Source organism: Phascolarctos cinereus, unplaced genomic scaffold (assembly GCF_003287225.1).
Source record: "Phascolarctos cinereus isolate Bilbo 61053 unplaced genomic scaffold, phaCin_HiC Scaffold_726;HRSCAF=1367, whole genome shotgun sequence".
In the NCBI taxonomy this organism is placed as follows: Eukaryota; Metazoa; Chordata; class Mammalia; order Diprotodontia; family Phascolarctidae; genus Phascolarctos; species Phascolarctos cinereus.
This window is the reverse complement of record NW_027556098.1, coordinates 276,186,748-276,247,695: the sequence shown is the minus strand read 5'-3', so window position 1 is coordinate 276,247,695 and position 60,948 is coordinate 276,186,748. Positions and strand designations below refer to the sequence as shown.

The following is a 60,948-nucleotide window of genomic DNA, read 5'->3' as shown; positions in this document are numbered from 1 at the left end:
TTTTTTACCCCGATTTTTGGTGAGTCAATCAGGGCTAAATGACTTGCCCAGGGTCACACAGCTAGTAAATGTCAAGTGTCTGAGGGTGGATGTGAACTCAGGTCCTCCTAACTCCAAGGCTGGAGCTTTACCCACTGTGCCACCTAGATGACTCTAAACATTTTATTTTAGAAAATCTGCATCATTCTACACAGATCATACACAGGGCACAAACTGTGAAAGGGTTCTCCTGTCAGTTCCACCTCCTATACAGCTTCCTGAAATATAGCAAGACTACCTCCAATGTACAGCTTTCTCAGATCATTGTGTGGGAGCCTGTGCCTCACAAAAGATAAACAAAGATGATTATAGCTGAAATTCAGACATAGCAGCTTATGATACTTAAGATGATGAAACACATGGCAGTCAAAACAAATATTTTTCTTCATACACTGTATTGCTAAACAATAAAGATTTGTGAGACTGCTCTGCAATGTCAAGGCTCCATTCTCCCCAGACTCTTTCCATGGAATCCAAATGAAAATTCCCCCTGAATGATGAATTCCTAGTAGTGTTTATTGCTGATTTTACTCAGCTTTCTATTTCATTCCAGAGATTTTTGCTTGGATTTTAGTCATAGCATCTTTAACATTCTTGTTCACAAGTCCTATTCAATCTGGGTCTGATGCCCTTCATAAATAACAGGAACACTAAAGAGTGAAATCACAGTGAAATCAGTAGGGTCAGGCCATTGAACAAGGCACCAATATAGGTAAAGATGCACATAAATACTACAAACTTCAAAGAATCAACTAAATCATCAACTAAGAAGCACCTGAGTTCTTTGTGCACTTGACATGACCAAGCAGAGAACTGCTGCACTTCTGAACCAACTCCCCAGATACTGCACCTTCAGAATCCATGTAGGCGCCTAAAGGGTGACCTTCATCAGATTTCTGAATTGCCTGGATCACTCCATTGTACACCCTGAAGCTGATGGTTACAGAAATCAGGGCCAGGACAATGTATGCTGTCCCACTCATACTGCTGAATACTGACACGAAAGTAGCAGGAACAAGGTGGCACCAAATACCACTTCTGTCTTCTTAATGTCTTGCTAATAAAGAAGGTCAACAACAGCAGAGCCCGAGGATCCTCTGCTCTTGGGCCAGAGTGGAGGAGGACGCAGCAGGGGCCGGGATGCTCGGGGTCCAGGCAGGGGGCGCAGTCGCGGGGCGGGAAGGGGGCTTGTATTCCTCCAGGGATGTGGCAGCGGCGGCAGAGGGCGGAGGGGACTGTGAGGACGGGAGCACCGGGCTGGGCTTCCAGCGGGGCTGCCGCTCCTCGGCTGCGGGGGGGCCCGCGTCACCAACTAGCTCTCGATATGCAAGAGTGAGGCGGCTTTGGCCCGCAGCGGTGCCTCAGTCATTCTGGCGGCCGACTTCCTCTCCAGCACCTCCTGCTCCTGCAGAAATTCTTCATATTGGCACTAACCTCTTTCATGCAGTATAAGTGACCATTACTCTATTAAAGGATTTATGTACTGCCCTCTTCTCCTGTCTTCCTTATCTCCCTTCCTCATTTACTTTCCTCTAGGCCTTTTTTGCTGTAGTAGGTGCTACTGATCCAAAGCTAAGTAATCTTCCCTTTCCCAAAAGAAAACCCTTTTAAAACTTCCTTTTCTCCCTTTCTGCCCTGACCCTCCCTATTTTACAGTTGATTCCTCCCATCTTCAATGCCCCCTTCCTACTCCCCCTCCAAAAGCCACCATGGGCCCCAACCAAGGTCCTGCACCTCCTGTTCCTGCACTGTCTCCTTTGTTTCTACCTGTGTACCCATGCTCCTAGCTGTCTGGTATTTACCCATTAGGTTTTATGACTCTTAATATTCTTTTTCTGCTTGGTCCTATGGGGCTAGTGCCAGACAAACCTATCATTCAGGGCCTTTAAGCCTGATAACTGGAATTCTTGCCATTGGGTTTATTTCTTTTAACTCTTGGGGCTAGTGCCAGACAAACCTATCATTCAGAGCCTTTAAGCCTGATAACTGGAATTCTTGCCATTGGGTTTATTTCTTTTAACTCTTGGGGCTAGTGCCAGACAAACCTATCATTCAGGGTCTTTAAGCCTGATAACTGGAATTCTTGCCATTGGGTTTATTTCTTTTAACTCTATGTACTATCCTCCAGCATTTTGGGGGTGGAGAGGGGGAATAGAAGAGGAAAATAGCAAATTGTTTCTCTCCTTTTTACCTGTGTAGACAGTCTCTGTTTATTTCCAATTTTTTTTTAGGCAGTTGGGGTTAAGTGACTTGCCCAGGGTCTCACAGCTAGTGAGTGTTAAGTGTTTGGTCTGAGGCCACATTTGAACTCAGGTCCTCCTGACTTCAGGGCTGGTGTTCTATCCACTGCGACACCTAGCTGCCCCTGACAGTCTCTATTTGTGTGTGTGTGTTCTACCATTCCTTCTGCAGTGTGGGGACTCAGCCTCTGGCCTAAATGCTTCACAGCCCCTCCTCACAGCCTATAATCCATTTTACAGATGCATTTTCCCCCAGTAACCCACAGGTTCCTTTTGGTGTCCCTGAACCCCTTCAGAGTATTATAGTCAAGAGGAATGATTCTTCTATCAGTCATGAGGAGGTACATACACTAACTTTCTTGGGCCTCAGTTTCCTCATCTGTGAAACGGAGGGGGGGGTGTGTGCTAGATCACCTCTGTGTTCCCTTCAGCTCTAGTTATATGATTTGACTAGAGTAAAGCTGGACATTCTGATCTCACTTTAATCATGGCATAACTCAACATTTCCCAAACCCAGGTTTCTGTGCCATAGTTTCCTCTGTCCCACCTAGGCAACATCCTGTACCTTGCCTTTCTGGGGAAGGTTTGGAAAGGGATAAAGACAATGGATGTGGATGCAGGGCAAGCACTTTATGGGAAAGGTAATGCTGGTGGGCTTACTTCAGTAGGCTCCCCAACAGCCAGGCCAGAGAGTGTAGGAGTTCTGGGGTGGAATGGGAGAGGTCAGGGTAAGTTAGGGTTGAAGTCGGGCAGATAGAGGTCCTTAGGCCCCAGAGCCAGGGAGGCGAAAATAAAGGCCGAATTAACCGAGTTCAGAAAGGAGGTAGGGATGCGGGGGACAGTTATGATAGGGGAGAGGGCTGGGGCTGCGGCGGGGCAGTTGAGCCTTGACCCTGCCCCTGGGGGAACAGTCATGGGGCGGGACAAAGCAAGGGGGCCGGGTCAGCTAGCTTTTGCCTTGGGGGTCGGGGGCGGGCCGAGCCGGCGGTACATTTAAATCCGGCTCTGCAGCCTCCGTCAGGTAAACTTTCCCAGCTTTCCGGCACCTACTTCTTCCATTTTAGGGTAGTAGCCAGTCCCCTTATCTGAGCACCATGCGGAGCTCCCTAGCTCCCGGCATCTGGTTCCTCCGCGCCTTCTCCAGAGACAACTGGTGAGTAAGGATTTTGGGGAGGAGATGGGGGCCGGTCCGCGGGGCCTGGCAACTTTGAGTCTGCAAACGTCGGGTGTCTCCAGGCGTGACATCCCCTGGCTCGAGAATCTTTGGAGATCTAGCCTTTCATGGTCATTTGATAGATATCAAGGCCGGCTGTCCCAGTAAGACAGCGCGGGTCCGCGGCCAGTCAGAGTCCCAGCCTTGGAATTGCTGGGATGGGACGTGGGTATAGCGCGCTCTGGGAGCGGGTAGTGAAAACCCTCGGAGTGAGGGTGATGGTAATCTAGGCACCCTTCTGCTTGAAGATTTCGAAGCACCTAGGCTACTATTTTTGACTCACAACCTAGGGAAACTCAGGGTGTAATGGAAATGCTTGAGAGGGCTCGCTGGAGTTCTGCTTGGCTAGTTCTTTGATGTCTCTCTTGGCCTATGATTGAATAAAAGTGGCTAATGTGGGAGGAGAGGTGAGGCAGAGGTTATGAGGGTTGATGGAGATGTGATGTGAATTGACTGGCCTCGGAGCCTAGTTTATTTTTTATTAGAAAACAGGAACATGCCAACAAAGCACAGATTTATCACCCGGTTATGTAGCTCCTGCTTCTCTACTTGGCCCTCACCAACTAATTGCCAGTATTTGGGTAATTCAACTTATTTGGCTCCTCTAGCCACGGGGGAGGGGGGGGGTTGGGGAATGGGAAGGACAAACCTCTTTTCCGAAAAAAATCTATCGTCCACTTTATGGAGCACCAGAAGCTGGCGAAGCAACAGCAGCTTACGTTTATATAGTGCTTTAAGGTTTACAGAGTGCTTTCTTCAAAACAACTTTATAAGGTCAATGGTATTTTATCGCTGTTTTACAGAGGGAGGAAGGTGTTCAGAGAATGACGTGTTCAAGATCACACAGGTAGCAAAGATGTGAATTTTGGCTCAGGACTCCTGACTCCAAAGTTCAGCACCTTTCTTTGTTGTTCAATCATTTTTAGTGGTGTCTGACTCTTCCTGACCCAATTTGGAATTTCCTTGGCAAAGGTACTGGAGTAGTTTGCCATTTCTTTCTCCAGCTCTTTTCACCAATGAGGAAGCTGAGGCAAACAGGGTGAAGTGATTTGCCCAGGGTCACACAGCTAGTAAGTGTCTGAGGCCAGATTTGAATTCAAGAAGATGAGTCTTCCTGACTCCAGGCTGGGCACTATCCATTGCCCCATCTAGCTGTTCAGCACCTTTCCACTACCCCACATTTGCCTCTCAGGGAAGTAATAGGGCAAGATGTTCAACTAGATTTTCTTGCCAACACATGTGCACATACTGCTATCTTTGGAGGACCCCTAGTCTTCCAGTTTTTTTCAGTCAGACCAATTGAATATATCTTCACCTCAGGAAGCTCCTCAGGGTTAGTCAGTCTTCAGCTGGTCGAAACGAATTGGTCAAATTTCAGAGAAGGATTTATACTCACCGGGAGTCAAAGAGATAGGTAGAGCTAGGGTCTACTAGCTGGCAAGGTAGGGAGACACCTTTAGGGTACACCATGGATGAATGCACGTATTTTATTTGCCTTATAAAGCTCCTAGGTATTTATTTCCTGATATTAAGTTCCATCTGTTACAGGGAAAGGTCAATACCTCCAGCAGACGGATTCAGTTTTCAAGGTTTGCTAGGGTGCACAAATCTGGGAACAGTCCCATAAGCCTAGCTAGACAGGTAAAATAAATCCTGGACCCTGCTTTGGGGAAGGTTTACAAATTAGAAAGAAGCAGATACAGTTCTAGAATTAAATGTTATTTGAATTGAGGCCTGACTTTGGTCTCAGGTATACCTAGCCCCTTTCAAAACAGCAGTCAATAGGGTTTGGGAACTTGGGTGTGGTGACCCTGGAAGTCTGGAATTGCTATCTCAATCTTTCCTTCTGTCTTGACCCCGGGAGTCTTTTGGAGGATAAAACCTACAACTTCAAAAACACTATAGAGGAAGGTGCAATTTTGTTTGTTGTTTGGTTTTTTCATCCCCTGGACCAGGATGACCCAAAGGAACCCTGGCAGCATAATCTGGAGATCAGGGAAAGTCACCTACACATACTGTTTCTGTGTGATCATTGGGAGTGAATTGCAGGTTATTCTACCTCCTTTTGTCCCTGGAAAGAACCTGGGGACAATCTCTGTTTAATAGGGGGAGCTTGGCCTTTGTTGAGCTTTGTGTAAACACAAATCTAGGTCACCTTGATTATTGGCAGATCAGGTTATATCTCTCTGATCAACTCTGAAATCCAGTGCAGTGAGGCAGGACTTCCAAACCAATAGCAAAGTTATCTTAAACTGAGTGAGTGCCCTGCTGGTCCTAAGTCAGCTTAGTCCTTTTCTTCTTCCTTGTCTTGGGTATAATGCTGAAGAAGGGAGTTGATAGGACAGTCAGTCCACTAGATTCACTGATGGACATATCCAGACCTTTGAAGGAACAGATAATCTGTAATGGAGAAGATTTAGGGTAGAAGAAGAAAAGGAAGGATTTTCTCATAGGATTCTTAAAGGTTGTTTTGTAGGATTTCTCTCTGGAGAGCTTTAGGTATCACAAAGATTTTCACATGATTGGGCTAGGTGGCAAAAGGGTATATTAAACTCTGAGGAGTAACAGAATAGAATCAAGCTACAAATATTTAATGCTGCCTGTGACTATAGACAGGACAGAACTGAGGCTGTGGGAGATGCAAGAGATAAACACAGTCCCTGTCATCCACACACACCCCAAAAGATAAAAATATGAGGTAATTCTGTATCATGCCAGATAAGTGGTATCATAAAAACCCAAAGGGAACGTTGTGTACACCTTGTCCTAGCTGAAATGTCATAACACTTTTGTGATAATGCAATACATAGTTATTACTCTCAATTTAAGGAAACTGAGATTTAGCTACTTTAGCTACAGAGTCATTGCCACCAAATCCAGAACTCATTCTTATGATGCCCTCTCATAGTAAAGGTTATGGTGTATGGATTGTAAGGCTGAAAGAAGAAATGAAGCCTGAAATGAGGCAAGAGTTTAGCTTATTGCTAAGACCTTATTGAGACCTTATTGCTAAGCTTGTTTCTTTTCTTTGCACATAGTAAGGGAGTGATAAAAGCTTTTTTAAAAAATGAACTTTTATGGATTTTTTTTTATTCCCAGCAGCCTTCCCTCTGCTAAACTCCCAAAGTGCTATCCCATATGAAAAACAATATTTTAAAGAAAAAAAAAGGGAATCAGCAAAACTGACTAATACATTAAAAAAATCTGAAAATATGTGCAAGGTACTAGAAGACCTCCCAGCTCTGCAAAGGAACTGAGTGGGGGTGGAGCCTTATTATATCTTTTTGGCATCAGGCTTGTTCTTTGTAGTTTTGTGATATTCACTTTTAGTTCTTTTGTGGTTCTTTCCATTTATATTTTTGTAGTTATTGCATATGTTGTCTTCTTGGCTCTGCTTACTTCACTTTGTATAAGATCATGTAAATCTTTTCCTATTATATTTGTTGTTTCTTGGGGGTGGTAATGCAGTGGAGAGTAGGGAATAACCAAATAACTCCCACTGAGGGCCAGGCACTGTACTCACAACCCTAAGGATACTATTATTATCATGCCATTTTACTGCTGAGTAAACTGAGGCCATGAGAAGTTAAAGGACTATTCTAGGGTTACACATGTCTGAGGAAAGATTCAAATTTAGTTCTTCCTGACTTCCTGGCTTTCAAAACTATCCATTGTGCCATCTAGCTGCCTTTAGCTGAGTATGCCCCCAAATAACTCCTGGAGGACTTAGGGGCCAGGAAAACAGGTAACCTTGGCACCACTTTACAAATATTATCTCATTTGATCCTCACAACAACTCTACCCTGTGAGATAGGTGCTGTCATTATCCCCATGTCACAGCTGAGGAAACTGAGACAGACTAAGGTTAAGAAACTTGCCCAGGATCACACTAGTAAGTGTTTGAAGTTGGATTTGACCTCAGATCTTTCTGACTCCAGACCCAGTATTCTATCCATTGTGCCACCTAGCTTCCTGCAGAAGCATGGAATAATATTCCACTACATCATGTAACACGATTTGTTTAGCCATACCCCCATCAATGATAAATCTACTTTGTTTCCAGTTCTTTCCTACCACAAAAATATTGCTATAAATATTTGGCCTGTATAGGGACTTTATTCTTATCGGTGACTTCCTTGGGGTATAAGGTAGTGGCAGAATCTCTGGGCCAAAGGGTATGGACCTTTCAATCTCTTTATTTGCATAATTCCAAATTGCTTTTCTAAACGGTTGTATTGATTCACTGCTCCATCAGTCCCTGAACTTTTGTGCCAGTCTTCCCACAACCCCCTCCAACATTGACTATTCCTGTCTTTGTCGTCTTTGCTAATTTTCTGGGTGTGAAGTAAAGCCCCAGGGTTTTGATGTGTATTTCTCTTATAGTTAGTAATTTGGAGCATTCTTTCCTATGGTTGTTAACAGTTTGCAATTCTTTTGAGAACTGTTAGTCCCTGTCTTAGACCACTAATCTACTGGGGAAAAGTGTTTAGGCTTAGTTATAATTTGTTGTCCATATATCTGGGATATCCAGCCCTTATTTGAGAAATGTGCTATGAAGGCTTCCCCCCCCCCCCTTTTCTTTTTATCTTAGGTGCTTTAAGTTTTGTGTAGAAACTTTTCAGCTCATATAATCAGTTACCTATTTTATCTTTGTCGATTTGCTATTTATCTTGGCCTTTAACCCTTGTTTGGTTAAAAATGCTTGTCCTACCCATAGCTATTTGATCTGCTTCTCTTTCTAAATTTTTTTTTATAGTATAATCTTTGAAATTTGAAATGTCATATCCATTTATAATTTATTTTGGGATACATTGTAAGGTATTGGCCTAAGCCTAATTTTTCCTAAATTGCTTTCTACTTTTTTCAATAGTTCTTTTTTTTTTTTTTATCAAGTAGGGAGTTCTTTCCTAAGCTGTTAATGTTTGCTTGTTGGTTGGTTTATTAAACACAGGGTCATTGAATTTCATTGTTTCTCATTCTTCCTTGTTTAGACTATTCTTTTATCTACTTTTTATTTTTAAGCCAATACCAAATGTTTTTCCATGATTGCTGCTTTATAATATAGTTTGAAGTCTGGAAGTGCTAGACTCTCTTTATTCTTCCCCCTTTTCATTATTTCCCTTGACAATAAATTCTTCATTCTTTTTTACTGCTCCCTGGTAAATGGCTCTGTCAGGGGCATGGGCAGGGTTGCACTGAGAAGGGAGGGAAAACTTGATTTTGGAAGAGGGCTGAAGAGCTAAAGGGAAGGTTTGGGGTTGGAAGGAACACCAGCAGCCTTGCCAGAGGTACCTGTTTTCTTGGCCCCTATGTCCTCTAGGAATTATTTGGGTGGTATACCCAGTTAGAGGCAGCTAGGTGGTACAGTGGATAATTTTGGACTTGGAGTCAGGAAAAACTAAGTTTGAATCTTGCCTCAGACTTGTGTAACCCTGGACCAGTCTCTTAACTTCTCATAGACTCAGTTTACTTAACAGTAAAATAGGCACAATAATAATAGCACCTACCTCATAGGGTTGTGATAAGATAGCATATGAAAAGCTCTTTGCAAACCTAGCTATTTAAATAGATACTAGCTATCTATCTTATCTTCATTTTATTCATTTGTTCACTCCACAAGTATTCATGGCATCTCTAATATATGCTTAAACTGTGGAGGGAGAGGGAGAGCAGAAGGTTTTAAAGAAAGGCATATGTCCTTAGTTCCGGCCTTCAAAGTTACCTTCTGGTTGGGGAAGTGACATTTACATTTAAATAACTGCTATACAAAGGAGAATGTAGTAAGTAGCACCAGGATATGTATACTATGTTGTAGGGGAACTCAGAGGAGGTAAAGACCACTTCTCTTTGCTGACTGTTGAGTTGGGCTATTGAGGATTAATAGAATTTTAGTAGACGGAAATACAGTGAGAGAAATTGGAGGGGTATGGGATGTAAAAAGGTGCCAGAAGGAAGTAACCATGCTGGCCTAGGGGGTGGCATGCCCAAAGCCCCTGAGATTGCAAATGCCAGGTATGTTTAGGGAAAGGATGGAAGTTGAGTTTTAGTGTAGTTTGTAGGGTTACTTTATGGGAGTGTTAGAAGTAAAGCTGGAAAGAAAGATTAGTTGGAATCTTTCCTGCTATACTTTCCCTGGAGATGTGGAGATCATCTGTCTGTAAATGATGCTTACCTAGGGCAGGTGGGCAGTTTCTGATCACCTGATCATCCATGTTTTTGGTCTCCATGTTAGGTGGCATCTAGTCTCAGCTATGAGAGCCCTAGTACCCAGACAGGATGATTGGTGGCACCTGAGTCATTATCTAAGAGGAATAGAAGACCTTGGCATTCATTAATACTGCGCCTGACTGGCTGCCTGCCTGCCACACCACATCTTGGGGTGAGCTGGTTGGAATGCCTCTGAAGATCTATGTGGCTGATATTTGTGTGTCTTTTTGGCCTATGCCTCACATGACATACCTCCATAAGGGATAGGCTATAAAGGTTTAGATAGAGGATGACTGGGAGGGAGAGAGAAAAAGAATTTCACTGAGTTCAGCAGTAAAGAGAAGTAGGTAGAGAAGAAGCAGGGAAGAAGGTAAGATGAACACAGACATAGCTAGAAGCTGGAAATGCCCATTTTAACTCTGTTTTTCAGAGAAGGTCAAGGCTGGGTAGTTGATGTAAAAAGAGTATATTTTCTGAAAGCCCAATACTGAATCTCATTTCATCTTAGAGGACCCAGATGAGAGCCACACAGGTTTCCTCTCCGATTTCTGTGGTCATTTTGAAGATCACAGGATCATAGATTCAGAATTGGAAGGGATCCTAGATGTCATCTGGTCCAACTCCCTCTTTTTATAGATGAGGAAACTGAGGCCCAGAGAGGTTAAGTCATTTGCCTGAAGTCATATAAGTGGTAGAGTTGGAATTGAAGCCTTGTTCTTTTGACTCCAAGTCTTACATTCTTTCCAGGACACAGCATTGCCTAATTGATAAGGCCTTGTTAGTGCTTCAAAAAAAAAAAGATTTCCTTAGCCTAGGTGTTCCCACAATCATGGGGTGCTCTGAAGAGGAAGGAGAGGGACTTCTTTGGGCCAGATTTCCACATGGAAAGGCTAGTGGAGTTATGGCTCATGGATATGACAGTGTCCCTAACACCCCAAGTCTCATGATTGAAGGAGGTCATTTCCATCAGCTACCACCCCCCTTCACCCCAGCTTCCTGTTTTCTATTCTACTCAGCATGGAGATTCATATACATAAATGTCTGGGGCTTCACAATCAGTTGTGGAAGCAGGACTGACCATGTGGTGTACCCTGTCCAGTCAAACCTTGTTCTCCTGTCCTTATGAAAAGCTATATTGGCCCTACAGGAAAAAGGGTCTTTATTTGGTGGTGAAAGTTGATGATTCTCTCTTCTGTAATGAGAATGGAGAGGGGATTGAGCAGAATCAGAACTGTGTCAGTGGTATTACTGAAGAGAGAGATCTGGAGCCTCAGGGTTAGGGAGATTGGGGTGGGCCTTGGTGGGGTCAGGGAAGGCACTGGGAACTGTTGTTATCTTCCTTTGACATCTGCCCTTTTGCCTTATCCTGGAACATAGTAGGCTCTTAATAAACTATAATGAATGAATGGATGAATAAATGAATGAATGCAAAAGTCCTCTTCAGGACAGATAACATTTTTAATAAAATTCAACAAACAATAAAACATTTACTATGTGCAAGTTGCTATGTTAAGAAGTGGGAGTAAAAGGCAAAAATGAAACCGTCCTTGTGAGCCTTTCTTTCTCCTGGGATGATGGTGATGGTGATGAAAACAATAAAAGTGACAGACAATAATAATAACTATACATTTCTATTGTGCTTTGGGGACAGCTAGGTGGCACAGTAGATTGAGTGCTGAGACTGGAGTCAGGAAGACTCATCTTTGTAAGTTAAAATCTGGCTTCAGACACTAGCTGTGTGACCCTGGGCAAGTCACTTAACCCTGTTTGCCTCAGTTTTTTCATCTGTAAAATGAATTGGAGAAGGAAATGGTAAACCACTCTAGTATCTTTGCCAAGAAAACCCTAAATGGGGTCACTAAGAATTGTACTGAACAATAACAAATTGTGCTTTGAGGTTAACAAAATGTTTTCTTTAGAGCAATCCTGTGAGGTATGTAGTGAAGATCCATTTTCTAAATGAGGCCAATAAGGCTGAGACTGTGACTTGTTCATGGCCAAACTTGTTTAACATAACCAGAAACCAGGATTTAGTGCTTTTCCTTTTCAAACTACCTTGTATTCATTTTGTATGTATTCTGTATATATTTATACATGTTGTATTCCCCCATTACAATGCCCTCTTTGAGGGCTGTAACTGTTTCATTTCTCTCATTGCTTCCCTAGATCATAACACAATGTCTGGTACATAGTTGGTACTTAATAAATGCTTGTTGATTGCTTTTTTTTTTTGGTGAGGCAATTGGAGTTAAGTGACTTGCTCATGGTCACAAAACTAGTAAGTGTTATGCGTCTGAGGCTGGATTTGAACTCAGGTCCTCCTGATTCCAGGGCTCTATCCACTAGGCCATCTAGCTGCCCCAAAATGCTTGTTGATTGATTACCTTTTTTTTTTTGGCTAGGCAATGGGGTTAAGTGACTCACCCAGGGTCACATAGCTAGTAAGTGTCAGGTGTCTGAGGCCAGATTTGAACTCAGGTCCTCCTGAATCTAGGGCCCATGCTCTATTCACTGCACTGCCTAACTGCCCCTTGACTACCTTTTGAGTCAAGAGCTTTTCTATTACACCACAGTAGGAGGGTCTGAGCACAGTGTATGGGGTGGGATGGGAGAGAATGCTCACACAGGTTGGAGCTTAGAGCATGGATTTCCATAGAATTCTGAAAGGGATCATAAGAGGTCATCTTATCACATCCTACCTCCATTATCCCAGAGAGGTGAAGGTTTATCTTATTTTAAAGCACTTCAGAGGGAACACTAAATCTGAATCTCTCACGAGAGAGTCCAACTGGATCGCCTTTTAGGCCCCTTCTGGCCCTGGATTGATCATCTAAAGATTCAGTGACTTAATCTCTTGTCACCTGTTTCTATGTCTGCCAACGCTCACGGTCTCGAAGTTATCCTAGCTGTCTGAACTGAATGCTCAGACTGAAGCTTCAGCTAAAGTTCTTTCATTCTGTTCTGGACGGAAATGGGGTGCAGCTGGTGGTGTCTTTATGACAGTCCTTACTTAGGTACAGGCAGTTCGTGATTCAGATTCTCTCCAGCTCAACCTTTCCTTCTTTAGACAAAGTAGTCATTCCTAGTTCTTCAAATTTTTCCTCATAGGTGGTGCAGGAAGTTAGGAAGACCTGAATTTGAATCCTGCCTCAGATACTTACTAGCTGTGTGCTCCTGAGCAAGTCACTTAACCTCTGCCTACTTCAGTTTACTCGTCTGTAAAGTGGGACTAATGCTAATTAAAGCTCTATATAAAATCTAGCTATTGTTGTTACTGTTATTGTTTTCGTTGCTTTCCTCTGAACCTACCTAAAAGGATCTTGAAATTGCTTTTGTTTCATTTGTAGCCTTCCTGGGAAAGACAATGTTCAGGGCTAGGCCTGTGGCCTTCTCTGTCTATCCTGGTTCTGTGTGCCATGGCAATAGATAGGGCACAGAGTTCTGGTTAGGGGAAGTGAAAGGGTGACTGAGCATACTCTGGGCTGATTGTCTGAAAGGTCTTGTACATTTTACCAGGGCTGCCTTTCAAGTCCTGCTCTGGCCTGGCCTGGCTTTAGAAGAATCATTTTGAGAATTTAGGATTTTGAACTGGAAGAGACCATAGACATAATCTAGTCCAGGGGTGGGGAACCTGTGGCCCTCTAGGTCCTCAAGTGCCGCCCTAGGGATTTGCTCTGTGAAGTTTGGATTCAGTCAAAGGGCTGCAGTTGAGGACTGAGAGGGCCACATGTGGCCTCGAGGCCACAGGTTCCCCCACTCCTGATCTAGTCCAACCCTTTCATTTTAGAGATGAGGAAACTGAGGTCCAGAGAGATGGAAGAACTTACCCAAGGTTACACAGCTCCTAAGTCACAAAGCCTGGATTTAGATTCTGAATTCAATCCTGTTTCCACTTTAAAGTACTGGTGAGGTAAAGGTTGGGCCACTGGTTCTGCTTGTCTTCCAGAGTTTGCTCTAGTCTATGCTTTAATTTTTACTACCCCCCTAGAACCTCCCTTTGGGAAGCTATTCTGGTTGACCCGGGGGCTTAGTAGGCAAAGCTTTATCAGAATGCTCTGATAAAGCCTTGCATCCCTTTCTTTCTAGTTTTTAGAATTGCTGACCATTGGAACAGGTACACCTAGGGATTGGTCATAGAGTTAATCTCTTCTCTGGCACTTGCCCAGGTGGCCTGCAGCCATATTTACCCCTGCCTGGCACATGGCAGCTGTTTCTAGTCTCTTCCCTCTCCAGTACAGTGGGCATCCCTGGCTGCTATGCTGTCTGGGGGGACTACAGTAAGCACGTCCCTAGGGGAAGGGAGAAAGGTTTGAGGTACTGGCTGAGCTGACCAGGTGACAGAAGGTGGTTAAGGAACCTAGCAGGGAGAGCCAGCTTAACTTGCCCAGGCCCTGGGACAATTAAGTCTGTTCTTCTCTCCCTCTTCCCACCCTCCCTAATCTCCTGGGATCAAGGTCTCTTTGTTGTTACTTTGAGATAGATTGTCCCTCTTGTTACAACTCCAGAAGCATTTCTAGTGCAGTCTTAAGTAGAATGATAAAATGATTCCATTTCTAGAATTAGGAAGTTGGATTGTCAGCTTATAATTTGTAAACAGCCAAGCTGCCCCTAGATCTGACTGGGTTATTCAGTAACCCTTAGTTCCAGGGTTACTAGGGGTGTGGAGGAAGGAGATAAAGTGATACCTCCTGCTTACAAAGCACTAAGGGTCATGGCGTATGGCTTGGCCTAGTAATGCCTTGGCACTGTTGTGGCTTTTCCCCTAGGCCATGGTCCTCTTCTAGGGAAGAACCCATTGGGTCCTAGACAAACTTGCCACTATTCTTGGTAGTCCTGTGGGAGCCTTCTAGCTCATAGTTGTCTGCGTTCTGGGCTTTTCTTTTCCTTGACAATCTTTGGGGAGCCTGCTTTCTCTGAGTCAAAATAGAAGTGAAACCTGTGGGTGCTTCACTTTGTTACAGGGAGTGAGCTAAAACCTGTGAGCTAAAAAGCCAGTCACAGCCAGTGGCCATTTCCTGACTCAGCTTTCATTCTTTATCTCCAGCCTGACTAACCATGATCACCTTTATCTTCAGTATCTTGACCTCTCTCCCTTCCAATGGCCTGGCTTTTAGAGGCAGAATGCTGGAATGGGAAGAGAATTGAACTCATGGTCAGGAGATCTGGATTCTTAACTTGGCTTTGCAGTTAACTTGCTGTGTGAGCCTAATGCAAATCACTTTACTCCCTGGGACTTAGTTTCTATATTCATAAACGAGGGAATTGAACTAGTCTATTTCCTTGGCTCCTTCTAGCTTTAAAGTTTCTAAATTCCTAGGGGAGACCCATCATGAGGTCAGACAGGAAACCTTAAAGAACAGAAAGAGAATGCAAGAGACCCAGTTACAAAGCATGTGTATTACGAGGCCTCAGGTCACATTGCAAGTTGTCTTGGATGTCAGGTTCTGTAGTGGGGGTGGTAAATGGTAGGATTGTAGGGTCAGATTTTAAGCTAGAAAGGGGCTTAGAGATTATGCCCAAAAAGGAAAAGTGACTTGCTTAAGATCTAGGAGTATGCTGGTGAGTGTTTAACAACTGCTTGTCTTGGGTGAAAAAATGTACATAATAGCCTGCATTTTTAATACATTGCTTTCTAAAGTTTAGAGAATCAACCAAATCAACCAAAAATCAACCAAAAAAAGTTCCCTGATTTGTAGCCTTTGCTGTTTCTAAGGTGTAACTGGTCGCACTGAAAATTTGACAATCAGCTCCAATTTAAGCTGGCACCTGTACCCCCCTGCTAAGGTCACATAGTAAGTGGCAGAGGCAAGATTTTACCAGCATGCTCTTCTAATCCTGTCCCTGGGTTGTTCTTGGGGGAGGGTCTAACTCTTGACTGCTCTGTAACACTTGTTTTTGACCATGTCTAATAGTTGTAGTAAGACCTACCAGCTATAAAACTCACAATCAAAGTTCATAGTTGTCCCTATTGCTCCTGGTGGGGTTGAGAGGGTGATGAATCAACCAGTCAGCACTGATTATAGACTTGTTTGTCAAAAGTATTCATCTTGGCCCTTTGTCCCTGAGAATAGGGGGTGATGTCCATAGTGCTGGGAATGGGAACTCTTTTTTTTTTTTAGTTAGGCAATGGGGTTAAGTGACTTGGCCAGGGTCACATAGCTAGTAACTGTTGTGTGTCTGAGGCCGGATTTGAACTCAGGTCCTCCTGATTCAGGGTTGGTTCTCTATCCAGTGTGCCACCTAGCTGCCCCAAGGGAATGGGAACTCTTTAGGAAGTTGTCCCCATTACATAGTTGGATAGAAGTCTGCCTGGCCTCCTATGACAGACTGATGTAGAAGCGAATGCCAAGGCTTCTTAGGCAATGCTGAATGAAAGAGGCAGTCCTTCTGTCCTGAAGTCATGCCATGTGGAACTAGGACACCAGCATTCACTGGGATATCTGTGCTAGAGCCTTAGATCACTCTGTTTAGGGCTAGGGGAGAACTGAAGGATGTCATAGAATTGGAAATATAGGAGGAATTGGAAATCTATACTGAGGAGGAAAAAAATCCTGGTGGTTAGGGTTGCAGCAGGAGAAGGTAGGGGGAGGGACTAGTATCTAGTCTGCCCTATAGCTGTTCCTCTTTGTGTTTTTTGTACGTACTTGAACTATAAGCTCTATGAGTTCTTATCCAATGTGTACACATGTGCTTAATAAATATTTACTAACAGATGATAATAGACACCAAGACTCCCAGTGCAGCTTATTTTGGAGTAGTAATGGTTGATTGCTGTCCTTTGTTCTCAAAGGGGACCAAAATGACATCACTATGTCAGAGTCAAGTTGTAGTGTGTCCGACTGTGGCTGATCAGACCAAGACAAGCTTGGAATGCTCTACTGCAGGCTGGGCACATATAGTCCATGTGAACATTCGGGGTGGATTCTCCAAATTTGCACATCTTGTGTTTCTTTTGAGCTACTTCAATTCTGCTTTGCTCATACAGCACAGCCCCTTTTCTGATGAGGGCATGCCATTCTGGGCATGTGTCTTCCATGTCACACAATCAATTCCAAAGGTCTTAAGATCTTGAGACCTTGAGAGTATCCCTATATTGCTTCTTCTGATCACCATGTGAACCCTTGCCCTGTGTGAGCTCTCCATAAAATAGTCTTTTAGGCAAGTGTACACTTGGCATTTGAACATCATGGCCAGCTCAAAGTAGTTGCACTCTCTGCAGTACATCTAGGGATGTACACATTGATAATGAGATTGATGCATGCATTGCTAGAGCTAGTTCAGTGTTTGGAGACTCCAAAGGAAAGTGTGGGAGAGAAGAGGTATTAGACTGTCTACCAAACTGAAGGTCTACAGAGCCATTGTGCTGACCTTGTTGTTGTATGCCTGTGAAACCTAGACAGTATACTAGCACCATGCCAGGAAAGAGAATCACTTCACTTTGAATTGTCTTAGGGAGATTCTTTTTTTTTTTCTTTTTGGTGAGGTGATTGGGGTTAAGTACACAGCTAGTAAGTGTTAAGTGTCTGAGACTGGATTCAAACTCAGGTCCTCCTGACTCCAAGGCCAGAACTCTATTCACTGAGCCACCTAGCTGCCCCTCTTAGGGAGATTCTGAAGATCACCTGGCAGGATAAGATACCAGTAATAGCCCAGGAATAGGGATGTATAAAAGTAAGCAAAGGCTCTAGAAGGGTCCAGGTGAGTCCAAGCTCAGTTTAGGGTCAACAGGGACAAACCTAGGGGAAATGAATATAATTTGTCCTTTCTAAGGGACTCCTAGGTAAAGGGCTAGTCAGGCCCAACTCAGCTGACATGATAAGCTTCTGTATAGTACATTGGAAAGAACATAGATTCTGGAGTCAGAGAACCTGGGTTCAAGTTTGCCTCTCATACTTACTTGTCTGACCTTGGGCAAGTCACTTAACATCTCTGATATCATAGGATCATATATTTAGAGCTGGTAGGATCTTCAAGGCCATGGAGTCTAACCTAATTTTGTTGACATGGGCCTCAGTTTCCTTCCTCATTTGTAAAATGAGGGGTTAGAGTGGATGACTGCTAAAGTCATTTCTAGATCTGCTATGATGAAGCTAAGATAATATTAAGAAATAGTCCAATACTGGCCTCCTTGACGTTTCTTGAACAAGACTCTCCATCTCTTACCTTTGGGCAGTTTCACTGGCTGTCTCCTGTATGTGGAATGCTCTCCTTCCTTTCTGCCTCTTGGCTTTCCTGGCTTCCTTCAAGTCCCAGCTAAAATCTCACCTTCTACAGGAAGCATTTCTTGATGCCTTTTAATTCCTGCGCCTTCCCTCTGTTGATTATTTCCAGTTGTCCTGTATATTGCTTGTTTGCATATAGTTCTTTACATATTGTCTCTCCCATTAGACTATGAGCTCTTTAAGAGCAGGTACTGTTCTTTAACTTTCTTTATATCCCCAGTGCTTAGCACAGTGTCTGGCATATTTTAGGCCCTTAATAACTGTTCATGGACTGAATGATTATTCATTTGTATACTATTTTAATGCTTTTTCCTTTTGAGACTAGGTCTCTTTATCTCAACCAGGCTGGAAGCTACAGTAGCTCCTCATAGCCCAATCCCACTGCTAATTGGCTTGGAAGCTTTGACTTTCTCCATTTCCAACTTGGGCTGGTTTGCTCCTCCTTAAGCAGCCTAATGGTTCCTCCCCTACTTCTACTCTTGCAAGGTCATCATTTGGAGGCTAGACTTAGTACAGACACCCAAGTGGCTTCAGCCTATTGCAACTCAGAATTCCAGAGTTCAAGTGATCTACCAGCTTTTGTCTACCTCAGGAGCAGGGATTATAGGCATGCATCACCATATCTAGCTATATTAACTTTTAAAAATACTTTCATATTCAGTACATTCTCTTATTTAATTCTTACAGTATCAACTATAACACTGGGAAGTAAGGCTTGTCTAAGTTCTCACATCTAGTTAGCAGAGAGCAAGTCTCTTTTTAAGGCCTTTTGACAACCCCCCCTCCCCCACCAATGTACTTTTACCACAGGACTGCATTTTCCCTTTGCCTATGTGTTCCCTCAAGGAATCCAGCCAGGTATCCTATTCAGATTCCCTTTGGGTGACCAACTTGGACTTTGGAAGAAGGTCAACAGGAGGCAGTTTGAGGCCTTCCCTTGGACTTCTGGAATGGAAGCACTATTGCCATTCTAGTAACTAACCAGGTGCCTTTTGGTGGGGGTCCAGAACATTTTGTCACCAGTTCAATCCAGAAAGTATTTGTAAGTGCCTGCTTACTGTTATGCCAGAACTTCATTTGTCTCTTTGCCTTTTAACTGGCTGTCCCCCATACCTGGAATTCTCTCCCTCCTCATCCTTGACTTTTGGCTTCCTTCAAGTATGAGCTAAAATCCCACCTTCTGAAGGAAGTCTTTCCCAATCCTCAATGTTAGTGCTTTCTCTCTGATGTTATTTCCATTGCTTGTTTATGCAATAGTCTTAAGTAAGGGGAGAAGGACCTTGGTGCCTGGGAGGGTGATGGTGCCATGAACAGAAATAGCAAAGTTTTTGTGGGGGGAAGAGGAAGATAAAATGTTCAGTTTTGGACCCACTGAATTTGGGGTGCCAGAGCTACATATAGGTAGAGATGATGGTAGTAACCCACATTTATAAAGTCCTATAGAGTTTACCAAGCGCTTTCTTCACAACACCCTGTGGGGTAGGTAGTACAAAAATGATTATCTCCATCTCATAGCTGAAGAAACTGAGGTTGGAACAGGTGAGTACTTTGCCTGTGGTCACACAGCTGCTGAGTGTTGGAGGCAAGATTCAAACCCAGATCACTTCTGCTTCTAAGTCCAGAGAGTTCCCCATCGTGTCACAAAGTTTTCCAAGGATTTCCTCCCCCTCCTCAGATTCTTAAGGTACTTATGGTCATGACCTTTGCTCTCCTTGCACCCCCCTTTTTTTTATCTTAGTTTGGTTCCTCGGGGCTGCCCTGCCTGCCAGGAAAGCAATGACTCAGACCCAGTGACCTGAATTCCACTCCTTGACACCCTGCCATGGGGCAGGAAGGTGACAGTGGAAACTTTGAGCAGATTTCTTTCCATTCCTAGCCAGTGCACCGAATTAGGAGAATATCAGGTTATGTGAGGTACACGAGCTACAGACGGAAAGACAAAAAGTCTTTGAAGGCAAGGCAAAGGTAGGCTGGGTTGGGATTAGGCAGGACTCTGGTACTTTTCTGTGCTTGACCCATGCCAGGACCCTCTCCCCCTCTGAGCCTCAGTTTCCTGAGAACTCTTTGTAAGGAGACAACATAGTATAGTGGAAAGTGCTGAATTTCGGAGGCCCTGATTTCAAATCCCAGCTCTACCACTTAATTACCTCTGTGACCTTGGGCAATTCACGTAACCAAACGATTAGGTTAAAAAGTTAACCTCTGAGGTCCCTTCTAGCTATAGAGCCATAATCCTAAAAAGTAGATGCCCCTATAATTGCAGAAAAGCACAGCTGGAGAATATAGTGTGAATATCTTTAGTTGGAATAGATGGTTACGATGCGGAGAAACTGGGTACATAGTTAGGCTCAGAAAACCTGCCCTAGAAAACAGTCCCAACCAAACGGTATAAGGGGAAAAAGATATTGAGTATAGTAATGGTGAGAACAGTCTAAGCTCTGCTATAGTACATCTTATAGCTGGGAGAAATTCATTCTATCTCTATGTCTCTGGAGAGAAGTCTTTGCTTGACATTCTGGGAGTCTTCCTCCTTTATCACCAGGACTAGTCTACAAAATGGCCCCAAATCTGCTTTTCTAAGCTGCTCCCATAAAGGTGGACCCAGGTTCTTTCCTCTATTTTAAAGAAAGAAAAAGAGACAATAGAAGGAAGGTAGAGTAAGGTATGGGCAGGAAGGAATCTTGGTCCATGGTGATAATAATGAGTCAGCCCTGCTGAGAGGTACTGCATAATTTGGGGATGGAGCAGTAGGTGGGAGCCTCATTGGCTATTATCATCCCCTCCCCCTACCTAAGTCTTGAGTCCCACTTCTGGGCATAGCAATGAACACTGTCTCCCCTCTTGCCTTTTTGAATTCCAGCTCAGTATTCCTAGAGCTTTTGATTTACTTCTGTGAATTTCTAGACCAAGTAGTTCTTTACTGAGCTCTTTCTGAGGAATCATGTTACAAACCCAAGGATATGACTAGAGAATGGAATTGTGTGTGTCATGAATCCTGGCCTTCTGGATCCTGGTGGATTGGTGCTGCCAACTACAACTGCTTTCTGTTGACGAGGATGCCTATCCCATTCTGTTACAGGTACCGGGGCCTTATTCTGCTGCTCACCTTTCTCATTTACACCTGTTACCACATGTCTAGGAAGCCGATCAGTGTTGTCAAGGTGAGGCCAGGGAAAAGCCAGGGTAAGACCTAGAGTGACTTGTGGGAGGAAGCAGCCCTATGCTGGGAATACCCTTGGCTAGCAGGATGTGCTCCCAGAGTTCTAAAAGACAGGTATCTGGCACCTGTTTTCTCCTCCCAGTCTCCTTGAGAAGGAAAGTGGCTCCTCCCACATCACCCTAGGCCCCCTTTTCCATAGTTCCCCTTGCCTCACTTTTCATGTGCATTTACTTTGCATGAGGTATCAGACAAGAGGTGTAGGCACAAGAGACCAGGAAGCCTTGTGAGGCTTTGGGAGCAGGGAGGGGCAGTATGTTTTGAGTAGAAGTTAGGCTAGAGAATCTGACTGGGTGGGATTGGATCTTGGGGATGAAGGAGGCTCGGGGTTCTGTTGCTGCTGGGCCTCTCTGTCAGTGCGGATGACTCTCAGGCTAATCCTTTGCTTCCTCAGAGCCGGCTGCATCGAAACTGTTCAGAGCTAGAAAGGCCCAACAATGACTCCAACAGCACCACGTGGTGTAACTGGGCTCCATTTGGTAAGAGCCTGGCTGCATCTTTCCACTCTTCTTTTTCTGCCCTCTACCTTTAATACTTGCCCAAACTCTGCCTTGAGTAAGAGGAGTGGATGGGCTTTGTGACGACTAGTGAAAAACTGGCCCCTTGGGAAGATACAGGATTGAGATTTAGTACTTTGTCCTGTATCTATCCAGTGCACTTATGAAGTAATAGAAGTTATATTTATCTGTGTTTGTGTCTTATCCCTCTATTAAACTGTACGTGTTAAGAGGACAGGGATGTGTCTTATCTTAACTTTGTGTGTTTCCCAGCACCTACCATTGTGTCCTATATGTATGGATGTAGTATGCACTATTCAAGTCACCAGTGATTGCTTGCCATATCTTATTATATTTTCCCAATCCTCATCCTTTTTGACCTTTCTGCAGCATGACACTGTCTCTCTCTCTTCTCTGGGTTATGATACTCCTCTTTCTGGTTTTCTTCCCACTTGTATGAGTACTCCTCAGTCTCTTTTGCTGGCTTATCACCCACGATATGCCCCCTAACTGTGGGTATTCTGGACCCTCTTGTCATCTTGTACTGTATTGTCTTAGCAACCTCACCAGCTCATATAGATTTAATTACCATCTCTATGCTCATGACTCTTAAGACCTATATCCAGATCTAGTCTCTCTTCTGATCTCTAATCTTGCATCATCAGAACTTTCTAACTGGATGTGTTGTAGCTATCTCAAGATCAAATTATTCAAAACAGAACTCTTTCTTTCCCTTAATACCCCCTACCCCTCTGCCATTTCTGTCAAGGTCATCACCATCCTTCTCATCTCCTAAATTTGCAACCTCAGTGTCATCTATAACACCTCACTTTCATTCCTACATAGCCACTCATTTACCACATCTTTGACATATATCACCTTCTCCTTGCTCACAAAGCCACCCCAATTGTTTAAGCCCTCATCACCTCTCATCTGAACTACTACAGTAATCATCTATTTGATCTCCTGGCCTCAGGTACCATTTAGGTTCAATCCGTCCTTCACACAATTGCCAAACTTGTTTTCGTAAAGGGCAGGCATGACCATGTCACTTCCCTATTCAATAAACTCCAGTGATTCCCTATTTGCTTCAGGATCAAATGTAAATTCCCCTGCTTGGCATTTAAAGCCTTCACAATCTTGCCCTGACATACCATTACAGCTTTATTATGTATTCCTTACTTTTTGAACACTGTAGTGCAGCTAAATTGGCTTTCTAGCTTCAAGGTACGTCATCTTCCATCTCTGCACCTATACCCATGACTGAAGTACATATCCTCCTCACCATCATTTCTCAGAATTGCTAATTTTCTGCAAGGCCCAGAGGAAGTGCCACTTTCAACAGTAGACTTTTCCTGACACTCTCTCCCTCTAGCTACTACTGCTTTCTTTTCAAAATCACCTTGTATCCATTTTGTGTCTGTCTCTCTCTCCATATGTGTGTGTGTGTGTGTGTGTGTCTGTCTGTCTGTCTTTGTCTCTCAGGATAAAATGTAAGTTCCTTGAAGGCAGGGATTTAAGTCTTTGGCTAGACCTATATGTTCCTGGCATATACATTTAATAAACGTTTCATTAATAAATTGGTGGTGGTGGTAGCTGGGAGAGTTGAGAAAGGCTGCCCATCCTGTGGCAGTCTGAATGAGGAGGCATCTTTTTCATTTGTTTCCAGATCAGGACAACTATTCGCAACTGCTGGGGGGTGTGGATGATGCTTTTCTGATTGCCTATGCTGTTGGCATGTTCATCAGGTATTAAGGGAGAGACAGAGCCATCACCAGCATAGAGTAAATCAGGATAATTTTCTTGACTTAAGTATCTTTGTCAGTACTAGTACATTTATTCAAGGATGTGCCAGGAAGATGGGCAAGGAGGTGTCTCAGCTAATGCAGAGACCAAATACATACAAATCAACCCTTAACATTCCCCACAGACAAAATGCCCTAGGCATAGGGCTCTTCCTTACTTTCTCCCTGCTGGCTGCCTATTTATAACTTGTTTTCCCTTGTAAGGCTGCCTTTGATCAGTGATTTTTAATCTCTAGGCAAAAAGGCAGAGTTGCCCCTTTGCCACCTCAGACTGCCCCCTTTCTGACTTATGGGTTGCCCTTGATTAATCATTTTTCATCTGGATAAAAATGTTGAGGGGAGCCCTTCTTTTGTTACAATCTAGATCTCTAAATTCCTTAGGAAACATTTACCTTAATGGTAGGTGGAGCTGGGGAGGAGACCAGGTATGAGTCTGGCAGGTCTGGGCTATGACTTGAATATTTTTTGAGATTAAATAATTAATTTTATTCAGTGGAATTTTTGGGGAGAGACTTCCCCTCCGCTATTACCTGTTTGCTGGAATGCTGCTGAGTGGGATTTTCACTTCGCTCTTTGGCCTGGCTTATTATTGGAACATTCACCAACTGTGGTACTTTGTACTTGTCCAGGTACAGCTTCCCTTCCCTTTTTTCAGATTTATTTTCCTGCCCCAATTCTTCCTCCATTCCTGTTCCCATTCCTCTAAATCCAGCCTGTCTTCTCTGCTCTTTAATCACTAGTTGGGAGGATATAGGACCAGAAGGGCATTTTGTTTTGTTTTGTTTTGTTTGTTTTTAGCTCTGTGAAGATTTTGTGTATGGTCTTTGAGTAGTATGGGCAGAACTTCATTCCCAACTTCTTGCTCTCCTCCCTGCTTTTCAGCTCCAGACCCTTGAAGTTAATCTGTGCCCATCATTCATGTTTCCTTAACTCTTCTCTTCCTGTAGATCTTTAATGGACTGGCACAGACTACAGGCTGGCCATCAGTGGTGACCTGTATTGGTAACTGGTTTGGGAAGGGAAAGTGAGTATAGGCATGGGGAGAAGGGAGGGAGGAATGGGAACTGGAGGGTGCTTAGAAGAAGAAGAAGAAGAAGAGAGAGAATTCCCCAAGCTGTGGGTATGGATTTCACTGGTGGAAGATTTCACTGGTGAAGGATAATGGGGTAATTGCATTTGGGACTCAAAGGTAGTGGGACTAAGTAGAGAGAGGACTCATCTGGAAGGTGTTAAGATCCCTCCATTCTCTTCGTATCTGACCAGGTGACACAGATCAGTTCCCTTCCTTGCTAACAGCCTCAGTTGCCCCTTTGGTGAGGTGCTTTGAGCTCATCAGATGAGATATACCTCATGAAATTCTCGATTAGCTCCTTGACCTAGGGTTAGGCTGCTAACCTTTCTACCTCCTTTCTCCTCCTTCATATTCTTCCTTCCATCTCTAGGCGTGGATTTATTATGGGTATCTGGAACTCCCACACATCTGTGGGCAACATACTGGGCTCCCTGATTGCAGGTATCTGGGTGGATTCAGCCTGGGGCCTGTCCTTCATCATGCCTGGTATTGTCATCGCTGTCATGGGCCTCATCAGCTTCTTCTTCCTTGTTGAGAGTGAGTGGAGAACTAATTCCTGGGCTTTCTCCTTTCCCAGGATTCTCTAATAAGCATCACACTAAATTTTTATTTTTCTAGCCTGAAGATTTTCCCCATACTTAAGGGGCTGAGAAAAAGAGATGACTAATGTTAACTCGCATTTGCGTAGCCCTTTTATGTTTATAGTGTTTTCCTCATAGCCATCCCGTGAGGTACATGGTGGGCTAGCATTACCTCAGTTTTATAGATGATAACACTAAGACTTTCAAAAGTCTTTTGTCATTGGTCATAAATAAGTGACAGTGACAAGATTAGAAATTGAGGTCTCTTGGCTTTAAACCCATCAGCTTTGTGAGCATCAAATGAGACAATGGATATATATAAAGCACTTTGCAAATGTTTAAGTGCTAGAGAAATGAGAACTGTTGTTATTTCAAGATGTGGCAATTGGCAATGCTTTGCTTTATGGGCCTTTTTCCTTTTTAAAACACTTTCACATTCATTATTTCATCTGATTCCTACAAGCAGTCCTGTGATGCAGGTAGGGAAGTTAGTAATATCTCCACTTTACAGGTAAGAAGTAGATACCAAAAGGTGAAACGATTTGCTTAAAGTCACACAACCAGCTAGAGATAATTGGGGATTAGAATCCAGGTCTCCTGCCTCCCAAGTAGCTAGGTGGTGCAGTGGATAAAGCATGGGGCCTGGAGCCAGAAAGACCTGAATTCAGATCCAGCCTCAGACACTTACTAGCTGTGGGACCCTGGACAATCCTGTTTGCCTCAGTTTCCTTATCTATAAAATGAGCTGGAGAAGGAAATGGCAAACCACTCTAATATCTTTGCTAAGAAAACCCTGAATGGGGTCACAAAGAGTCAGCCACAACTGAAACGATGGAACAACTTCTGCCTCCCAATTCCCTTCCTTTAAGTTCTACTGTTTTCTTTTCCTCCTCCTTATAACTAAAGGGTAGAGCCCCAAAACTCTGAACTTGTTTGAGCCCAGTAATAAGGAATGAAGGGATGAGGATGTTCAGGAATGATAGGGCCTGGCCTTCTGTGACTCTGATCCCCATCTCTCCTTTCAGACCCTGAAGATGTGGACTGTACTCCACCTCAGCACCATGTGAGTATGAACCCCACAAGAAGCTGAAAGGTGACCCTGTTCTCCTCATTCCTTTCTATTTTTGGTTTCCAGAGATTTAGTTGCTAGAAGCAGCAGGCTAGTAGGAAGAAGGGTGGTTGGGAAACCAGTCAGTTACTAAAGAGACTTGATTAATCTCTACCTCTCATTTCCTGCTTCACATTTTACCACATACATCTCCATCAGAACCAGGGCCAGCCATAGCCGATCAGTTAGTTCTATAAGAGGGTCTATATATAACCATGAATTTCTAGGGTCTATTCCTTTCAGTCAGGGATGTCCCACACCCCTCAGGTAATGGTGAGTAAACCGGGATTTCCATTCTGTGGGAGGGGGAGTGCCAGAACCTCATTCCCCACATTAAAGGACTTCTCCCCACTGTGTTCAGAATGGGCCTGATGAAGACCGGGGTACATCTCTGGATTTAGTGGCTGGGCATTGCCCTGAGAGGAAGAGTAGAACTGAAAGTGCTGGATGTTCCAAGGAATCAAATGAAAAGCTTGAGGCCATCAGCTTCCTAGGGGCACTCAGGATCCCGGTGAGTAAGGGAGGATTAGCAGGGGTGGAGGTGGTGAAGGAGTAGACTAGTGCGTGAGTGGTTATTCTAGAGATTTCTTTCTGTAAGGGGTTAAGCAGAACAGGGTGCCCTAGAGCTGGTGCCTTGAGATCAGTGATGAGGGAGTCCCTTGGCACTATCTCCATTGTTCCTTTATTTTCCTTCAGGGTGTAGTGGAGTTCTCCTTGTGTCTGCTGTTTGCCAAGCTGGTCAGCTATACCTTCTTATTTTGGTTGCCGCTCTACATCGTTAATGTGGGTAAGTGCATGTGCTAGGTGGAGAAAGTGGGGAGATGAGGAAAGGCGGGGAGGAAGGGGAGAAGTTGTTAAAGAGTATTTGGAAGCCTGAGGTGGGAATGGGGGTGGATGGCTCAGCAGAGTAAAGATTACCCAAGCACTCTGCTTGTGGTTCAGGTCTGGGAACACAATTTTTGTGAAATCTGTCTCGTGCGAAAAGCAAGAGGCTTAGAAATTGGATGCTGGGGCTTTTAGGCACCCCCCCGCTCCATATCTCCAGATCCATAGAATGTAGACATCTTCCATCATATCATATTCCATCTTTTGAGAAAAAATGAAGATTACATAATGAATCATGTCCTGCATTTTCCTTTCCTTCTGTTCCCTGTTATGACATTTTACTTTCTGTCCTCATAACCCAACAAGAACTCGTTTGAAGGCTATCTGACTCTAAGTTGGGTGGTGAAATGGAGGCTTTTGGGGCAAGGCCTACAGTCACCTTATAACCAACCACTAGAACAGTTTCTAGATTTTAAAAAATTCTTTTATTTATTTATTTATTTATTCATTTATTTATTCATTTATTTATTTATTTATTTATTTATTTATTTTATTTTTAGGCAATTGGGGTTAAGTGACTTGCCCAGGGTCACACAGCTAGTAAGTGTCAAGTATTTGGTCTGAGGCTGGATTTGAACTTAGGTCCTCCTTTGGGGCTGGTGCTCTATCCACTGCACCACATAGCTGTCCCCCAGTTTATAGCTTTCTCTGCCAAAGAGAAAATTCATCAACATTGTGGGGATCATTGTGTTCTGTTCCAGTGCTGGCTGTGCTCTGGCACATTGTCCCAAACATGGGCATACAGTAGACACTTCTCCCTGTTGGCCAGCTCCACTCAAGATCTGGTGTTCTGTGGCTGTTCACAACTAGGAGCTATAACTCATTGGGAACCTCCCTCACTCCTTTCCTCCCAACATGCATAGAACAAGAAATCAATTCCCCTAATTAACTAAGAGTACACTGTCAGTCTTTCTTGGGTGTGTCTTAAAGTAAAAACTGCAGCAAGGCATATCCTTCTCCATCCTTCATCCACAGCTCCCAAGACCCTTTGAGCTCCCAGTACTTTCAATTACCTTCTTTTCCTCCATCTTCTAGCCACTCCAGGGATGGGGACTCCAAATCCCTTCAGGTCCCCTGTATGCCATTCTCTACTCCTACCCTAGAACCCAAGCTCCTCCTTATCTTCCTCTTCTGTCATCAGGAACAATCCCTGTTTTGACCTCTCTGACTCCTACAAAGCTGCCTTTTTTATACATTCTAACATCTTTGAGAAGTGCATTGTGGGTATTAGACATGATAAACTTTGAGTTTAGTTTATCCAAAATTCATGTAAGGGGCTTTCTTCAAAGATAGTTGCAGAATTACATGGGTGCTGTCCTCAGATGCTCTGTGGATCATTCCCTTATTTGTTCTTTGCTTCCAAGTTACGCACTTTAGTCAGCTAGTTGTGTTACTCTTAAGCTTTTGGTCAGATTTTTTCTCAGTTCTTACCCTTTTGTTTTCTCCACAGCTCATTTTGGATCCAAGGAAGCTGGGGATCTTTCTACCCTCTTTGATGTTGGTGGCATAATAGGTCAGGCTCTCTGTGCTTGTTTTTCCTGGAGGGCTGAGTCTTTTCCCATGAATTGAGAGTAGAGTAGTATAGGGTAGGGGAGGGAAGTACATGGTCAATAAGGCTTAACTTAGTGAAGCAGAATTAGAGGAGAGGACATATATTTCCAGAGATTTCTGCCTGACCAGGTAGCTTTTGGGAAAACCCATTCCTCCTCATACTTGTTTTTTCATTTATAAGGGGGTATGTGGGAAGGGTGGAGTCTAGAGAATCCTTTGTCCACATCCTAGTCTCTAGGCAGTGGTAACATAAGGGGGTCAAATGCAGTGGGTGGTAAGGTGGGGGTATGTGTTACAGGTGGCATCCTTGCAGGGATCATCTCTGACTATACCAATGGCAGGGCCACTACCTGCTGTGTCATGCTGATTGTAGCTGCCCCTCTGGTCAGTCTCTATCATTTGGGAGGGGATGGTTGGATGACTACTTGGGGAATGTCTGCAGGGAATAAATAGTTGGTTTATCAGCAAGAGGGCTGGCATCGTAGGAAGGGAAAGGTGTGGAGAGCTTGGGGAACTATCTAGCTTAGGGAAAAGAGTGTTGTTTTTGTGTGTGGTGGGGGTAAGGAAGGGAAATAGGTTATTGTGGAAAAGAGGAAGGCCAGCTGTTCTATTTTGCCCCTTAATTCAGGCAAAGAGGGAATTTTGGCTTATATTGTAATGGGAAATTTAGGAAATTTAGGGATATTACCTGAACTTTCAGATAGGGAGACTTAAGAATTCATAGCTACATCAGATTCCTAAGGGAGATCTATTCTTGGGGACAGAGATCCCTATCATTCTTAGGAAGGGTAGACCAGATGACCAGGGATTCCAGGATAGAAAAGGGTAATGCCAAGATCTATGGACCACAGTCCATATAAAAATGTAATGAAGGTAATAAACTTTTCATCCCACACCCTTTCTTCTTCCTTTTTCCTCTATCAGCTATTCCTGTACAACTCTGTTGGCCAGAATGGGATCAGTGGTTCTGTAGGTAAGGCTGCAAGTTGGGTTCTTCTGGATTTCCATGAGCATCCATGGAAATGCACCAGGGAGGGAGGGGTTTGGTGCTCTGAGTATTTGAGTACATAGGAGTGGACTGGAGGTGGGGGTAGAAGGAGGGACTAGGAAACCAATTAAGTGCACAGCAATTTACTGGAGGTGGGGAAGGAAGGACTAGGAAGCCAATTCCTGTGGGGAACAGTTCTTAAAGACTGGGAGAATTTTGGAGAACTTCCTAGCTTTTGCCTTTGGTAGGGATGACCACTATCTTTGTTTCTACCTTCCTAGTGATGTTGATTATCTGTGGGGCATTGGTCAATGGGCCCTATGCTCTCATCACCACTGCTGTCTCAGCTGACTTGGTAAGCTCAAGGCATCTGGGAAATGGTATTGTACTTCCTGATTTAGCACAGTTCATGGTGTCCCACGCCATGGCGGGTCCCAGTTCCCATGAGGTCTACCTGATTAGGGGAGGGAATTGTTTGCAAGATTTGGGTGTCTCTCTTCTGGTGTCTTGTCCATTCCCTTTCCCTTTACTCAATGCTAGACAGGTCAGTGTGTTGTCTGGGGAACATTTTCCCTTCAGAATAAACTTTGTGTTCCTTTTCTCTTTCCCAAGTCAGGCATCTCCCCAAAATCAGCATTAAATTTACTAGGAGCTGTGTGTCCTTTTACCAAAACTGAGGCTATCGCTAAGCCAGAGGCTTAGCGTGAATTTGGCTCCGTGGTGAATTTGGCGGCACTGTGGGTCTGAATAAATAGTAGAGATGCAAGTTGCTTGTGGTGGACCTCTGATTCTACTCTCTCTTGTCTCCCCAGGGTACACACAAGAGTCTGAGAAGCAATGCAAAGGCACTTTCCACTGTGACAGCCATTATTGATGGGACTGGCTCCGTAGGTCAGTGTGCTCTGGCTGTGACTTTGTCCTTCCTACTCATTCTCCCAGGCAGTTGGGCCCTGATCTCTTCCATTGCACAGATTGGCAGCCTGAGGATGGGGTGGGCTAGAGGATCAGCTGAGTTGTGGGGAGAATGTCACAGTAGAGAAGACTAGACTAACCTGGGTCAGGATCATCTTGCTTTGCTCCTCACACTGTCTGTGTTCTCCTCCAGGTGCTGCTTTGGGGCCTCTGCTAGCTGGACTCATCTCCCCTACAGGCTGGAACAATGTCTTCTATATGCTTATCTCTTCAGATGTCTTGGCTTGCCTGGTAAATGACTTTTTTGGGTCAAGAGTGGGTGTGGGGAAGGGTCACGTGGTCTCAACCCAATGTTATGGCACCCTCACCTGGCTATTTAGCAGAGACTCTGCAGGGAAGGAATTGGCACAAGAGAATCTCAGACAGTATAGAAGTGGTTGTACTTCATAGGGTTTTTGGTATCTTTTCTGGATAACTCAGAGCTATATTACATTCCTCATATAATCCACTACCCAAGGTTACTATCTTTCCACCCTATAATTAATCAACAAATATTTATGGAATGTGTACCATGTGGAAGGCACTGCTAGACCCTATCCTATCTCTTTACTCCAGACTTCTACAATGGCTGGTACCTGCCCTGCTCCATACTTCCTCATCTGTTTTCCTCTCCCCTACAGTTCCTCTCTCGCTTGGTGTACAAAGAGATCCAGGCCTGGAGGGGAGGCATGAATAGAAACAGAGGGTGAGTTCTCCTGAGATCTAAGGCCCTTGAACTGGAGGGCTTGCTTGGGCACTCAATTTTAGGGGCTCTCCCAAACCCTACATTTTGTGGTAATCACAGTCTATCCCTGGGTGCTCCTGGAGAACCAGAGACTAATCTCTGACTTTTAAAAAACTACCATGAAGCTTGCTTGAGCCCCAACTCTCTGAAAATTCTTAACTTGGACTCCAGGGAGCCTAATCTGAAGCCTCCAGCCTTCATACTTCTTGCCGTCCCTCCCAACACCTTGCTAACCGTTACTAATATCCATTGTCTTCCATATGTCTTCATAGCTCTCGCCTGGCCCTAACCCACCCGAGGTAGTGTCCGGTGGGCTGTGGTTTGTATTGTGAGTATGTTCCCTTAGTCCCATGACTGATTTACAATCTGAACTAGGACTGCATGCCAACTCTCCTCACCAGTGTGATTTCTCTTGCTTACTTCTAAAGGGGTCAGCTCCAAGAACTTGTGATTTAAACAGAATGTGATGTGTATGAGGGTTTTCTTAGGAAGTGCAGAACCCAGACAGGCCTCTGCCTTCTGTGGGGAGGATCAGATCATAGGAGTATTTTCCTGGAGTCTTTGGGGATGGGGGCGGTAAGGTTTGGAGTAAAGACTCCCCTCTTTGCAGTAATAATGCTACTGCCATGAAGTTCACAATCCAAGATTATCTGGTACCTTGGCTTGTGGGATGAAGAAAACAATGAAACTGAATTCTAATCAAGTCCAATGGAGATACCTGGCCTGTTTCTGTCTCTGCTTTTTGTTGATGGGCAGTGGGGGTTTTGGGGAGAAAAAAGAGAGGGAAGAAATGAGATGACATGACTAGGAGATGGGGAAAGCAAAGGGGCTGGTCAGAGATTGGGACTGTATTGGTGGTGGTAGGGATAACCCTTTCTATGGCCCCCTAAGCTTCTCTCTTGGGCTTGGTTTTCTTGCTTGCAGGGATCTGCATGATTCTTAGAACTCAGACTAGATGGGTGAAGGGCAGGGAGGGAATTTCTTTTTGTACTCCATGGGAAGCCTGGGGAGCTCTGTTCTAGTGCTGCTTATCTGGAGAAAGGTGATTAGGAGAGCTCTTTTCCTTCAGGGAATTGGTCACCCATGTGAATATGAAAGATGGGAGGCTTGGGAACTAGATAGGGAGCCATGCTGCTCTCTCTGAAGAGGGAGGCAGGCAACATGGAAGACTTGGAGCAGTTTACTTATGAATCAATGCCCCTCTCACTCGTTAGAGTACCATTTTGACACAAAGTGGGATGGGATAAGGGGAAGGACATTGAGAAGAAGTGCTGAAAAAAGAAGGGGAATCAGGTGGCTCTACTCTTAACTGGTTCTCTGTAGAAACTTGTTTCCAGCTCTGATCTACTTTCTTTAGAGTAGAAGGGAGATTTATAGCTCCTACCCTCACGATTTATTTATAAACAGAATAAGGTAGAACTTGAGTGTGGCTATTGAGATCTAGTGTTCTTCTAAGAAAGTACAAGAGTCTGCCTGATTCTCTTATCTCTATCTTAGTTCCCTAACCTGAAACTCTATCATCCTTCTAGATATAAAGAGATATGAGGCCCCCTTCTGAAGTATTGGAGCCAAGGATTTCTGCTGGATCCCCGGAAAACTCCCCAGTGGAGACACCTACAGACATAAACAGACATTTGGGGCAGCCAGAGCTGGCCAGGGACCTGCTACAGGTCCTGATAGAATTTCCAGGGGAAAGAGGCTAAGCAGCCTCAGGGAATCATAGATTAAAGAAAACAACACATTTTGAGCAGGGAGTATGTTGTAAGCAGTATATACAATAGCAGGGCTGGAGCTAAGGTGGCATCCCAATCACAAGAAAAGAAAGGCATTGCCTTTTGTTTATCCTAGGTCTAGTTTCTTTGCTGAATTAGGTGATTCAAATTTTAGGTGCAAAGATAGAAAGCAAGGATTCTGTGGGGACAAAACAAACAATAGGCCCATACTATTTCTCTCTTCTCCCCATTACCATTATATTTTAAATGACTTTGTCATCAATTGCTCCCCTCTGTAACAGAGATGCCTTACCACATTTTCAGGTGAACAGCTGCAGAGTTTGAGGTCAACTCTGTTTCTCTGCTCTATGACCTTCATATCTCTGTATTCCCAAATTTAATCTTTCCCCCTCTTTTGCCCTCCCCTGCCAACTCTGCCTCTGTCTATAAATGACAGCTCAACTTCTCCATCCTTGATTAAAATTTTAACATAAACCTTGTATTGATAGATGATGGATTTTTGTCAGCTGTTGTGGGTATGATTGAAATGAGCTGTTTGTGTGTGTATGTATATATGTGAATGTATGTGAGGTGTCTTTTATCCTAATTTGGTTATATTTTGAGAACCTACCACATGTTTAGTACTGAGGTGGTTAATGTTCAAGATACAGAAGTATAATAGTCAATCTTTTCTCAAAGAACTTAAAATATAGTTGGGAAGATGAGATACATTGATTTTATATGGCAATGCCAATAACCATGGGTACAAATGAAGATTCATTTACTCCTCTGTGGTTCTTATAGAGATGATAAGTGCTATTTGTGACTGCCTTTTTGCCTTAATATGCCTGCTTTTACTTAGAGAACTCAGTTCTTCCACAAATAACTATACTCAGGGGGCCGCTAGGTGGCGCAGTGGATACATCATGAGCTGTATTCAAATATGACCTCAGATGCTTGACACTTACTAGCTGTGACCCTGGGCAAGTTACTTAACCCCATTGCCTAGTGACAAAACATAACTGCGCTCAGTTTATTATTGCTGTTTGCCAGCCTGGTATGGTGACTGCTGTGGTCTCCTGGCTGTTTGTAGCAATGCTATGTTACTTAAAGCCATGCTTCATCATCCTTATAACCTTCTGCTCTTTGTTTTTTATGGTCACCATACTTTGGTCCTGTGTAGCAGCATCTAGGATTTGGGTTACTGCTGTTATACTATGCATCCTGCACCCAAGTCCAATTGTTTTTATAACCTTCACTTCAGGTTGCATTCTAAGACTGTGTAGTTGGTGATGTTAGGGTTGGTTTGCCATTAATTTTCACTAGGGATTCATAAAGGATGTTGACGGCACTTTTAAGAAACCTCTGTTTTCTGGCATATGGCATCTATGGCAGGTTGGTTTCACAGCCTTGTACTAGTTGAGCTTGATGCCTCATTATCATAGTCTGACTGGGCATAAATTGTTTGGTAAGTGAGTTAACACCTCATGTCTTGCCCTCTACCCTGTGTTCCCCAAACAAATACATTCATGTTTTAGAAAGTGTCTAAAAAGACTATTTATCAAAGTTTACTCTGGCCACGAGGGCAAAAGAAGCAAATAAGGGTCCTCAGAAATGACTTAGGAAGAATCTATTCACAGTTAAATTTAGTGCTTCCTACCCATAGTTGACGTTACACCCTGATCCTTATATCCAGAGCCCATTGAGAGGGGCTTCAATTTAGCAGTTCCAATACCCTCTTTGGCCACTAGATGGTGATACAACCCCATGCTAGAACACCAGAGCCTGAATAGAGGCTTCCCTGGAGCTTGTCAGCACTAAGAGGAAGAGACATATCTCTCAAACTGCAGAGATTTGGGAATTCAGGAATACTGTGTGTATCTCCTACTATTCATGGTTCTTTCTTGACTTGTTTTATGACTCCATTATTCCTCTAACTTATTAATTTGCTTTGGCTCCTAATGCAATAATTCAGTTATTTTCTCTCTACTCAAGTTTATGGAGAATGTATTAGCTCCCATGATTCTAAATGGCACTTTTTCAGAGATTTGAGAGCTATTCTAAGATGTATTACCACCACCAGAAAACAAAAATGCCATAAACTGACCTATCTTCCCAAGTATCTAGGCTATCAAGACAAATAATTTATTGTCTGATGAGTATTAGGAACTGGAGAATACAAAAAAGTATTAGGGTATGTTCCTTGTTCTTACTGACTTCACAATTTGATTCAAGAGACCAGACGTGTACAGAGAGCTAACTAGCAATAATACCAGAGCTATTACAGTGCAGTTATTGCCTAATGAATGGTATAAACAAAAATACAAAGTAAACAGTTAAAATGGTTAGGGAGGGCTGCATGGAAGCAGAGGGACTTAAACAAGGCCTTCAAGGATATGTAGCATTTGGATAGGCAGGAAGATGGTATGATAAAAGGTTGAAAAGTACTTGCATTTTAGGAAAAGCAAAAAAAATATACAATGTTTTTAAGGAAAACCACATGATGTGTTTTGTTGTCGTTCAGTTGTGTTAAAGATACTGGAGTGATTTGCCATTTCCTTCTCTGGTTCATTTTACAGATGAGGAACTGATGCAAACAGGGTTAAGTAACTTACCTGGGGTCACACAGCTAGGCAGTGGCTGAGGACCGATTTGAACTCAGGAAGATAAGTCTTCGTCACTCCAGCTCAGTACCATATTCACTGTGCCACTTGGCTGCTCAACGTGTGTTTCAGGGCTACTGAATAGATTAGATTGTTTTGGGAAGTGGGGATTAGGTCAGAAAAGTATGGGATCTGATTGTGAATGTCAAGTAAAGAAAGATGAACTTTATTCTGTAGGCATTGGGGGGGTCATCAAAGACTACTGAATAAGGGATATGACAGATTAATCTGTTGGTGGTATGTAGGCTCAGAGATAGGAGGAGAGGCATGGCAGCAGCAGAAAAAGAATAATATATGAGACAGTAAAGAAAAATTCACATGACTTGGTGAAATGGGAAAATAATACCATTTATAGGAATGAATTTAGTTTTTGCTGGGGATGGGGGAAGAAGAGAAAATTTTGAGTTTGACTTTAGGCAAGCTGAGTTTGAGAAGATCATGGAACACCCAAATAAACTGTCTACTAGGAAACTGGAGCTGTGTCTGGAGCTCAGGAGGAGCCAAAGCTAAAAATACAGATTTGCGAATTACTAGTATAGAGATGATAGTTGAAGACAAAGAATAAATGAAATTTCCCAGGAAGAGAATACAGAGTTAGACAAGCAGAGAGATAAGAACTAAATCTTATCTGCCCACATTTGGAGAATAGCAAGAAAATCAGTTTTAAAGAATATAAGAATGATCAGAGTTAAGAGGAAAAGAAACAGGGGAGTACACCTCCCATATCATCTGTTTCTTAGTCACATTGGTACATTTCTTTGAAACATTTCTACTCTTAAACACAATCCTGCCACAGGGGGCATCCAGGTAGCACAGTGGACAGAGTGCCAGGCCTGGGGTCAGGAAGACCCATCTTCCTTAGTTAAATCTGGTCTCAGACACTTACTAGCTATGAACAAGCTGAACAAGTCACTTAATCCTGTTTGCCTCATTTTCCTCATTTGTAAAACGAGCCAGAGAAAGACAAACTCTAGTATCTTTGCCAAGAAAACCTCAAATGGGATCACGAACAGTTGGACACAATTGAAAAATGACTAAACAAATGCTACTATCATGCCCTAATCAATTAATCTGGACTAGTCTAAAAGCCTTTTTGCCTCTACTCTTGCTGTCTTGTGCATCCTGACTTGCTAAGAAGTCTGGTTCATAACTTTTTCTGTATTCCAGATTCAGGTCAAGAGTTTGACTAGCCTGAGGCTCTCTGCTATCACATAAACTGAGTATATCTTAGAAAATTGCTATATGTGGGCTGAACCGGGAACCAGGGATACTTTTCCATGTGTGTTTGGCTGTGAAGACTGTTAATTCTTAACCCCAACACTTTTTTATCCCACCACAGAAGTGTTAATTGAGAGGTTATGTTTATGTATTTCTAAGGATCTTGGGGAGCCCAGCCCTGGGACTAGTTTTCCTACAGTGATTTCCCCCAGTTCCCAAGATTCCTGCCCCACTTCTACCTTGGGCACTGAATGTTCACCAGAGACCTGGAGTCAAGCCTTCTCTCTGGGCCTCAGCACACTCATGGGGCTATTACAGGAGCATTACTTTAATTATTCATTTAATTTAACTTCATATTTGGTCTTGAGCCTAAAGTGTTCCTCCTTATAGATGCTACAACAGCACTTGTAATTTAAAAGCAATAACTCTTTGCATTTCTCCTTTTTAGAGACCCATTGGGAGGCTTAGAGAGTGGGGGTGAGAAAGACAGCAATAAGAGAGAAGAAGGAAGCAGTGGTTAAGAACTCAGCATTGTTAGGAGACAAACCAAACATGCTTGACCCTGAGACAGAGAAGTTGGGGGAAGGGCACAGGTTAAGTCCTAGGACATGATGGTCTTGCTAAAGTTGCTGATGTTGGCTGTGAGAGATGGGTAATGGCCCTAGAAGATGGAGGGTACAGCTCTGGTAGAAAAGGAGTGAAGGAAAGGGGGGAAAACAACCATCATATCATAATTATGAGTACTTACCAGGATGCTAATTGAATAGGAATATAGTAAAACAAACTGTCAAAAGCTAAATGTAGGGAGGTCTGTAGTACACATGTTATAGAATGTGTGATGTGTACTCTACTTTGTCAGTTTTCTGCAGGCAGACCCCATTCTATACATATATATAAAGCATACATGTTTTCCACATCCTCCAATGCATTTTGAAGGCTTAAAAGCCCCCAAATGAGTAATAACTGACAAAATGAACCTGTTTTGAATTTCTCCTACTGTATCCATGGGAAAAATTTGGATCTGATATAGATGCCAGCCTCTCCTGCCTGGGTTCTAGGAGCTTAAGTCCAAAAGCTACAGGAAGAGAAGATTCTTTTGACTGCAGCCTTGTAGTTTTGACTTTAAGCCCAGAGTAGAAGTTTAGAAGATAGTAAAACTATACTTTTCACAAAGTACAGTTTTGTTTACGGCCATCCCTGCCACCTACAAACCTGTATTTTTGAAATAGGTATTTATGAATGATTTTATCAGGGAGAAATGAAAAGTTCCCAACCTGTTTTGCTTTTGTATTGTATTTCAATAATCATTGACAGCCTCACTGCTGTTAACATAGTGATCTGACAACTAAACACCTACTGAGAAAGCGGAAGAGAGATAAGATATATGACCAGCCACCTACCCATAGGAGTCTTCCCAGACTTGCTTTTTCAGCAGGGACTCTCCCAGGAGAAGGTGACAAGCAAGTGCCCGTGCTTGTTAGGAAGCAGTGTTCCACTTGGGTTGACCCAGCATCTTTGTGCTGCAGCTCATAGGCACCTGGGGTCCTCGGGAGCAGCAGATGCAACTGCTCTGAACAGTACAGTACAATAATATGAAATCTGTTAGCCTGCTCTTGCCTTCCAATCTGTTTAGATATGTCCCAGTTACCCCTTTATTTCCCTTACATATGCTCTGTGCCAAAACAGATTCCTCACAAATAGTTCCCTCTGAAGCCTTCTCTATTTTTGCGGTGAAGCTTCAGCCCTAACTATATTATTCTTTAGGGTCCTGTGGCAAATTGGGGAAAATTCAACCTGTGCCCATGCCTGCTGATTCCTTAAGCTGTGCCCCTTTCAAAATTTAGTTCCTATACCTCTTGAGCAGGAATTGTGGCTTCTCTATGTTCACAATCAGACTCCATAGCTACAAAGCGACCTTAATTTTCCCCGAAGTCTTTAGTTTCAAAAACTTCAGCTTATTTGACTTGTAGCACTCATTTTCAGGTTTCTGATTTTAAGCTAGAAGACTAAGCTTTAAATAGTCCTGGAGATATATGACGTGATTTTGAAAACAGATAAAATTTAGAGCCCTTTCATGACTAACCTCAGTCAGTCTGGGATTACAAACAGATAAAAGGACATGACAGACCCCACAGATGTACAGCCATCAGTAGCTCTGGTGAAAGGATTATAGTACTAAGAGTGTCTCAGATTGGATTCATATAATAGTAAATGAGAAAAAGAGGAACTGAAGAGCCCAAAAAGAGGGAGAAAATGAGGGCAGGGATGCAATGTATATTCAATTTATTCATTGCCAAAATGAGGACTACTATTCCCTACCTCTTCTCTCACTTCTAATCAAACTTGGAATACATAAAAGATAGTGTTAACTGTTTTTATTAGATAGGATATGAGACCTATATCTTTTTTAGAGTTCTCTAGCATAAAGTTGTCAATAACTATTATACAAAGTTTTCCAAATATGAAAGTAACACTTTTGATCTAAGTGTACCTCCCTTCCAAATGAACTATAATTTGAAAGCAATAGTTTCACAGACCAGAAAGTACCTGATTTTTGCCTTCTGCCAGCTAGAAGCAAACATTTTCTTCCTATAAATCATTACATTTTATCTTGTCTAATTTAAGTCCCACTCCAAAACAGTTATGTACTCTTCTGATTCTAAATAGGTGGAAAACTGAGGTATAAAAAGAGGATGTGATGTGCAGTCATTCAGGATGATTGTGAAGACATTACCATTTCTCTTAAGTCGATGAGAATCCATCCCCACTGGCATAATTCCATAGTTCCTTAGATGAATCCCAATACTCATGGAATTCATGCCAAATCCAAGATATGGAAGCCGCCCATGCAAAACTGAGCAGCAGCTCTGTTCAATGAGTAGTTTGTGTTATTTCTTTGAATAGTCCTTAGTCTGACCGAAGTGGTTTGGCATAGATTGGCTCCAGGATGTGGTGAATTAGAACCAAGAAGAGGCTTCCAAGGAAGAAAATACTGAGAAAAGCCAGTAGAACATAACGGCCAATGAAGAACTTGTCCATAATCTAGAGAATAGAGAAAAACAATGTCAAAAGTGACAGCTACTGGGCTATTTTTCACTTTTAACATCTTTGTCCTATTAAGTGAGATCTCCGGTTAGCAAAGGTCTCCAATTCCTAGATGTTTATAACTTTCAGACACTATCCCATCCTGGTTTTCCTCTATAAATAGAAAATGGATTTCCCTTTTGGAGCTGAGGTGAATTAATTTTAATGAACTAAAAGGTTTAGAAAACACCTAGAAGAGTTCTAGAAGGATCATTAACTCCACATTCCCTGGATGATGTTTTCTAATCTAAGACTGCCTGCGTTAATGTAAAGCCAGGTTAAGTCCCTGATAGGATAAGCCTTAAAATAATACTCTGTAGCATTCATCTGAAGGTATTTGGCAACTTTATAAATATGCACCCACTCAACATTCCTAGGACAAATGTGACTAAAACCAATTGTTTGCAACACCTGCCTGAAATATTTGTTTCAGTAACATCCCTAAAGTCATATGCTGATCACTGAAAGAAATCAATAACTATCAACCAGTCACACTGGAAGAGGCTGGTTTTGACACTGAAACCTAAAGTTAGTAATGATTTTAGCCCCTTAGCTCCACTATCATGTTAACTGGTCTCAGACCTCTACTCCCCCTAAATTCACATGCTGATAACCTACCAAACTAGCTAGGCAGCAATACAAACAGAGCAAATGGACTATGTCACAACTTCCAAGGTCTTTGAATACAACACCTGGAAAATAATCCCAAATGCCTGAGTGGAGATCCAGACACAAAGAACCTATCAAGCCAAGCACCAGTGTGATTGCTGAGATCCAAAGACCCCAAGAAGAAAAGGGCTGCAACCACCCCGGCTGCTCAAGGGATTGCCTCATGCTCTGCTTACAACAAAGGTTAGTTCCATAAAATAGCTTTAACATAACACCTGGCTCTAGTAAAGAACAAGTCTCTTGAGGGCTATATGTTTGCTCTTTTGACATGTTTCTCAGTAAGTCTTGTTGCAGAAGGTCCGGGTCATGTATTATTGATACAGTATTGAGCCAGGCCGCTACAGGGGCCAGTTCTGGAAATCCTGCAAATGAGAACTCCAATTTTGCTGGCCATGCTGACAAACAGATGTTGCCCAAACCCTACTTTTCTTTCTAGTCTGGGACTCCTGTGACAGAGGGTGATTGATTTTGTGGTATCTTCTTTTTTCTATGAGGCTTTTCTTCTAGAATTCATATTTGTAGTAGCTCAAGAAGGAAGGCAGACAACATTCTCTCCATTTCAGAAATGGGGAAATTAAGGCAGAAATTTGCCCCAGTTCATATATATAGATAGATGGCACCTATAATGGCAAAGTGATTTTCTGAAACATTTGCAGAGATCCTGGCATTTAAAAATACAATTCCTCAAATCTTAATAGAAAACATTTTCATAAGTTTTCATAACTAACATGTTTATTCTTGGCAGTTTTAGGCAGAACTATGAGTTATAAAGTTATAAAGGTTCCATTTCAGCCCATGAACAGTTGTCTATAGGGATTCTGTGGCAACAGTGATAGTTACTGCTATTTCTACTGGGTTGCAGGCAAAAGAGAAAAAACGAAGCTTAGCTTGCCTCCCATCTCTTGTCAGAAAGGTGCTGGGCTTCAGGATGAAGACTATATTTTCAGACATGTCTAATGAGTGATTTTGCTTTACTGTAGTGATTGGGTGAGAGGGGAGGTGGGCGGGAAAGGGAGGTTATTTTATTAGGGGAGGGGAGGGAAGTCAGTGGGAAGTGACAGTGAAGTAAAAACAAAAAGCATCAATAAAGCATTTAAAAAGAAAAAAATAAATCATAACTTGGGCTCTGACTAAGAAGTAAGGAAGGGCTCTTGGCCCTTAAGAGAAAAGGCCAAAATTTCTCCATCTTGGCCTGGAATGGAATAATGAAACTAATCATTATTTTGGAAGGACTGGGGCTTAGGGGGTTGCTAGTAAGGAAGTACAGCATAAAGAACAATTTTTAGGGGCATTTCAGGAAGGTGAACCACACTCTGATAAAGATAGCAATTTTGTGATGAAATTAAAAGCCTAACAGCTTTGTATAGGTATTTGAGCACTGAGGGAAGGCAGGAGACAGGAAGCCAAAGTACACGAACACAGCCCAAGGATAATCTTGTACGATAATGAAATGGGTCTTGGGGCAGTGACAACAAGCTATTGGCAGATAAGCTGAGAATGAGGCAAAAGAGGGATCACAAGATTACATTTATGGAATCCTTTTATAACTTACATAGTGCCTTCCTTACCACAAACCTATAAGGTAGGTAGAACAACTATCATTCCCTTTTTACTGATGAGTAAAGTGAGGCTCAGGTTAAGGACATTGCACATAGCTAGAGCCAAGACTTTGGACTTCAAGTTGTGTCCTCTTTTTACTGCACCCTGCTGCCTCTCCAAAGAGTTTCTCTATACTTCAGCTTTCAACAGAAAATGCTCCTCTTTGCTGACTGCTTTCCTCAATGAGGAACTATTCTCTCCACTTCACAGATGGAAAAATTTACACTGAGGAAGAAAGGTATGTCATTCAGCAAGCCTGAGTCCCTACAAAGTCTAAATTGGCTTTGAAGGCTTTACTGCTTGTTTGATGTGATAGAGGCTAGAAAAATATCATGACAGGCACATATATGTCTGATGGTGTTCCAGTAAAGATTCAGAACCGGATTATTTTTCTTAGAGAATGGGCAGACGGGGGATTAAAAACTCTCTCTGTGCTTTCTCCTTCACTGTTCTGCCACCATAGCTCTTCTAATATCACATAACAAATCAATCCTACATCAGGGAAGGTCCCATTAGATTTGGGAAAGACATAAGAATCATAATTAGAAAGGCAAAAAGAAACAGAATTTTACCTTAATTTCTACCTCTGGGGTTGGGACCTCAGTGGCCCGGGGAAACAACAACAGAACGGATGTGATGATCACAGCAGCAAGGAAAACAAAAATGACAAAGAACCTGAAACACAAATACACAAGTATTAAAAGCACTGTTAATGTTTTCCACCGATGTGTTGGGCTTAAACTGTTCCTGGGAGCCAGTATTATAGGTTCCAGTCTCACAACCATGCTCAGAGGGCCTGTTGTCCATCTAGCTCAGTAAATTTAAGAGATTTTTCTAAAGTCCTTCTCTTGGTCCTGTTTTGGATAGGTACTATCTAGAAGTATTCCTAAGAGGATCCAAATCATAATGTTGCAAGTTTGGGGCCTTTGCCTCTGAGCATACATGCACACTGTAATAACTATAACAATTCAAGTCAAGGCAGGCTTTTTCTGCATAAATACTCAAGCACTCCTACAACCCTCCTCTTCACTCTGGCAGCACAGGCAGAACATCCATAGGCTAGCACATTTTCAAAGGTTAGTATGTGGCCTTAGCTTCACAATCATTGATGGTTTGGGGTATTCATTGCTCCTTCAGTTTCTCTGGGCCCCAGACCTAGAGCTTCAAAGAAAGAACTAACCAAATTCTAGAAATCTAAATGACAGGGCAGCTAGGTGGCGCAGTAGATAGAGCACCAGCCCTGGAGTCAGGAGGACCTGAGTTCAAATCTGGCCTCAGACACATAACATTCACTAGCTGTGTGACTCTGGGCAAGTCACTTAATCCCAATGTCTAACCAAAAAAAAAATCTAAACGATTGATTTTTTTTTTTGTGAAAGAGAAAGTAGATGTCCTTATATTTCTGGCATGTTTTTCTACATCACAGTGAAAACTGGAAAATAAATCTTCCCCTTTAGACCACAAATAATACAGTTAGCATTTATGATAAGCTAAAATGCAACTCATTCTAACTGCCAGTAATCGCAAAAATGATGTCCTGAATTCTAAACGCTTAATGAGTGTCAGCGATTTCACCTCTAATTGCTTTTACTGAGGACTCCCAGCTGGAAAGAACATCTTACCTAGCTAGACCAGAGACTCTGCATAACAGTCCACACAGCAGCAATACCAACACCCAGAGCAGTGCTAAGATGAATACTCCTGCACCCACTCCAAGTACAGTGCCAGCCATTCTAGAGAAGAAAAGAAACATCAGCATCACTGCTCTGTCACAAGAACAGGATTAAATGTCCTATGTGCTCCATTTGCTTTCTTCCTTCCTCATATTCCCAGTTTTTATTAAGCCCATTCATCTGTGTGCAGAAAGCCCAAGCTTGAGCACAAATTGACTGGGGGGGGCAGTGTTAGTGGAAGGAGGGGATTTTCTGATTAATATGTGAGGAAAATTAACCAGGGCAGGTTATGAATTTCCAGAACATGTCCACTCCTTGGACCTCTTAATAGACACTGGAAATTCAGGACACAAGACTTTTTCTGCTCTATGTTTACTGCTTGAAATCTGGCACATGTGTACTAGCTTGTTGCTATCACTAGGCTGTAACAGCTGGACTCTAGTGTACTTTGAAACAACATCTACTATCAAACTCTGGCTTTGAAAATTACCAGCTATGCAACCAGGGACAAGTCTCTGGACTTGTCCAAGCATCATATTCCTAAATGGCAAAGCCTAAAGTACTTTTTACACAGCAACACAAAGTGGTGAAAGCACTTTGTGAAACAATATGAGTAAGTCTTGTACTGCTTCCATGTTATCTTACCAGATGAACTAAATTTATGGGGCAAACTACATGTGGACATAAAAAAAAATAACTATTCCATGGACCTGCTGATCCCACAGTGGGTAATAAATACTAGAATATTGGAGGCTGGGGTGACACAATGGATAGAACACTAGATTCGGAGTTAGGACCTGGATTTAATTCTGAGTTCTGATAACCACCTGTGTGACCTCAGGCAAATCACCTTTTTCTGAGCCTCAATTTCCTCATCTATAAAATGAGGGACCCTTCCAACTTTAAAGCCAAGATTTTAGGATTATTTCTCCACTATTCTCCAAACTGAACCACATCTCTAGAAGCAGCACTGGTCAGCTGTAGACTTTGTTACTTAAGGGCACATGTGCCTCCAATCTTCCCTCTTTCATCCTTCACACAGTTCCCAATCAGGTCATTTCCTGCTCAATAAACTTTAGTGGCTCCCTTTGCCTGTGGGATTTAAAGCACTTCAAAATCTAGCTTCAGCTTACCTTTCTAGGCTAATTACACATTACTTGACTATGGCCACTGTATATACTAGTCAAACTGGTCTATATACTGCTCCTCAAACATGACTGTTCATCTTGTCTTTGCTTTTTCACAAGCTGTCTCATGCTTAGAATGTACTTCCTTAAGTAAAACCAACTGAACAAACATTTATTAACTACCAGCTATGTGCCAGGCATTGAATATACAAATGCAGAACCAAAACAGAATGTGTCTTTAAGTAGCTAACATCCTACTATAGGGAAAAAAAACATACACAGATAAAATTATATCTAAAAGAAATATATTAGTAATTGAGGGTAAAAGAATGAATAACTGGGGTAATCAGGAAAGGTTCATAGAAGGTGATACTTGAGCTAAGCAATTTAGGTCATCATTTTATACAACAGTAAATTACAAATTGATACTCCATAGAGTTGTGAACCCTACTGATGGGATTCCTTCCAACAATTCAGATCATAATCCACCCATTCCCATCCATCTTCGGTTGATGTCCTGTAAGTTTGCCACTCAGCATGCTGGAGACCTTCCTCATTTTTCTGTAATATAATAGAATAGTGGGCCTGACCATCAATTATTTCCTCTGTTCTCGCCACTTGAACAGTCAATCTTTTTCTTGATATGCTTCTTTGGTGACAACTATAAATTGAGTCTCTTTTGTAATGTGTTGTCCCCTATTCATTTCCACTATGTGCTTCTCTATTTCCTGTCCAATTTCTTCAAGGTTTAAGTGTTACCTTTTATAAGAAGCCTATTCCTTCAGTTACTAGTGCCTTTGCCTTCCCTACCTACCCAAAGTTGTATTTGTATTTACTTTGTAACTACATAGAATAGTGTTGTACATAGAAAGAGGTCCCTGGAATCTGGAAGACAAGCCTCTGACATATACTGACTGTAACCCTGGGCAAGCCATTTAACTTGTAATTTCTCTAGGCAATTTTAAGATTATAAATTGCAGAAGTTGCAAATCTGCACTGGTAAAAGGAGTTCCCTCACCTGACATTCCTTCCATGAATAAAATCACAGTTATAGATAAAAATATATAAATATTTTCCATTTGATTATCTGTGCAAATGTTTTTCCCCAATACAGTGAAAGGACTTAAGTGCAGGGACAGTTTTGCTTTTATATTTGTATTCCCAGTACCTGGCATACAGTAGGCACTGAGTAAATGTTTATTGAAGGATGAGTATGCCTTAGAGGAGGAAGATGTACATGCCATTTATGGAGGTCACACTTTGGGGGTTATGGTTTTTTCCCTCCAACTTCCTTTCTAGATATTTCTTTTGAAAATAACTTTGTAAGGCTGCACAACAGAATCCTCTCTGAGTACACAGAGAAGCAGAAGAGGGAGATCTACGAAACTGTTTCTGGTCTGTGGATTCAGACCAGTGGTCATGCAATTTTTCATCTTTCATAAGCTTTTCCTAGACTAGAGGTCGAAGCCTCATTTGAATCTGCAGCAGGAGCTGTCCATCTCTACTGTTCACACCCAATAGCTCCCCAGGATCACAGCAGACGGTGTACTGTGCTTAGCTTCTATTTCCAGCTTTGTTGCTAACGTATTCATTCCTCACCCGCACACCTGAGGAAGGGATATCAGCCTTTTCATAAGGATACTTGAACTTGCAAAACTTACGACGGCATTGAAGTAAATGTCACATTTCCCAAGCGCAAAGAAGACAAAAGCAACGGCCCTTCCCTTAGGATAAAGGACCAAGGACCTGAGCTGTGATTGAATGGATAAAAGAAACTCCCCCTACCCATGCAAGCCAACACTGTGTGTGCAGGACAGGGTCGAATAAAGTTGCCCCAAGCACCTAGAGGTTCAGGGACTGGCTCAGGGTTATACAGCCGGTCCCTGTCAAAGGCGGAACTTGAAATCCGGTCTTTGTGCTTCCGAGGCCAGCCCCACGTAAATGCCGGGCCCTTCTCTGGCTCCAGTGAAATATTACTGTCCCAATGGCGGCACCAGGCGCGGGGGGCAAGGGGGGGAGAGGAGAAGGAAGGAGGGGCGTGTGAGGAAAAGCCGGTGGATCGGGGCCCCACTTCCTGCTGCCTTCCCAGTCCTTTCGCCTTCAACCTCCTCCTCCAGACCCGCTCTCCTCAGGTCCAGTGTTCACCCTCATCTGCTTCCCAGCACCTCTCCTCCCCATCCCCTCACCTGGCTAGCCCTCTCCCCAAGAGCTGACCCCGAGCCGCTTTTCCACACAACTTCCAACTCTGGTCTAGCCCCTACGGCAGTAGGTGCCTCGTTCTAGCGACAGCGAATCACAAGTGGTTTCTCAGCCGCAACCTCCCCTACCCACCAATCGAAGGCGGCCGCCCAAAAGCTCATTCCTCCCCCGTTACATCCTCCAATGGCGGTGGGAGGTTACTTCATCGTGCCTTACTATTGGTTAACGCTGGAAAGAGTCCCGGGCCCAATCTCAAAATTGATTGGACAACGTCAGACAGGGGTTCCCTTATCCCTATCAATGACACTTTTTCATTGGTAGACTGCCATGAATCATTGGTTAATTTGTCTTGAGGGCGGGCCCCTGGGTGGAAGAGTGTGATTTGCCCTTCTTCTTTGTTTCCATGGAGACCTCACTAGCTGCTTCCATTCCTGGGAGGCGAAGGTGTATGTCGCCCCGCCCCAGTGTTATGAGTCTGTGCGGCTGGTGGAGTCCACTTCTGACAGATCACTGCACTGATTGGTCTTATGTCACTAGGGATCCTCCTGCGAGAGGGTGGTCCACAAACATCCCCTACACTCTGACAGAAACAGACCCCCTCTTCAGGGGGCCATTCCAGAGGCCTCTGGTAAATGTAAGAGTTGGATATTATTTTTCTCTCCTTTTACACACGAACCTTAAATGTGGAAGAAGGAGAAGGGATTATTCTTCCATTATTGTAGACGGAGGTAACTCTAGCCTAGAAGAGGCAAAGGAATGCCCCAGGAATCACGCATCCGTATCTCCCATTCTTTTATACTTGGTTATGTTTTGCCTTGCATTAACACAAACAAACAATTTTTCTCCTTAAAAATCCCCAATCTCTTCCTGTGCAAATGAGTATATTAATTTGTTGTGCTTGTTAAGGATGGGGAAACAAAAGTGCATTTAAGGATAGTGGTGGGAACAAGAACATGGAATGATTTCAAGAATAGTCTCAAATGTTTATGTGTATATAGATAATCATAATACTTAGTATTTGTCAAAACTCTGCCAGAGCACCTGAGCATTTTGTACACATTTTCTGTTGAATGATTATTTAACATTTCCATAGCATCGAAAGATAATCAAATATTTTGATAAGCACTAATCATTGGTTAAACCTTGGTATAATGGGGTGTCAGGCAAATAACTTATGCTGTTCCTTTCTTATGATGGGAAAACTAAAACAAAGTAGACTTTCATAATATCACAATATTCTGAAAATCAAGGACACTTAAGTTCTCAAGTGGTCAGTCCCAATAGCTACCTTGATTGAGTTTACCAGACCATATTTAGTCAACAGTTAGTACTCATACAATGTATAATGTATGTATTTTGTTCCTTTTGTTTATAAGACTTTGAAGTTAGTTAAATATGAGTTATTCTTTACCTTTAGATAGAATAGGTGGCTGAGGGAGATTAGGATACTGGAAAGAGTTTTTTTTTTTTTGGTTGAGAAGTTACAGTCGGTTCCAACTCTTTGTGACCCCATTTGCAGTTTTCTTGGTAGAGATACTGGAATGGTTTGCCATTTCCTTCTCCAGCTCATTTTACAGATAAGCTGAAGCAAATAGGGTTAAGTGACTTGCCTATGTTCACACAGTAAGTGTCTGAGGCCAAATTTGAACTCAGAAAGATGAGTCTTTCTGACTGCAGCCCTGGCACTCTATCCACTCAGTCACTTAGCTGCCCTGGGAAAGCGTTATATATAGTCTTTAAAATTATTTTTAAAATTTTTGAACTTAAGAAATACCAAATAAAGTCAGCATTTACATATATGTAGTTTTTAAGAAAAAGAGGAAGAAGAGAAAAGCAGTCAACAAAGCTGACCAAATACATTCAGAAAATCTGGAAATATATGCAATGTTCCACCCTTGAGGACATATGTCTGTGCAATAGTAGGGGAAAGTGCCTTCTCATAGCTCTTCTTTGGGGTTATTCTTGTTTGCATCTTTGCAATATTCATTTTTTTGGTGTGTGGTTGTTCTTTCCATTTACATTCTTGTCATTTTGTAAATTGTTTTCATATCTCTACTTCATTTTGCATCACTTTATATGTTTTTCCATGCTTCTCTGTATTTATCATACTTATTATTTCTATAGCACAGTAATATTACCACAATTCGTTTAGCTGTGACCTAGTTAATGAGCATCTACTTTTTTTCAATTCTTTGCTACTTCAAAAAATGCTACAATTTTGTTTTATGTGGCATTTTTATTTTTATCAATGATCTCCTTGAGGTATAAGCCTACTTATTGGTGGAATCTCTGAGTCAAAAGATACTCACGTTTTAGTCAATTTATTTTCACAATTACAAAATTACATCCAGGATGGTTGTACTAATTCACAAATCCACAGATATATTGGTATACCTATTTTTCCAGAACTTCTGCACATTGACTATTCTCATCTTTTGTTATCTTTACAGATTTGCTGAGTGTGAGGCAAAACTTGAGCTGTTCTGACTTGCATTTCTCCTCTTATTATTGATTTAGAACACTCTTTCATCTGGTTGTTAATTGTTTGCAATTCTTTTGAGAACTGTTTGTTTATAGCCTTTGACCACTTTTCTATTAGGGAGTGGCTTTTGGTCTTATACAGGGTATTCCAAAAGTCTTAGTGTAGTTTAAAGCTTCAATAACTATTATTGTCTATAGATCTTGGATACCAAACCTTATTAAAAAATTTGATATAAGATTTTCCCCCCCATAACACTTCCTTCCTTATCCTAGATATGAACATTTTGTTTGTACAGAAACTTTTCAGTTTTACATAATCAAAATGTTTACATGATCAAAAAGTTTTACAAAATCAAAAAATTTCACCTTTTGTAATTGCCTGTATCCTTTGTTTAGAATGTCTTCTACCCATAGCTGTGACAAGTATATGATCTGATTCTCTTTTAATTTTTTCACAGTATTATCTTTAATATTCAGGTCATATGTTCATATAGAATTTATTGTGGAATATGGTGTAAGATGCTGGTCTAAGCCTAATTCCTGCTAGACTCTTTTACATTTTTTCCCCAGCAATTTTTAATGAAATAGGGAGTTGTTTCCTAAGTAATTTATGTTTTCTGGTTTGTTGAGCACTGAGTTGTTGAGTTCCACTATTCTTGATGTTCACTTTTCTAGTCTGTTCCATTGATGTACTCTGTTTTTAACTGCTGCCAAGTGGTTTTGATCACTGCTACTTTATAATATAATTTAAGGCCTGATAATGCTCTTCCACCTTTATTCCTACTTTTTTATTTTTGGAACAGGTAACACATATTTATTAAGGGCTTGGGAGAAGGTACCCACGTAGTGCTTTAGGAACAAAGTCTACAGAGTCAGAAACACAACCAGTAGGGGAATGAAGAATGGTAAGCTTGGTCCTGTCCCTAAAATGGAGGCTTAGAAGGAACTCACCAATGGGAGAAGGGGATTGGTATGGCAGAGAGATGTTCCAGGGTATTTCATTATTTTCCTTCATATTCTAGATCTTTTGTTCTTCCAAATGAATTGTATTATTTTATCAAGTCTTATAAAGACATTTCTCACTTTATATAAATTTGCATTATGCAAATTTGACTTTAAGAATTCTGAAAGAAATCTGCATTCCAAAAAACCACCTATGTTAATTTTACTATATAGTGCTATACTCTCTCTCTCTCTCTCTCTCTCTCTCTCTCAGTGCTCTATGGCTGCTTAACCCCCTGCCCCTCCCCCCCCCAAAAAGAACAAACAACCCTCCCAAGTGAAAGCAGAAGAACAGATATGTGGACAGACTGCCGGAAAGACTGCCATACTACCTGCCTTGGGCTTGAGACCTCCAACACCAAGGCTCATGGATCTGTCTTCTGTCAGTCCAAGCTTGGCTACCATGTCTGTCCCCAGACCTGTGTGTTCCTCCTCCTGTTTTTTCTTCTCTGTCTTTGGCTCCCAAGTATCCTTGAACCATGTGCTGGCCCTTCACTCCACTGGCACACAATTCCCTTCCTGCCTTCCTTCTCCCTTCCTTCTTTGTCCCCTGTGCAAATTCCCTGGACAGTCCACTTATGCAAAGCAAGAATTGTCTGTACTCCTTTGATAGTTTGATTGATATAGTATTAAAACTATAAACTAAATTTAGTAGTATTTTCATTTTATTATATTGGCACAGGCCTGTCATGAACACTGAATATGCCTCTATCTCTTTAAGTTGTTCCTTATTTCTTTAAAAAGCATTTTGTGATTGAATCTCATACATGCTTTCCCTTTTTACTATTGCCTCTTGGATTTTATCATTATACCAAAATGCTGTTGATTTTTGTGACTTTATGCTTTTCTTTTTTAAGTATATAATAAATTCAACCTAAAACTTTCAAAGCTGTCCTTGTATGTGATTCCTTCTGACATTTCTTATTTTCTCTTTGTGCATTAAAAAAAAACTACATTATGACTCTTTTTTTTTCTTTTGTTCTTTTTTTTCCAAACCTATCCCTGGCCTCCTTCTTCTTCCTAGCTCCTACCACCTCTAATCTAAAGCAAAGCAAAACAAAACAAACAAAAATCCCCTATAAACAAATAAGCATAGTCAAACAAAACAAATTCTCACTTTAGCCATATCCAAAAATTTATGTCTTATTTGTCATCTTGGGTCAATCACTTCTACATCAGGAAGTGGGTAGAATGCTTCATCATCAATACTCTGGAATCTTGGGTGATAATTAACATTGGTCAGAGCTCTTAAGTCTTTCAAAGATGTTTTTCTTTACACTCTTGTTATTGTATAAATTGTTCTTCATATTGTGTCACTTCATTCTGTATTAGTTCATGGAAGTCTTCCCAGGCTTCACTGAAACTGTTCCTTTTGTCATTTCTATAGTGCATGAGGGTAACTGAAAGGCCTCAAACCCATCAGTGAGTTAGGGAGATGTCTATCCCAAGCATATTCCAATGGAATAGATGGATGAGAACGATTTGTTCCAACAGCAGCTATGAAGGTGGCTGAAGCAGGTGTGGAGCACTTAGAGCTTGGTCACACATAAAAGACACCAGGGTCACCTACTGCATCCCAGGCCATTGCTGATATCTTGACTTTTGTCTTGCCACTGGACTTCTATGACTCTGGAAGAGAGAACGAGATGGTGATGTTGTGCAACTCTGCCTCACTTAAATCCAATTCACTCACAAGTCAAGACATCACCCTGTGAGGCCACTGATCCTTTCAAAAGTGAAGTATGAACAGTAACAGCAACAACAACAACAACAACAACAACAACAATATTTCATTACATTCATATATCTTAATTTGTTTAGCTATTCCTCAATGGATTGTCTTACCCCTTTAGTTCCAGTTCTTTTTTTTAACTACAAAACGAGCTGCTACAAATATTTTTGTACACATGCCCCCTTTTCCTTTTTCTTCTATTAGATATAATCTTGCCAGAAGACAAGGGGGTAGAGTAAATAACTTTTTAAAATTCCTAACAAACATATGATTCCTTGGTCTTTTATCTCATGCATGAAGATATTGCCTAATACCTACTAATCACCTTTTATAGGTACCTTGGATCTTTTCGTTTTCTTTATTGCACTTGGCCTTCTTTCTGTTTCTGTTCTTCCATTCATCATGATGAACCATTTGAGGAACATTATTCAAGATGGTTTGGGACCAACTCGGCTTTTTGCTATACCCAAAGCTCTTGCTCTCTATACAGCTCTCAAACTTGGGATCTACCTAAAATCTGCTGACTGATTTATTCTACCTCATTTATGGGTTGAGGAGAGATGTTTTAGTTTTGGAGAGATATTAATCATAATAATACCATGAGTTTTGCCTCCAATGAGATTCTGTCTTAGAAAAACTAATAATCTTATTGGTTTTTAGGTATCCTCTAGGGGTATTGGGATGTATGGGGTGTTCAAGGAGGACTAGCACCTCTGGTGTGAGGACTTGGCTGAGCCCTTTTTCAGGGCTGCTTATCTACCTTTGGTGTCCACCTTACATTCAACTCTCACTTGTGGCTCCAAGTATCTGTATCACATCCAGTGGCCCCACCCTGGTAAACTGTCTGGGCAGACAGGCTAAACCAGGCTAAGGGCAATTGACAAGCCTCAAACCTGTCAGTGAGTAACTGGGGTCTACCCCAAGCATGTGAAGATGTCCCCTGGGGGAATGGGCAGATGAGAACAATGTGTTCCAATGGTTGTGAAGGCTGTGCTTAGAGCTTGGTCAGACATTGAAGGTAAGATACCAAGTTTCATTCACTGAATCTCTTGTGTCATCTCCATCACCAGTCATTCTGACATTTGTCTTGCAACTGAACTTTGATGACACTGGAAGAGAGAGTCAGGCTGACAATTTTGTGTAACTCTGCCTCACTTAAATTCAATTCACTTATTAGTCAAGACATCACCTGGTGATGCCATTGGTCCTCTTTGAAAATGAAGGACAAACAACAACAGAGGTATTAGACTGCATTCTTATAAACAACTTGAGACTTCCAAATAGCACTTTAGCATAGAATGTGTATTTAGATATTAGTAATAAACATAAGAAGGGTTAGTAAGTCCACACCTTCAGTAAACTAGTAAGAAATAAACTTCAGCTCTAGGGGATTGCTAGGTGAGTAAATTCTTATCTTTACCTTTCAAAATGATTGACATCTGTCTGAATTTCCAGGAGCTTGAAAGAACTGTGATTACCAGTCCTATGGCAGGTATAGATCTTGAATTCCTATCTGTTGTGGCTACCACCATAATTCCAGCCCAGTTCCTGCAGCTCTCAGCCCAGCCTAGGGGTTCCTACAGTTTGCCTGAAGCAGCTTTTGTCTGCTGTCACTATTCTCCTGGAAATTTTTTCTCTTTCTCTTTGTTTCTTAATATTTTATTTATTGATGTTCTCATCATAGTCACTTTCTGGCGATTCTACCTCATACACATACAGGACAAGCAAATCACTACATTAATAATGTCTAACAATATATGCTTCACTTTGTACTTATATACTGTCACTTCTACGATGAGAGACAAGAGGCATTCTTTTCTGTAGGTCCTCTGATATTTACGACATTTTTTTGGGGGGGGAGTTTGATTAGCTGACTTTATAAAATTATTTTTCCCAATTATATGTAAAAACAATTTTTTACATTTGATTTTTTAAAAAAATTTTGAGTTCTAATTTGAGACCGCAAGTAATTTGATACAGGTTATATATGTGCAGTAATGCAAAACATATTTCCACATTAGTCATGTTGTGAAAGAAAATACAACCTCCTGCCCCCCAAGAAAAATAAGGTAAAAAAAGTGTTCTTTGGTCTGCATTCAGATTCCATCAGTTCTTTTTCTGGTGGGAAGCATTTTTCATCATAAGTCCTTGAGAATTGTCTAGAATCACTGTATTGCTGAGAATTGCTAAGTCATTCACAGTTGATCATTGCATAATATTGCTGTTACTGTGTAAAATGTTCTTCTGGTTCTGCTCATTTCACTTTGCATAAATTCATGTCAGTCTTTCCAGGTTTTTCTGAGAGCATCCTGCTCATCATTTCTTATGTTACAGTAATATTCCATTGCAATAGTATACCACAACTTGTACAGTCTTTCCTCAATTGGTGGGTATCTCCTCGATTTCAAATTCTTTGTCACCACAAAAAGAGCTGCTACAAATATTTTCATACAAATAGATCGTTTTCTCTTTTTTGGATGTCCTTGGGATATAGACTCAACAGTGGTATTGTTGGATCAAAGGGTGTGCACTGTTTTATAACCCTTTGGGCATAGTTCTAAATTGCTGTCCAGAATGGTTGGATCAGTTCACAACTCTACCAACAGTGCATTAATGTCCCAGTTTTCCCATATCCTCTCCAATATCCAACATTTTCCTTTTCTGTCATATTAGCCATTCTGATAAGTGTGAGGTGGTACCTCAGAGTTGTTTCAATGTGCATTTCTCTAATCAATAGTGATTTTGAGTATTTTTTGTATGACTATAGATAGCTTTGTTTTCTTCTTCTGAAAACTGACTGTTCATATCCTTTGACCATTTATCAATTAGGGGATGATTTGTATTTTTATAAATTTGACTCAGTTCTCTATATATTTGAGAAAAGAATCCTTTTTCAGAAAAAAAACTTGCTGCATTTTTTTTTCAAATTATGGTTACTGTGTATTTCCCTCCATCCTATTTTTTCATCTGTTTATTCTTCTCTCTCTTTTTCCATTTGGCCAATTCTGTTTTTTAAGGAGTTTTTTTCTTTGTTGAGTTTTTGTTCCCCTTTTACCATTTGGTCTCTTTTTTTTAAGGTGATATTTTCTTCATTTTTTTGGTGCCTCCACTTTTTTCTCATAGTTTTCTTGTATCACTCTCATTTCTTTTGCCAGTTTTTCTTCTACCTCTTTTTTTTGATTTTTAAAATACTTTTTGACCTCTTCCAGGAATTCTTTGGGTGGGTGGGGGGAATGGCTTGAGACCAATTCACATTTTTCTTTGAGACTTTGGATGTACCTGTTTTGACTTTGTTATCTTCTTTTCAGGTTTTTTTTTTTTTAATCTTCCCTGCCACCATAGTAACTTTCTTGGCCAGCTTCTTTTTTTGTTGTTTGCTCATTTTTCCAGCCTATTTCTTGACTTCTAACTTTATGTTAAAGTTGGGTTCTGTTCACAGAGGTGTTGGAGGGATTGTCACAAGCTTCAGGTGTTTTAGTTTTTCTAAGGTGGTATGATCTAAGGAGAGATGTGGTCACTGCTCTCCTGGTCTGTGCTCTGGTCTGTTAGTGACCACATGCATTCTTTTTGGCACTAGAACTGGGACCAGGGTCCTGCTAGTGTTCCTCCTCACCTTGTGACACAGAACCACATATGGGCAGTGCAACAGAGTTCTGAAAAGGGTCCTTAGTAATCTCCTTCCTACCAGTTTTTCAAGCCCCTTACTACCTGTGGACTGAGAGCTCCAGAAACTGCTATTGCAGATTCAGTTACTCTCAGGGTTTGCTGCTAGTTTACTGGGGCTCAGCCTGCACTAGACTGTGCTCCACTCTCACCCCAGGGAGATAGACCTTTCCTGCTGACCTTCTAAGTTGTTTTAGTCTGGAAAATTGTTTCACCCTATCTTTTCTTTGGTTCTATTGTTCTAGAATTTATTTTGAGGCATTATTTTAAAGTTGTTTGGAGAGGAATTTGGGAGAGCTCAGGTGAATCCCTGCATTTACTTTACCATCTTGTCTCCATCCACTTGTGATTGGTCACTGCCTTGATCAGAGTTCTGAAATCTTTCAGTGTTGTTGTCTGTTATGCTATTGTCATCATTATTTAAATAGATATATTTCTATTTACTTTGTTTTGCATCAATTCATGTAGATCATCCTAAGTTTCTCTGAATTCTCTGAACGATATTCATCATTTTTTATGAGACAACAAAATTCCATTACTTTCACATGCTTCATTTTGTTCAGCCATTTCTTCCAAAATGGACATGTGTTTTCTTGCAGTTTCTTTGCTATTGAAAAAAAAAGTGCTACTATAAATGTTTATATAAGTATGGGATATTTTCTCTTGGTCTTTGATCTCCTAGGACCTCCTTTGATCTCCTTAGTAGTGCTTTCACTAGGTCTAAGGGAATGTACAGTTTAATAACTCTTCTAGTATAATTTGACTTTCCAAAGTGATTAGACCAATTCATAACTCACCAACAGTGCATTAATGTGCCAGTCTTCCTCTGGCCTCTGATTTATAACATTTTTGTCTTTGGTCATCTTTGCCAGTATGCAAGGTGTATACTTCCTTCCTTTCCCAGCATTCTTTGCTTTGTCCTTTTTGAGTATTACCTACACCTCACACATTCTTAAAAATGGATTTTTTTTTCCTACTAACATATCTTCTATAGCATACCATGTAGGTACCTTTCCTTTCCTTCTCCTGTAACTCATAAAGCAATGGACAAAGAAATAGAGGGCTAAAAGGTTCAGTTATCTGCTGCCTGAACATGCCTACTAGATACTTTGTTCTATTAAAGAATTTGTATTGTTTCTGTCATGTTACACATATAGGTATTTACTGTGTAATGTCATAATTAGTTATGTGCATCATCGCATCTTATGTTAGAGTTGAAGATAATACACATTACATACATTCTATTGTCTAGGTGCTATTCTGCCCCAAAGCATACATTCCCACATCAGCAGAGATCACCTGGCTACGTAAGCAGTATCCATACTTATAATTATGGGACATTGGTCATTGGTCCAACAGTTTGGGTATGTCTGTGGTGACCTGTTGTGACTTACAATTTCAGACTTCACATTATAGATGGGTCAGTATTCTCTGACATAGGCTTTTAGTTCCACAGCTTGGCTTGTGAATGGTCTAGTATAGAATCTGTCATCTTCAAATTCTAAAAGGTTTTATTTTTGTGGGGCCTTTGCAACTATTCCCCAAATAAGACATTCCATCTCTTAGTTCCAGACATTTTCTCTGGCTGTCCCTCATTCCTGGAATGCTTGCTATCCCTCCTCATCTCTGCCTCCTGGCTTCCCTAGTTTCTTTCAAGTTCCAACTAAAATCCCACTGTCTACAGGAAGTCTTTCCTAATCCTAATTCTAGTGCCTTTTCTTTATTGACTTTCCTGTATAGCGTGTTTCCATGTATTTATTTGCATGTTGTTTCCTCCATTAGACTATGAACTGCTTGAGGACAGGCACTGTCTTTTGCCTTTCTTTGTATCCCTGGCACTTAGCACAGTGCCTGGCACATAGTAGCTTTATAAATGTTTATTGACTGATTGGCTGACTGGAATATTGGAATATGTGGCCTTCAGATTTGGGTTCCCCAACCTCCTCCAAATAGAAGTCTGTCTCAGACCTAGGCAGACTTAGTATTCATTTATAGTGACTACCAAACTTTAGCTTCATCATCTGGGTCTTCTTTATAGTGCTTGGCATTATCTGTCCATGTATAACTGGCAGATAAGTTGTTCTCAGATGAAGTCCTTGACCCTCCTTTACCTTTGACTTAACTTCCTGATGACTTTGCACAGCCCTGACTCACTTAAATCCAGTTTACTTGCAAGTCAAGACATCACCTTTTTTTCCCTTTCTTTCTTTCTTTTTTTTTTTTTGGCTAAGCAATGGGGCTAAGTGACTTGCCCAGGGTCACACAGCTAGTAAGTGTTATGTATCTGATGCTGGATTTGAACTCAGGTCCTCCTGAATCTCGGGCCGATGCTCTATCCACTGTGCCACCTAGCTGCCCCTAAGACATCACCTTCTTGATGTCATTGATCCTCTTTGAGAATGAAAGTGAACAATCTGTGAGTGGTAGTAGTAGATATCCCACTGCGGACCCAACTGGCCAGTTCCAGTTGGGCAATGCTGCTATTTCCTTCCTTCCTTCCTTCCTTCCTTCCTTCCTTCCTTCCTTCCTTCCTTCCTTCCTTCCTTCCTTCCTTCCTTCCTTCCTTCCTTCCTTCCTTTCTTCCTTCCTTCCTTCCTTTCTTCCTTCCTTCCTTCCTTCCTTCTTCTCTTCCTCCTCCTCTACCTCTGTTCACATGGGGAGTCATACCCCTACATGTGGGTGCTCTGTTCAAAGGAATACAATTTTGATCCCTTATACTTCCCAAGATATCTTAATGTTTGGGGACTAGATTTTTTTTTCTTCCCTACTTATTTATTCTGTCATTTTTTTAAAAACTGGGACAGTTAATTCTTTTGTCTAATGTAGTTTTCAGTTATAATTTCTTGAAATGTAGTTCTGAAAAACCCAAGCTTTGATAAAACTCATTGAGATTCAAATGGAGCCACTTGAGTATGTATTTAAACCCAAAGCACTTTGGCTCTCACTGGTTCGTTAATAATAGGTCCAAGCTCAAGCCTCACTTACTCATTGTTTGGGTTTTGATGGCTCAGAATGAGTGTAAATAACAATTGTTTCTGCCCTTCCAGACTGATTCTTTTGAGAAGGCAAACTAGACCATCTTTTGCTTCAATTCTTACCTATCCTCTAATTGCTGAATTAGTATAGCCTCAGAAAAATTGAGACCTGGGAAAGACCTTTGTTTAAAAAAGCCAAGGTCTCCCACTGCATCTGGGTTATCAGCATCACCAGTCATCCTGACCTATGTTGTGCCACTGAGCCCTGAATGACTCTGGAGGAGAGAGTGAGGCTGATGACTTTGCACAGCCCTGCCTCACAACTGCTCTATAGCAATAGATAGTTGTAATGCATAGTCTTTGCAACGTCTTTTAATCAGTCTTCAAGCCTTTTTTGTAGAGTAGCAGATTACCTTGTCTATCTACTTCTTTGTATAGGGTACATTTACACTGCTGTAATATGTTGTGTTTCCCCAGAGACTAAGATTTTGTAGTAGGATTTTATCCTGTAGATAAAGGTTTTGACAGGCAGCTTGAGAATTTTGTCATTGCTTGTTTTGCTGTATAGTTAGTCAGTCAATAAACATAAATCAAATGTTTACTATGTGCCAAGGACTATACTAAGAAATGCAAAAAGATCTCCTACCCTCAAGGAGATCACATTCTACTGTAAGAGATGACATATAAATAACTAGGGACGTACGTTATATGCAGAATAGATGGAAAATGACCTCAGAGGGAAAGGCCCTAACTGCTGAAAGGACTAAGAGCCTCCTCTGGAAGGTGGGATTTGAGCTGAATCTTGAAGGAAGCCAGGGAAACTAAAGGTAGAGATGAGGCAGGAGAACATTCTCAGCTGAGGGCATCCTTAAGTGATGTCTTCCTCAACTGAACTCTCATTTGAGTGATATATGGGTAGTGAGTCTCTACCCCTTCCCCATCTTCAGAGACTTCAAAGTATAGGTCCATAAGCATTCAATAGGTATGGAGTAAAGCCTGTACTACTGAGTGTGGTATCATTATAGGTATATACAAGAAAGGCTATACTGACTTAGTATACCATGTAGGCCTTAAAGTCTCCAGCATGTTTAGTAGAGTATAATTAAGATATTCTGGTTAAGGATGTCCTTGAAGATGCTATGATGTGGTCCTAGAATCCTGATTGTGTGCCTCTTTGAGTAGCTTGCTTTCAAAATTTCAACCCTGATCAGAATGAATCCTGGCAGGGAACCAGTGCACTGAAAGATACTTGTCTAATAAGATCTTGGCTACTGTGGAAGCCTTCTGGATTCTGATTGAGTAAGCCTGTGTGTACCAGGTAAAGTGGTCATTTACCACTAAGATGCTATTCATGTCTTCCTTATCTCTTCCCAGAGACACGAAGTCTACACACAAACTTCAAAGGCTTGCTGCTATTTATTCTTAATAGGTAAGCAGCTTGAGTTGATAGCACTTCTGGCAGAGGTCTCACATTTCTTGTATGCCTCTAACTTGAGCCAGTAGAACTTGCTTTCATAAGACCCAGAGTTTCATCCTCATACAGATGTCTAAAATCATTATCACACGCTGTCCTAGATAGATCAGTAAGTTGGAGTCAGCGTTGATTATTTTCTATAACTTGTGGAAGATTGGTTGTATAATTTGATTGCAAAGCACCAAACACTGTTATTCCCTCAATAACTGAGAAGTTAGGGGAACTAAATTTGATTCACTTTTCTGTTGCGGTCACTATCACTGTTTAAAGATCTTCATCCTGTAACTGAGCTTGTGGTCATTATTCTGTGAAGATATCCAAAATCATCACTACATACCCTTGTAGCCATAGACCAA

The 60,948-nt window shown here is 41.9% G+C and overlaps 2 protein-coding genes and 1 pseudogene across 5 annotated transcripts; 1 reads left to right on the top strand and 2 right to left on the bottom strand.

Moving 5' to 3' along the window:
* Positions 1 to 566: 566 nt before the first annotated feature.
* Positions 567 to 1,818, bottom strand: LOC144454377 (reticulon-1-A pseudogene; annotated as a pseudogene).
* A 1,555-nt stretch (positions 1,819 to 3,373) lies between these two features.
* Positions 3,374 to 42,452, top strand: LOC110218096 (glucose-6-phosphate exchanger SLC37A2-like). Of its 2 annotated transcripts, none has more exons than XM_078147120.1 (18): positions 3,374 to 3,432; positions 21,001 to 21,082; positions 21,533 to 21,617; positions 23,305 to 23,383; positions 23,934 to 24,069; positions 24,388 to 24,464; positions 24,883 to 25,049; positions 26,119 to 26,156; positions 26,563 to 26,712; positions 26,898 to 26,988; positions 28,537 to 28,599; positions 28,936 to 29,021; positions 29,562 to 29,610; positions 29,907 to 29,980; positions 30,438 to 30,516; positions 30,731 to 30,828; positions 31,218 to 31,281; positions 42,367 to 42,452. In XM_078147120.1, the coding sequence occupies exons 1-18, from the start codon at positions 3,374 to 3,376 to the stop codon at positions 42,450 to 42,452; spliced, it is 1,563 nt and encodes a 520-aa protein (XP_078003246.1). The 2 variants fall into 2 exon arrangements, with proteins under 2 accessions (XP_078003246.1, XP_078003247.1); XM_078147121.1 differs by lacking the exon at positions 42,367 to 42,452 and adding an exon at positions 31,594 to 31,624 and having other exon boundaries at positions 31,218 to 31,282.
* On the bottom strand, positions 39,181 to 47,351 carry LOC110218101 (transmembrane protein 218-like). 3 transcript variants are annotated; one of them, XM_021000637.2, is made up of 4 exons: positions 47,253 to 47,351; positions 43,889 to 43,999; positions 42,839 to 42,941; positions 39,181 to 39,956 (listed from the first exon to the last, which is right to left on the bottom strand). In XM_021000637.2, exons 2-4 carry the CDS (start codon positions 43,996 to 43,998, stop codon positions 39,822 to 39,824), a joined length of 348 nt encoding a protein of 115 aa, XP_020856296.1. In that variant the 5' UTR covers position 43,999; positions 47,253 to 47,351; the 3' UTR covers positions 39,181 to 39,821. The 3 variants fall into 3 exon arrangements, with proteins under 3 accessions (XP_020856296.1, XP_020856297.1, XP_020856295.1); XM_021000638.2 differs by lacking the exon at positions 47,253 to 47,351 and adding an exon at positions 46,852 to 47,225; XM_021000636.2 differs by lacking the exon at positions 47,253 to 47,351 and adding an exon at positions 46,728 to 46,818.
* Positions 47,352 to 60,948: the final 13,597 nt, after the last annotated feature.

Excerpts from the sequence above, each read along its gene's own strand:
- LOC110218096 (XM_078147120.1), top strand. The coding sequence starts at position 3,374 with ATGCGGAGCTCCCTAGCTCCCGGCATCTGGTTCCTCCGCGCCTTCTCC. Across the intron at positions 26,713-26,897 it reads TAGGGGCACTCAGGATCCCG|GGTGTAGTGGAGTTCTCCTT; the intron begins GTGAGTAAGGGA and ends ATTTTCCTTCAG. Across the intron at positions 30,517-30,730 it reads TGATGGGACTGGCTCCGTAG|GTGCTGCTTTGGGGCCTCTG; the intron begins GTCAGTGTGCTC and ends GTTCTCCTCCAG.
- LOC110218101 (XM_021000636.2), bottom strand. Across the intron at positions 42,942-43,888 it reads AGAGTCTCTGGTCTAGCTAG|GTTCTTTGTCATTTTTGTTT; the intron begins GTAAGATGTTCT and ends TTTGTGTTTCAG. Across the intron at positions 39,957-42,838 it reads CCCCAGAGGTAGAAATTAAG|ATTATGGACAAGTTCTTCAT; the intron begins GTAAAATTCTGT and ends TCTATTCTCTAG.